Consider the following 53236-nt stretch of genomic DNA (forward strand, 5'->3'; position numbering starts at 1 on the left):
TGGACTGGTTGAATCTCCTTGCAGTCCAAGGGACTCTCAAGAGTCTTCTCCAACACCACAGTTCAAAAGCATCAATTCTTCAGCACTCAGCCTTCTTCACAGTCCAACTCTCACATCCATACATGACCACAGGAAAAACCATAGCCTTGACTAGATGGACCTTTGTTGGCAAAGTAATGTCTCTGCTTTTCAATATGCTATCTAGGTTGGTCATAACTTTTCTTCCCAGGAGTAAGCGTCTTTTAATTTCATGGCTGCAATCACCATCTGCAGTGATTTGGAGCCCCAAAAATAAAGTCTGACACTGTTTCCACTGTTTCCCCATCTATTTCCCATGAAGTGATGGGACCAGATGCCATGATCTTCGTTTTCTGAATGTTGAGCTTTAAGCCAACTTTTTCACTCTCCACTTTTACTTTCATTAAGAGGCTATTTGGTTCCTCTTCACTTTCTGCCATAAGGGTGGTGTCATCTGTATATCTGAGGTTATTGATCTTTCTCCCAGCAATCTTGATTCCAGCTTGTGCTTCTTCTAGCCCAGCGTTTCTCATGATGTACTCTGCATAGAAGTTAAATAAACAGGGTGACAATATAAGCCTTGACGTACTCCTTTTCCTATTTGGAACCAGTCTGTTGTTCCATGTCCAGTTCTAACTGTTGCTTCCTGACCTGCATACAAATTTCTCAAGAGGCAGATCAGGTGGTCTGGTATTCCCATCTCTTGAAGAATTTTCCACAGTTTATTGTGATCCACACAGTCAAAGGCTTTGGCATAATCAAGAAAGCAGAAGTAGATGTTTTTCTGGAACTCTCTTGTTTTTTCGATGATCCAACGGATGTTGGCAATTTGGTCTCTGGTTCCTCTGCCTTTTCTAAAACCAGCTTGAACAATTGGAAGTTCACGCTTCACGTATTGCTGAAGCCTGGCTTGGAGAATTTTGAGCATTACTTTACTAGCGTGTGAGATGAGTGCAATTGTGCAGTAGTTTGAGCATTCTTTGGCATTGCCTTTCTTTGGGATTGGAATGAAAACTGACCTTTTCCAGTCCTGTGGCCACTGCTATCGAGTGTAGTACTTTCACAGCATCGTCTTTTAGGATTTGAAATAGCTCAACTGGAATTCCATCACCTCCACTAGCTTTGTTTGTAGTGATGCTTTCTAAGGCCCACTTGACTTCACATTCCAGGATGTCTGGCTCTAGGTCAGTAATCACACCATCATGATTATCTGGGTCGTGAAGCTCTTTTTTGTACAGTTCTTCTGTGTATTCTTGCCACCTCTTCTTAATATCTTCTGCTTCTGTTAGGTCCATACCATTTCTGTCCTTTATCGAGCCCATCTTTTCATGAAATGTTCCCTTGGTATCTCTAATTTTCTTGAAGAGATCTCTAGTCTTTCCCATTCTGTTGTTTTCCTCTATTTCTTTGCATTGATTGCTGAGGAAGGCTTTCTTATCTCTTCTTGCTATTCTTTGGAACTCTGCATTCAGGTACTTATATCTTTCCTTTTCTCCTTTGCTTTTCGCTTCTCTTCTTTTCACAGCTATTTGTAAGGCCTCCCCAGACAGCCATTTTGCTTTTTTGCATTTCTTTTCCATGGGGATGGTCTTGATCCCTGTCTCCTGTACAATGTCACAAACCTCAGTCCATAGCATTTAGCGCGGGCGGCTGCGACCGGCGCATTTAGCGCGGGCGGCTGCGACCGGCGCATTTAGCGCGGGCGGCTGCGACCGGCGCATTTAGCGCGGGCGGCTGCGACCGGCGCATTTAGCGCGGGCGGCTGCGACCGGCGCATTTAGCGCGGGCGGCTGCGACCGGCGCATTTAGCGCGGGCGGCTGCGACCGGCGCATTTAGCGCGGGCGGCTGCGACCGGCGCATTTAGCGCGGGCGGCTGCGACCGGCGCATTTAGCGCGGGCGGCTGCGACCGGCGCATTTAGCGCGGGCGGCTACCCCACGTCCGAGGTCAGAGGCAGAAGCCGGGAGGACCCCACGCCTGAGAGGAGGCGGCCAAGAGGAATTACCCCACGTCTGAGGTCAGGGGCAGCGGTTAAGAGTGCCAGGCTGCAACGGCGCAGGAACGGCCAAGAGGAGCTACCCCGCGTCCGAGGTCAGGGGTGGCAGCCGAGAGGAGCTACCCCATGCTGGAGGCCAGGGGCGGCGGCCAGGAGGAGCAACCCCACCTCCAAGGAGCAGTGACTGCGTGGGCGCAGGAGGGCCTAGAGGAGCTATTCCACATTCAAGGTCAGAAGGGGCGGTGGTGAGGAGATACCCCTGGTCCAAGGTAAGGAGCAGTGGCTGCACTTTGCTGGAGCAGCCTTGAAGAGATACCCCACGTCCAAGGTAAAAGAAACCCAAGTAAGACGGCAGGTGTTGCAAGAGGGCATTAGAGGGCAGACACACTGAAACCATACTCACAGAAAACTAGTCAATCTAATCACACTAGGACCACAGCCTTGTCTAACTCAGTGAAACTAAGCCATGCCCTTGGGGCCACCCAAGACGGGCGGCTCATGATAGAGAGGTCTGACAGAATGTGGTCCACTGGAGAAGGGAATGGCAAACCACTTCAGTATTCTTGCCTTGAGAACCCCATGAACAGTATGAAAAGGCAAAATGATAGGATACTGAAAGAGGAACTCCCCAGGTCAGTAGGTGCCCAATATGCTACTGGAGATCAGTGGAGAAATAACTCCAGAAAGAAGGAAGGGATGGAGTCAAAGCAAAAACAATACCCAGCTGTGGATGTGACTGGTGATAGAAGCAAGGTCCGATGCTGTAAAGAGCAATATTGCATAGGGACCTGGAATGTCAGGACCATGAATCAAGGCAAATTGGAAGTGGTCAAACAGGAGATGGCAAGAGTGAATGTCAACATTCTAGGAATCAGCGAACTGAAATGGACTGGAATGGGTGAATTTAACTCAGATGACCATTATATCTACTACTGTGGGCAGGAATCCCTCAGAAGAAATGGAGTAGCCATCATGGTCAACAAAAGAGTCCGAAATGCAGTACTTGGATGCAATCTCAAAAACGACAGAATGATCTCTGTTCGTTTCCAAGGCAAACCATTCAATATCACAGTAATCCAAATCTATGCCCCAACCAGTAATGCTGAAGAAGCTGAAGTTGAATGGTTCTATGAAGACCTACAAGACCGTTTAGAACTAACACCCAAAAAAGATGTCCTTTTCATTATAGGGGACTGGAATGCAAAAGTAGGAAGTTAAGAAACACCTGGAGTAACAGGCAAATTTGGCCTGGAATATGGAATGAAGCAGGGCAAAGACTAATAGAGTTTTGCCAAGAGAACGCACTGGTCATAGCAAACACCCTCTTCCAACAACACAAGAGAAGACTCTACACATGGACATCACCAGATGGTCAACACCGAAATCAGATTGATTATATTCTTTGCAGCCAAAGATGGAGAAGCTCTATACAGTCAACAAAAACAAGACCAGGAGCTGACTGTGGCTCAGATCATGAACTCCTTATTGCCAAATTCAGACTTAAATTGAAGAAAGTAGGGAAAACCACTAGACCATTCAGGTATGACCTAAATCAAATCCCTTATGATTATAAAGAGGCATATGTATCACTTATTGCAAAGTTACTCTAATGTTTTGGTAACTGTTTCAATACAATCAGTTTTCTTAATAGTCCTGTGTATTTAATTTTATGTCTTTAAAAACATGTTTCTGGAAAAAAAAAAACACATTTCTGAATCAATAAGTGATTACAGCAAGGTGGCAGGATAAAAGGTTAATACACAAAAGCCTATTGCTTTCAATGAACAATTTGAATTTGAAATTAAAAATACCATTTACATTCAGCATCCCCAAAAATGAAATACTTAAGTATTAATACAAATCTAACAAAATATAAACAAAATCTGTGTGAGAAACACTGTAAAACTCTGATGAGAGAAGTAAAAGAACATCTAAAAATAGAACTCTTCTATGAATATGGATAAGAAGAGTCGATATTGTCAAGATGTCAGTTCTTCCTAACTTAATCTATAGAGTCAATGCAATCCAAAGTTCCAGCAAGTTAATTTGTGGATATTGACAAAGTGAAAGTTAAACAGAAATTCAAAAGACCCTGAGTAGCTTTCACAGTATTAAAGGAGAAGAACAATGTTGAAGGACTGACACTCTCACGTTAAGACTTACTATAAAACTACAATAATCAAGACTCTGCTATTAGTGAAAAGATAAATAAATCAATGTAACAGAAGAGAGTACCCAGGAATAGACCCACACAAATGCAGTCAATTGATTTTTGAGAAAGGACCAAAGGCAATTCAGTAAAGAAAGGATAGTCTTCCCAAAAATGGTATTGAAACAACTGGATAGGGAATTCCCTGGTGGCCCAGTGGTTTAGACTCCCAGCTCCCACTACAGGGGGCGAAGTTTCAGTCCCTGGTCTGGGAACTAAATCCTGCATGCCGTAGGGTGTGGCCAAAAATAAATATAAATAAATCAACCTAGATGCAGACTTTGCACATTTTCACAAAAATTAACTTAAAATATATCATAGACCTAAATGTAAAGTGCAGAACTATAAAACTCCTATAATGTAGTATAGGAGAAAATCTAGGGAACTGTGGTGATGATTTTTTGTATACGCTGAAAGCACAAAACATGGAAGAAAAAAAAATTGATGAATTAGAAAAATTTAAAATTTCAGATGACAGACACCATTAAAAGAATGAAAAAGTTACTCCCTTTCTCTCCCCTAGTCTTAAAAAGCATGATTTTAACAAAAGACTGGAAAGAATATCAATGCCTACCAATAGGAGTTTGGGATTGGTATTCAATAATCCCATTAGATTGGAAGCCTTACTAGTGGTACATGCAAATTGTCTTCCATCTGCCCCTCCAAGTTCATTCTTCCCACTTCTCTAGCCTCCTCTGGGCCCCAGAAGCTGGCCTTTGGCTTCTGTTGAGTGCAGCCAATGGGGAGCCTAGTAATAGGCCCCGAGAGAGGGAAAGTAGAATACAGGCAGTGTATTTACTTCTCTTTCCCTCCACCTGTGTGTATGACTCTCTTCGTCCCAGGTCAGGGAACCCCTCCCTCCCCTATCCGCTTTCTTCAGGTTTAGGGATGACAGATATACACCGGCTGGGCCCAAGACCTTGAACTACTCCTCCTCTGCTCCCTTTACCATCCAATCCCTTGGTAAACACTCCTGGTATTAAACCACTTCAAATTATCCTAAATTGATTAGGGCATCTTTCCTGCAGGGGACCTCACTGATACAGTATGATTAAAGATGTGGGGGAATGCAAAGGAGAGATAATGGTAAGACACAAAAATCAGGCTACCAAACTGTATACAGACAAGCTCCAACTTGGCAGAAATTGTTCATAGAGGGAAAAAGAAAAAAGGAGGATTAGCAACTAACTGCTAAAAAGATTACCTCCAGGAAGTGGGATTAAAGACTTGTTTAACTCTCCAAGTTGTATGTTTTTTTAATTGGCTGAATCTTTATAACGAATGTGTTACTTCAATAAGAAAACATACACACAAATCAGTCTATGTACATTTCTACACATTGGAAAAACTGTTCCAGAGCTGGGGTGAGGCGAGACAGGGTGAGGTGGGTGGTGAATTGACAGATTTTCTTTTTCTCCCTTACGCATGTCTCTATTTTTCAGGCGTTATCCAATGGCCCTGCATTACTAATTTTATCGGGAAAAGTAGTAGGTTTTATTATTTATTTATTTAATATTTTTATTTATTTATTTGACTGCACCAGGGTCTTAGCTGTGGCATGTGAGACCTAGTTCCCTGACCAGGGATTGAACCCAGGCCCCCTGTATTGGGAGCCCAGAGTATTAGCCACTGGACTACCAGGGAAGTCCCTTTTATTTATTTTTATTTTGGCTCTGTTGGGTTTTTGTTGCAGGCCTTCTTCAGTTGCAGCGAGTGAGGGCTACTCTCTAGTTACGATGTGCAGACTTCTCATTGCAATAGTTTCTTTTGTTGCGGAGCAAGGGCCCTAGAGCACTGGCTCAGTAGTTGCGGTGCATGGGCTCTGTTGTCCCTCAGCACATGGAATCTTTCCAGACGAGGGATGGAACCCATGTCCCCTGCATTGGCAGGCGATTCTTTACCACTGAGCCACCAGGGAAGTCCAGTAGATTTTATTTTTAAACCAAAACAGAGACTGACTGAGACACACAGAGACAGAGACGCTTGAATGTTTGCAATGTTGACTAAAAAAATAGCCACAGCCTAAAAGTTGAGTTACATTTTATTTGGTGGAAATTTTCAGGACTTAAGTCCAGGAGGCAGCATCTCAAGAGGTCCTGGGAGAACTACTCAGAGGAGGTGGGAGGGGGAGGGAGTCAGGTTACATTGAAATTTGCATCAAGGGGTAGGTAGTCTGAACGTCAGAAGTATTGTCGTGAATTAAAGAAAATCAGATACCACAGTTAAGGAATTTAGCTCTTTTCCTTGTATGCAAAGATGGAAGAGTCTGGACTCACTGAAATCATTCCTTTCATATGCATCTCCGCTATCTGGGCCCAGTATCCTGAGTCCCCCAGCATTCAGCATAGGGAGTGGTTACAGCTTGACGGCTGCCGGATGTTGTTCTCCTTCCTGGGCTCAGAAATTCACCTTTGGAGGGCTGGAATCACTGATGGCTGTGACATCCTTGTCTATTGATATGGCAGGAAATACTCCATTTCTCAGTGAGAAAAAGGAATAAGAAACAAACGAAGTTACTGACAGAGACAAAAACAGGACCAAAGAGGTGGAGACAAAAGGGGAGGCGAATAGAGAGGAAAGAAAGAGAAATAGAATGAAATGAGGACAGAAGAGGAAAGAGAGGCGGCACTAAATCAGATACGGCGTGGGGGGTAGTTATGGCTTAGAGATCAAGCTTTGAAGCTGGTTTGAGTACAGGCTCAAATTCTGCCTCTGCCGATTATAAGCTGCGTATCTTGGAGAAGCTCCTTCGTCTTACTGTGCCACGGTTTTCCCATCTGCAAATTGGAGGTATAATAGAACTATTCTTGCAGTGTCATTTTTGGAATATTAAATGAGATGCTGCTGCTGCTGCTAAGTCGATTCAGTCGTGTCCGACTCCGTGCGACCCCACAGACGGCAGCCCACCAGGCTCCCCCGTCCCTGGGATTCTCCAGGCAAGAACACTGGAGTGGGTTGCCATTGCCTTCTCCAATGCATGAAAGTGAAAAGTGAAAGTCAAGTTGTTCAGTCGTGTCTGACTCTCCGAGACCCGATGAACTGCGGCCCACCAGGCTCCTCCATCCATGGGATTTTCCAGGCAAGAGTACTGGAGTGGGGTGCCATTGCCTTCTCCGTTAAATGAGATGAGTACATATCAATACCTTGGAACAGGGCCTAGTAACTGTGTAAGAGCTAATCGGCATTATAGAAAGGAGATAACGACACCCAGGGTGATGAAAGTGAAAGGATACAGAAAGGGCCTGGAAGTGTTGGCAGTCAGCTGGGGTGGCATCATTGCTGGCATTGCCTCACTGTGGGTTAAAGTCCTCACATCCCTGCCTACAACCCTCTGGGCCGATCAATGGCCAGCACTGACGTTGGGAAAGCTTACCCTGCACCGGGGAAGCCCGGTTGCTCGCTGGTCCCAGTTGAAACACTTAAAAGCCACCATGGAGGGTGCAGGCACCGCCGACCCAAGTGGGCACCACTCTGGACACCACCCAGAGGCCAGTGGAAGACAGGCCCTGCTGCAGTGCCAGGCACCCAAGCCACAGTGCAGGTGAGGAGTGAGGGAAGAGAGGCTGAGGGTAGGAGGGGTGTCAGGACACCTCCTGCCTCTTCCCCTGGGTGTGATCAGCATCCACGCTGTGAGTGACAGTCCTTGTGCCAGTCTAACCAGAGGCAGGGGCTTGGACTCAGGGCCTTCTCTTTAGGCTCCCTGATATCTGTCGCCTCCAGCAGGAGCAGAGATGGGGCAGAGTGGCACAGCCGCAGCGGTCGTGGGATTGTGGGTCTTGGTGACTGTGGGTGTAGCTGCCAACCCCAACGTGACTGAGCCTCAGCGCTGCCTCCTCTCACACTATCGCTCCTTGGACCCCCGGGCGCTGCTGGCTGTCAAGGCGCTGAGGGACCACTATGTGAGTGATGCTCAGAGGCCCCCACCCCTCCGCCCCTGGCACCCCCGGGCTCAGATATGCCAGTCTTTGTCCCAAGGGGCCCTGGCGAACTAGAGTCTAGTAGGTGCATGGCAGATCTCAGAATGGAGAACTGTCAACCCCGACCCCTTCCCTGAGGCTCTGGTGGTCGGTCATACAAGAACTTGAGGCGCATCACAGATGGGGGGCCCCCTCCAGGCGGACTCGGCTCGACATCAAGGCGCAGGCTCCGCACACAGTGTGCGGGTGCATTTCAGCTCACGCATCAGAGCGCAGCCTGGTTTGGGACACGAAAAACACCACCGTCCCGACCAGTCCTGATCCACGTCCAGGAATCCTCGACGTCCCAGTGCTCCGGGGGCCCTCGCCAGGAGGCCCTGCGTCACCCCAGCGCGTTTCCCGCAGGAAGAAGAGACGCTGAGCTGGGGGCCCCAAAACTGCTCGATCCGCCCGAAGAGGAACCCTCCCCGGCCGTCGGTGAGGCCCGAGGCCGGCGGGATTGTGTGTGCGGTGGGGGGCGACTCGGGCGCCGTCCCGTCTAACTCCAGCCCGGTTCCCTCAGTCCTGTGCGATGCTCCGCCGGATGGCCCGCGACCTCGCCGACGCCCAGGCCGTGCTGAGCAGCCTGCCGAGCCCCGAGCTCTTCCCCGGCGTCGGGCAGACCCTGGAGCTGCTGGCGGCCGCGGGGCGGGACGTGGCGGCCTGCGTGAGTGCTCGGCGGCCTGGCCCCGCGCCGCTCCCGGCTCGCTCTGCGCCCCTGGTCTCAGGGCCACGACCCGCACCGCGAAGCTGTCCCACTGAGCCCGGAAATGGGCACGGACACGAAAGGCATCCTCCCGGCTTTGCTCTGCGGCCGGAAGGATGAGGGTCCGAGTCACCGGGGAGGGGACGGGAGGCTCGGGTCTCCACCGCCTTCGCTGACCTCCTTCCCCGCTCCAGCTCGAGCTGGCCCGGCCAGGCTCCTGGAGGAGGTCCCCGCGGCGGCCCGGGAGGCGTCCCAAGACTCGCCGAGCTGTGAGTGGAGCCGGCGCGAGCGCGGCTGGACCGCAGGGAGGACCGCGGGAGGTGGAGACGGGGCGGGGGTCGGGCTTGCAGCCCTGAGGGTCTGGAGTGGGGGGTCTCACGGGAAGAAGAGTCCTGACTCAGCCCCGCCCTGCCTCCTTCCCGGGCTGCAGGAGTCGCCTCGATGCCACGAAGCCACCGTCATCTTCCACCTCCTGCGCCTGCTCGCGTGGGACCTGCGGCTGGTGGCGCACGCGGGGCCTTGTCTGTGATGCCGCCGCCGCTCCGTCTGGACCCGGAGCGCTCAGAGCGCCGGGCTGCGGGCGCCGCCCTCCTCCGTGGTCTCACTGAACCAGGGGGTCTCTCAGCCTCGACCCGTATGCGCTGGTGCCTGAGGCGCTCTTTCCTCAAAGACCAGGAAGAGTCCCCGGGAACCAGCGGTATTGCCGTGGGATGCGTTGCCCTAAGAACCTCCCAGGAAAAGACTGGAGTCCGTGTCTGCCTTGGTCGCTGACCACCACCACAGACCATGGACCAGTTTCTACTTCTGTAGTTACAGGAACCCTGTCCCATGACAGGTTCCAATCCCAGCTTTGAACCTTCCGTGGTCACCTTGAGAGTCCATAAATCTGTGACTCTTGGACCAGTTTCTACTTCTGTAGTTACAGGAACCCTGTCCCATGACAGGTTCCGATCCCAGCTTTGAACCCTCAGTGGTCACCTTGAGAGTCCATGAATCTGTGACTCTTGTAGCTCCCCACTGGAGAGGCCTCATTCCCTGAGGGACTGGGTAGTGGAGGGCCAAAAGTCCTTCTGAGAAGCAGTTTGGTTTTTTTTTTAATTCCCTAACTTGTGTGTTTTGTATTGATGAAGTTTCTGTGTATTTGCTATCCTGTCTTCTGTTGTTAATTTATTGCCAATGATTAAATATTTTTTGCATTTTTATTGGTTGTTTCTCCTGTAATCCTTGTGAGGAGGGCTGTTGAGCACAGAATGCTGAGACAGGGAAATCAGGTGACTTGAGTTTCGATTCTGTCCCTGCCACTTCATAATCGTGTCTCTGGACAAATTCTCTTTGAGCTTCAGTTTTCTCATCCATGCCATGGCATTATTGCACTTCTCTTGCAGTGAGTAATATACATTGAAATAATGTTTCTGAAACTTCCAGCTGAAGTCATGGACTGGCAGTAATAATTGATCTCCATTAAATCATCACACATATAAATACAAAACAATTGGACTTTAAAAACTTGTCAACGGACTTCCTTGGTGTTCCAGTGGTTAAGATGCTGGGCTTCCAGTGCATGGGGCTTGAGATGGATCCCTGGTTGGAGAATTAAGATCCTATTTGTCCCACTGTGGGGCAAAAAAAAAAGTCTGAATCTGTGGATGAACAATCTTTATGGACAGCTACAGGCCTGTTTCCCAAGGTCACACAACTAGTGATGGTCAGAGCCTGGCTTGAACCCCGGAATCTTTAACTCCAGCTCCCAGCTCCTACCTGGTATCTCAGAGAGTAAAGAATCTGCCTGCAACGGAAGAAACCCAGATTCAATCCCTAAATCAGGAAGATCCCCTGGAGGAGGAAATGGCAACCCACTCCAGTATTGTTGCCTGGAGAATCCCATGGACAGAGGAGCCTAGCGGGCTACAGTTCAAGAGTTCAAAAAGAGTCCGAAGTGACTACAGTAACACTTTCACTTTCTTCCCAAGCTCTTAACCACTGCCTTGAACTTCTTTTGTAAGAGAAGCACTATGATGTTTAAGAATTTTGAGGTATTTTGTCAATTTTCAGGATTCCTTTTAGCAATGTCTCCTCCCCTGATATACTGCTACTGCTAAGTCACTTCAGTCGTGTCTGACTCTGTGCAACCCCATAGACGGCAGCCCACCAGGCTCCCCATCCCTGGGATTCTCCAGGCAAGAACACTGGACTGGGTTTCCATTTCCCTCTCCAATGCATGAAAGTGAAAAGTGAAAGTTAAGTCACTCAGTTGTGTCTGACTCTTAGCGACCCCATGGACTGCAGCCTACCAGGCTCCTCCGTCCATGGGGTTTTCCAGGCAAGAGTACTGGAGTGGGTGCCATTGCCTTCTCCGTCCCCTGATATAACGTCCCTGCAATTGACAGAACTGACCAGAACACTGGTAGGTGCCTTGGGCACATCCCTGCTGTTGCTTTGGAAACATTGTTATGCATTAGTGTTCAAAGATATTCCCAGCTGAAGACTTTGGTCCACCCTCTCCCTGGAATTACGAATGAAGGAAAGAGGGGGTGGGAGGAATAGTCAAAAGGACTCCACACCTTCTACTGGAAAAATCCAACTCCATCCAAGTCCAGGAGCGCTAACCATACTGGGGCTGCTGAGCGCAGTGGCTATTTTCTGGTTTCAGACAAAATTCAGTTCACATCCTGCCTTCACTGATTATTTGCTGTGTGACCATGAACAACTTTCTTAAGTTCTCTGGGTCCCCCACCCCCACCGCCTGTCTTCTGTATTTGAAATGTAGATTAAAGCATGGATGACTTGGTGCTATCATGAGTATTCAAGACCACACTGCAGCAGAGACATAGACAGGCTCACAAAAGGAGGAGGTTCTCTCTCTTTTCCTTGTGCACTGACTGTTCCCTTTTCTTAGAAGGCTCCCTCTCAGATCTCCACGGAGCTGCCTCCCTCACTTCCTTTAGGGCTGCCCTCAAGTGTCATTTCATTACCGCATTTAATGCAAACTTTCTTTTCCACTCTGCTCTCAACCCTGGTTCATTTCTTTCATTTTCATTATCTGATGTTATCTACCATAATACATTCCACATGCCTAATCCCCCCCTCCCATACTGTCTGGTACCTTTTTTTTTGTTAAAAAAAAAAAAAAAAACACTTCACGAAGGATTGTTTTATGCCTTTTATTTTTTTTAGTGATCTCTTCCTTGCACCTTAAAAGGGTCTGACCCAAAGTGAGGGAGGGGGTGAGTAATTACTTAGTGAATGAATGAAGTCATTTTTCTCAAACCCAGTTGACTTCCCAGAAGTCTTGGTCACACCCTGATTTCATAGCAGATCCTCCTATTCCTGTGCCTGACAATCAGAGTACAGGTTAGTGCAGGCTCCGCCCCTCCCCCATTCTGTCACGATCAGTACCAGGTGGGGAGGGGCTGGTCTCTCTTAGTTACAGAGTGTTTCTGCCTTTCTGACCCCTCTCCTCACCCTCAACAGCACCCCTGGATCTTCTCCATCCTCTGAGCAGCCGCCCTCTTGGAAGGTCCAGGTTGTTCAAGGTAACACCTACAGGTGCCTTTTCCTTCCTCTTCCTGCACTGGGGCAGCTGCAAAAGAGAAAATCCCTCTGTCCCCTCCTCACCCAGTCTTAAATCAGCCTGGTCCCTGCAGAAGAACCCCCCGCACCCCTTGTGGGGCTGAAGCTCTCCCCATCCTGATTTTGTCTTCATTACTCACTCATTACTTCATTACTCATTCGAGGTAAGCATGAATTGATGTCATTTTATCTTTCGCTCAGTTGCTCACCTGGCTCACTGGCTCCGCCCTGCTCTGGGCTTTCCCAGCCCGGGCCTCCCCTGGTGGCCACTGTCAGCCTTTACCTGCGTTTTCACTTTTCCTACATCAGCTGGGATTGCCCAGCTGCACAGGCTAAAAGCTGCACCATGGAGCTCAGGCAGCAGTTACACCTCAGACCAGACAGAGCTGCAAGTTCAGAGACACGAACGGAGCAACGAGCCGAGATCCAGAAGAGGAGGCTGAAGTCAGAGACGCCAGACAAGACTGAGATCCCAGGCAACAGCCTCAGAGTGGACACTTGATCCCCCATTCTGACAGAGACCAGAGAGCAGGAATGAAGCTGGGTGAGCCCCCGCACCAGTGTCTGGGACCCTCGCCTCCCCAGAGCCTGCACCCTCACTCCCTGACGCCCTCCCTCCCCTCACCTTTCTATGCTTCCTTAACCAGACATGGCCCCGGGCTGCACGCTGGTGCTGGTGCTGATGCTGACGACCGTGGCGCTGAGCAGGACAGGAGCAGTTCCTGTGCCCTCTGCCCCCAGGGCCCTCCCACCTGCCAGGGGCTGCCACATGGCCCAGTTCAAGTCTCTGTCCCCTCAAGAGCTGCAGGCCTTCAAGACGGCCAGGGATGCCTTTGTGAGTCTCCCCACCCCTCCTGCAGTGGGTGAGCCCCCAGCCCCCTCCTGTGGGTTCCTAGACTACCTGGGCTGCAGGCAGGTCTGCCCCCCCTCCACGGGGCTGACCTCCCCCCTCCCCACAGTGGGCGATCTCCTGTCCTGTACTGGATGAGCCTCTACCATCTTTGGGAAGATAACCTCCCCTCCTCTGTTGCTGGCCATCCTCCGGTCTCCCTGGGGTCCCCCCTCCGTCCCTCCGGCTGTGATCCGACCTTGCCCTTGCTCTCTAGGAAGACTCGTTCTTGCCAAAGGACTGGGACTGCAGCACCCACCTTTTCCCCAGGACCCGGGACCTGAAGCACCTGCAGGTGAGTTGGGAGAGTCAGCCCCACCTGCCCTCACCTGCTCTGGCTCCGCAGGTGCCCCCTCACCTCCTCCTTCTCACGTGTCCTTCTCTCCCTGCCCTCCCCAGTCCTCTCCCACAGCTTCCGCTCAGCCAACCACGTGGACTGTGTCTCTCACCTGACCCTGCTTCCCCTCCCTCTGTCCCTCCCCCTGTCCCCCTCACCTGCCCCCCTCACCTGTCCCTTCACTTGCCCCCCTCACCTGCCCCCCTCACCTGCCCCCTCACCTGGTCCCTCTCACTTGCAGCTCTCACGTGTCTTCTGTCTCTTCCTCAGGTGTGGGAGCGCCCTGTGGCTCTGGAGGCAGAGCTGGCCCTGACACTGACAGTCCTGGAGGCCATGGCTAACTCATCCCTGGGCCACAGCCTGGAGCAGCCCCTTCGCACGTTGCAGAACATCCACTCCAAGCTCCAGGCCTGTGTGAGTGTTGGGGCCCCAGGCTGGGTCTGGGCTCTGACTGCCTGGACGTCCCCCTCGGTCCCCGGCTCTGCCTCACAGCCTCACCCCTCTCTCCTCTGCCCACAGGTCCCAGCTCAGCCCACAGCAAGCTCCAGGCCCCGGGGCCGCCTCCACCACTGGCTGCACCGCCTCCAGGAGGCCCGGAAGGTGAGTGAGCAGAGATGGCAAACTGTTGTCCGGGGCAGCTGGGATCCCAGACGTGGGAGATACTGAACCATCCCCCTCTTCCCTCAGGAGTCCCAGGACTGCCTCGAAGCCTCTGTGATGTTCAACCTCCTCCGCCTCCTCACCCGGGACCTGAAATGTGTTGCCAGCGGAGACCAGTGTGTCTGACCCCGGAGACCTGCCTGCAACCTGTCCCACCTTTTTAGATATTGTTTATGCACCAACTACCTCCACTGGATTATTGGTTCTAGATTCCTATTTTTTTACGAAGCCCCTAAATTATATTTATTCTTGTACTTTTTATACAATGTGTGAAAATAAACTATTTGTTCATGACATTGACCTTGCTTATATGTGTCTGAATATGTGACTGCATATGTGGCAGGGGGAATGGGAAGAGAGAAATGAAGAGAATAGGAAAGAATGTGGACTTGCCCGGTGGCTCAGTGGAAAAGAACCTGCCTGCTAGTGCAGGGAATGTGGTTCATTTCCTGGTGGGGGAGAGTTCCACGTGCCACGGAGCAGTGAAGCCTGTGGGACACAGCTACTGAGGTAGCACTCTACAGCTCACGTGCTGTAGGCCCTTGAGGTGCAGCTACTGAAGTACACGCAGGCAGGGCCTGTGTTTAGCAACAGAGAGACCACTGCAAGGAAAGGCCCATGCGCTGAAACAAGAGTAGCCCCTGTTTTCTGCAACTAGAGAAATCCTGCATGCAGCAGTAAAGGCCCAGCACAGCCAAAAATAAAGAAGTAGGTAATTTTAAAAAAGAGAATATAAAAGAATGAATGAGCAAGGAGTGAAAGAATCACTAAGGATTTTTCCAACCACAACAAGGGAAGATTTTATTGCACCACAAGCTGTCATTACATTAAGAAATAAGATGTCTAGAGGTGGCTGGGTCTGGGTCAGATCAGTGGGACAATGTCTTTATCATGGACCTACAGTCTGTATCTGTGAGTAGGTCTAAGCATATGTGTTAAAATTGTGTTTATGGTCCATTCACCCCAACTGCCTGTGGTTCTGAACCTGGGATGGCTTGTCAGATTGGAGATTTGCTGGGAGAAATATCACAGAGGAAGTTATCACCAAAAACTACTTAGTTCCACTGTGAGCATCGTTCTATGTAGACAACTGTGTTGGCTACAAATCATTTTTGTTTCTGATCTATGTGTCTTTTATTTCCCTTCTTGCCTGATTGGAATGGATAGGAGTGCAGTACTACTATGTTGAGTAAGAAGGGTGAGAGAGGACATGTTTGCCTTCCTCCTGATCTTAGGGGGAAAGCATTCAGTTTCACCATTAAGTGTAAATGTCAGCTGTGGGTTTTTTTTTTTGTAGATGCTCTTTTCTTTCTTTCTTTTTTTAAATGTATATATTGATTTGGCTGTGCCAGGTCTTAATTGCTGCATGTGGGATCTAGTTTCTTGACCAGGGATCAAACCCTGGTCCCCAGTATTGGGAGCATGGAGTCTTAGCCACTGGGCCACCAGGGAAGTCCCAAGATGCTTTCTTTCAAGTTGAGGAAGTTCCTTTTCATTCCTATTTTTTCTAAGAGTTTTCAAAAATCATAAGTGAATGCTTGTGTTTGGTAAATGTTTCTTCTTCATTGATATGATCATGTGATTTTTTTTTTTCTTTAGCCTGTCTTGGTGAATTGTATTGATTGGTTTTCAAATGTTGAACCAATCTCGTATGCTTGGAATGAATCCCTTAGGTGGTAGGGTATAATTCTTTTGATGTACTGCTGAATTCTGTGTGCCAACATTTTGTTAAGGATTTTTGTGTCTATATGCATTACTTTACTTTATGCAAGATAACAAGTTCAAATTATTTTTTAAGCCAGTCGAGTCAAAACTTACTGTTGTGCTGTGCTGTGCTGTCACTTCAGTCATGTCTGACTCTGCGACCCTATGGACTATAGCCCACCAGGCTCCTCCATCCATAGGATTCTACAGTCAAGAATACTGGAGTAGGTTGCCATGCCCTCCTCCAGGGGATCTTCCCAGCTCTGGGATTGAACCCACATCTCCTGTGTCTCCTGCACTGCAGGAGAATTCTTTATTGTTGAGCCACCAGGTAAGCCCAAAACTTACTGTTACTTGCAGCCAAAAGCATCCTTAATGATACACACGGAAATGAAAGGCAGGTTTCCCACAGAGCTGATGAATTCTGGCTGCATGGGATTGTTATGCCCCCACCATACCCAAGACTGTCATTGATACAAAGAGTCTTCATAATCAGTATCCATGGAAGCGGGGCAGGAAGATGAATAACCTGGAGCTACAATCCAGGTAAACAGGCTCTCCTGCCTACCCCAGTCTCTATGACATCACTCTTCCTTCAAACCTCTGTTTCTTGAAAGTTTCACTCCAACTCTTTCAAGTCTTCTCTGCTTCCTCTTATCAGTGACTTCGTCATGTCTTTTCTCTCTCTCCAAACAGATTACTTTGCTCTCTTCCTCACAGAAGCTACCAGGTAGAAATTCCACATCATCTATACCACACTCTACCTGTCCCCATCCTCCTCTTGCTTCCCCATCAAGATCAGTGAGCTGCCTTTCTTCCTAACTTGGACCAGTGCCTGACCCTGGTCCCTCTTATGTCCTTCCTCCATAAATTATTCTTCTCTTAGCCTCCATTTTCTATAACTTCCTTTCTACAAGTACCTGCCCATCGGTAGTCTCCTCTTTTATTAAATCCCTTTCTTAATCTGTCCTTTTTTCTGCAGCTATTTCTCCATTTCCCTTTACTGGCTCCACTTCCTTCTAGACTCCAAGTCTCTGTAACCCCTACAGTTGGCTTCTGTTCCCAGATATGCACTCCCCAACAACAATCTCCTTACAGCTAAATCCTGCATTGCTTCTCCAGTTCTCACCCTAGAAGACTTCTCAGCAGCATCTAACCCATTCCTCAGTAACTCCTTCTTGTAACTCTCTTCTACTTTGACCTTTGGGATACCACCCTCTCTTCTTCCTTCCATGTCTGCCTGCTTCTTCTCAGTCACATTTTCTGGTTCTCTTTCTTCTTCCTATCTCTCGAATACTGGAGTGTCTCAGGGGCCTGTCCTAGATCCTCATTTCTCTTCCCTACACTCTCTCTGGGGTCTTCTCACAAATCCCCATGGATTCACCAACTATATTCTCATTGACTACTTTTGTATCAGTCTGCTTAAGCTGGGTTATGCTTCAGTAACAAATGACCCTCAAACCAGAGGCTTATAACAACAAAGGTTTATTGCTTACTCATGCAACACAACCATCTTGAGTAAGTTGACTCTCAGCTCGTCACTGGGATCCAAGATGAAGGTGCAGTTCTATCTTGGACTTTGATGGTCTTAGAGAGAGTAGAGAGACAAGAGTACACGATGGACTAATCACTGGCTCTTAGAACTTCTGCTCAGAAATGATACAGATCACTTCACTTCCATCCCCATTTCATTGACCCAAACAAGTGACACAGTCATGCCTGAGGTCGATAGGGTAGAGATTAATAATTTCCCACAGAAATGGATTCCTCTCTTTGGAAGGTGAGAAGATATATTTCTTTATTTTTGACAGTGTCTGGTCTTAGTGGTGCAGGGGCTCTTCTTCTGGAGAGTGCAGGCTTACTTGCCACACGGCATGTGGGATCTTAGTTCCCAGACCAGAGATCAAAACCGCATCTGCTGCATTGGTAGGTGAGTTCTTAACCATTGGACCGCCAGGGAAGTCCCCAGGAAGAAGATATTTTGAATGATAAGGCAATATAAAACATCTTAAGTTCTCATCTCCAACTCTGACTTTAAAGACAGGATAAATTGGCGTTATTATTTTGCATAGAAATCAGCTCAAGTTCAGATCCAAACTGGACCAGCTGATAAGCCAATAGCAACAAAGACTCTGTCCCTAAAATTTCCCTTGCCATCTTCTGAATAATGGTCCTTAGAAAGGGATTGACTGGTGAAAACTCCCAAAAGAAGAGCTAATCCCACAGGGCTGAGAAGGCAGGATCAGTGTCCACTCTCCATGGTTCTGAACACCACTGATAGCTAGAAGAGGGTGGTTTCTTCCATTGCTGGGAGCTTGGTGAATGCCTGTTAACTTCTTCAGCACTTACAGATTTTTTAAATGGAATATTGTCACATCACCTGTGGTTGGAGAACAAATGGAAGAATCCTACTGTGTATGAAATGTAAATATGTTTACAGGGATTTTTTTTCCCCCTTAAATAACAGAAAACTTCAACTCAACTTGCTTAAACAATCAGGACTTTGTAAGATAGATCAGGAGTTGGCTAATTCAGAAAATCACACTAATGTTATTAATAATTCAAATTCTTCCCATCTTTCAGCCTTGCATTTCAGCTGCATCCTCAGGTTTGATCATCTCAGGTCATAAGGTGGCTACCACAGTTGCAGACATTAAATCCTTTGGGCAGAAAAAGGAAAGAATATCCATGTGTCCTGCTTATCACTAAGGAAAACCTTTCCCAGAAGCCCCCTAGCAGACTTCCTTTTAACCCCACACCAACAACCCATTAAAAATAGCAAATCCCAGGACTTCCCTGGTGGTTCAGTGATTAACAATCTGTTTTGCAATGCAAGGGATGTGGGTTCAATCCCTGTTTGGGGAACTAAGATCCGACATATCTCAGACCCTGTGTGATGCCAATGCTGAGTTTTCGAGTCACAGCTAGAGAGCTCATGCACCGCAACAAAAGATCCTGTGGGCCAAAACTAAGACCTGACATAGCCAAATAAGTAAATGTTTTTTAAAATTTGCAATCTTCCATGCTGTGCTTAGTCGCTCAGTTGTGTCTGACTCTTTGTGACCCCACGGCCTGTAGCCCACCAGGCTCCTCTGTCCATGGGGATTCTCCAGGCAAGAACACTGGAGTGGGTTGCCATGTCCCCCTCCGGGGGATCTTCCCAACTCAGGGATCAAATCAGGGTCTCCTGTATTGCAGGCAGATTCTTTACTGCCTGAGCCACCAGGGAAGCACCAGTGGTCCTGATGTCCCAGTGCTCAACTTTCCACCTCTCCCCCCAGCAAATATCTCCTTCTAACATATCATATATGTGCTTACTTACTGGAACTTCCCTGGCAGTCCAGTGGTTAAGACTTTGAGCTTCCACTTCAGGGGGCATGGGTTCGATCCCTGGTTGGGAAACTAAAATTCCACTTGCCATAATGTGGTCAAAAAAAAAAAAATAATAAAAATAGGGATTTCCCTGGTGGTCCAGTGGCTGGAACGCCATGCTCCCAGTGTAGGGGATTCAAGTTCAATCCCTGGTCAGGGAACTAGATCTCAGACGCTGCAGCTAAAGATCTCCCATGCTGAGATGAAGATTGAAGACTCCATGCACAGCCAAATAATTAAAATAAATATCTTAAAAATTAAAATAAATTCCAGCTCAATCCTATACCCACTCCAGCTACCACACTTCTCTGCCTCCTTGTATTAGTCAGGATTCTCCAGAGAAACAGAACTCTGACTGGATACAGATACAGATATAGACTATATATATATAGTTGTTTAGTCACTAAGTCATGGAGAAGGAAATGGCAACCCACTTCAGTATTCTTGCCTGGAGAATCCCAGGGACGGGGGAGCCTGGTGGGCTGCCATCTATGGGGTCGCACAGAGTCAGACACGACTGAAGAGACTTAGCAGCAGTAGCAGCAGCAGCACTAATCATGTCCAACTCTTTTGTGACCCCATGGATGGTAGTCCACCAGGCTCCTCTTTCCATGGGATTTCCCAGGCAAAAATAATGGAGCGGGTTGCCATTTCCATCTCCAGGGGATCTTTCTGACCCAGGAATTAAACCCATGTCCCCTGCATTGGCAGGCAGATTCTTTACAGCTGAACCACCAGAGAAGCCCTATATATATATACATATATATTTATTATAAGGAGTTGGCTTATGCATTATGGAGGCTAAGTCCCAGGGTCTTCCATTGGCTGCCTGGAGACCCAGGAGAGCTGATGTGTAAGTCAAGGCTAAGTCCAAAGGTAAGTCCAGGCTAAGTCCAAAGCCCTGAGAACCAGGAGAGCCTATAGCATAAGTTTCAGTCCCAAAACCAGGATGCTCGCAACTCAGGAAGAGCCAGTGTTCATCTAGAGTCTGAAAGCCAGAAAAGAGCACAATCTCAGCTCAATGCAGTCAAGCAAATGGAGTTCTCTCTTACTCAACCTTTCCCTTCTATTCAGGTCTGCCATTAATTAGATGAGGTCCACCCACCGTAGGGAGGGCAATATACTTGACTTACTCTACCAGTTCAAATGTAATCTAATCCAGAAACACACTCACAGACATAACTTGAACAACATTTGGCCAAATGTCTGGGGACCCCATGGCACAATCAAGTTAACATATAAAGCTGACCATCACATGCCGTTTTCAGCAATGTTTGTCAAAAGAATTGTCTAGGGAATTCCCTGGTGGTCCAGTGGTTAAGAATCCACCTTCCATTCCCAAACCCAATGGTTGATACTCAGACCAATGTTTCCTGATGTTTCAGCAGTAATTGACATGGGCGCTCATTCTCTGATCTATGAAACACATTCTTCCCTGGTTCCCACTTTCCTGGTTTTCCTTCTCTCTCTGGTGGTTCCTTCTCAGTTCCTTTTCTGATTTTCCATCTCCTGGAATATCCAGAGCTCATCACAGTGCTTATCTCTCATCTGTCTGTGATGTATGTATTTATTCTCATGGCTTAGAACCCAATCCCATCTCTGTAGTCATGGCTCTTGTGGCAGATTGAATTCTTGGTACACATTCTTCCCCTTTCCTGCATTTACACCCTTCCCATGGCCTCACTGAAGGCAGAATTTACTTCTCTGTCCCTTGATTTTGGACCCAGCATGTGACTTTTTAAAGCCAGTGATATATATATATGCAATGATGTACAACAATGTGCCTATTCTCAGTCCAGTCCTCAAGAAGCCTCATGGGTTTCCTGTTATTTCCTGGGGTTTTGCTCTGATGATGAGAAGAGCTCTCCTGGCTTGCTGCTGTCCGTTAGCCTGGCCTTAGACCTGAGCCATCCAGACCCTCAGCTTGAATCAGAGCCACCCAACTGAACCTGATTGGAATCGTCGAACCCCAGAGGTCAGCAGAGCCATCCCCAGCTCATCTGCAGAGAGCTGAGCTAAGTCAATGGTTACTGTGTTTTTGAGATTTTTTTGGTTGTTTATTACACAGCACACACTGACTGATACACCTCCCAAACTTAGCTTTCCAGACCTCACTCCTGAACTCCAGGCTTATACATCAAACTCACTACTGAACAATTTCATTTGGATATCTAATGGGCTTCTCAAACTTATCATGCCAGAAATGTAACTCCTGCTCTTCCCTACCCTAAACCTGTTTCTTCTGCAATCTTTCTTATCCTAGAAAATGGAAGCTCCATGTTTCCAGATCCCCAAGCCAAAGACCTTCGAATCATCATTGGTTCCTCTCTTTCTCCCATCTCCCACATCCAGTTAGTAAGTCCAATTGATGCTACTTGTAAGAATATGCTGCACTGGGCCCTTGCTTACTCCCTCACTGGCCCCACCCTGCTCCTGTCCACCCTCTCTCAGCTGGACCATGGCAGCAGCCTCTTCCCTGTGCTCCCCAGTCCTGCTGTGGACCCTTAGTCTGATCCCCACATGAAGCCAGAGGAAATCTGTAAATACCTGAGTCAAGTCAGGCCCCTCCCCTACCCAGAAAACTCTTCCATCTCACTTAGTGTGTTCATTGACCAGTGAATAAATAAACCAAGTAATGATATATATGCAGAAGTAAAATCAATCTAAAAAAAAAAACCAAATGGATTTGCATTACCCTAATGATTAGTGGCCATCTTCACACGTGCTTATTGGTCATTTGCATAAAAATGAGTCTTTTAAAAATGTTTGACTTATTTGGCTGCATCAGGTCTTAGCTACAGCACGAAGATCTTCGTTGCATCATGTGGGACCTTTTGTTGCAGTGCATGGACTCTCTAGTTGCAGCACTGGGGCCCAGTAATTGTGGTGTGCAGGCTTAGTTGCTCCACAGCATGTCGTATCTTAGTTCTTGGACCAGGGATTGAATCCACGTCCCCTGCATTGCAAGGGGAATTCACCTTAACCACTGGGCCACCATGAAACTCCCTGAAACGAGTCTTAGAGGGCCAAAATCAAGGTGTCAATAGGGCTGACTCCTTAGGGAGAATTCTGGGAAAAATTCTATTCCTTGCCTATTTCAACTTCTAGTGGCCACCTATATTCCTGGGCTTGTGGCCCCTTACCTATCTTCAAAGAACATCACTCCAGTCTCTGACTTAGCAGGCATACAGATAATCCAGGACAATCTTCTCATCTCAAGATCCTTAATTCAATTACATGTGCAGTTTTTTTTTGCCACAAAAAGGTCATACTCACAGGTTCCAGGATGAGGACCTGGATATCCTTGGAGGCCATTATCAGCTTGCCAGAGTCAGAATTCCCTCTGCTGTACACAGGTGGGACCCTGATGCTGGGAAAGATTGAAGGCAGGAGGAAAAGGGGATGACTGAGGATGAGATGGTCCGATGGCATCACCGACTCAATGGACATGAGTTTGAGGAAACTCCGGGAGTTGGTGATGGACAGGGAAGCCTGGCGTGCTGCAGTTCATGGGGTCACAAAGAGTCGGACGAGACTGAGTGACTGAACTGATACTGATACTGATCAGCCCACCACAGTCAAAATTCCATACCATACCCAGGTGGTGTAAAGGCTGCATTCCCTTTTCCCCCCTGGAGACTTGAGTCCTGTGTGACTGTCTCTCATCCCTCAACCTGCCTCTTACCCAAGCAATGTGACAATACCTCAATATCTAATCAGTATCTAATACATCAATATCTAATCTTTCTTCAGGAACAGGAAACTTGACTTCCCACCAGGCATATGGCTAATCTTTTTAAAAATTTTAATTAATAAGCTGTGTTGGGTCTTCATAGATACACATGGGCTTTCTCTGGTTGCAGTGAGTGGGGGTTAGTCTCTAGTTTCAGTGCACAGGCTTCTCATGGCGGTGGCTTCTCTCATTGCAGAGCTTGGGTTCTAGGGCACGCAGGCTCAGTAGTTGTGGTGTGTGGGCTTAATTGCTTCATAGCACGTGGAACCTTCCTGGACCAAACCAGTGATCAAACCAGCGTTCCCTGCAATGACAGGCGGATTCTTCAACATTGGACCACGAGGGAAGTCCACGACTCAACTTCTCATGGCATCATATGCTCACCTATAACTAAGTTCTGATGGTAGGGTGGAGATAGGTGTATCATGTGTCACTCTAGAAAGAGCTCTTAAAGAATAGAACATTCTATAGAACAGTCTTTTGGACTCTGGGAGAGGGAGAGGGTGGGATGATTTGGGAGAATGGTATTGAAACATGTATAATATCATATGTGATACGAATCGCCAGTCCAGGTTCGATGCAGGATACAGGATGCTCGGGGCTGGTACACTGGGATGACCCAGAGGGATGGTATGGGGAGGCAGGTGGGAGGTGGGTTCAGGATGGGGAACACGTGTACACCTGTGGCGGATTCATGTTGATGTATGGCAAAACCAATACAATATTGTAAAGTAATTAGCCTCCAATTAAAATAAATAAATTTATATTAAAAAAAAAGAATGGAACATTCTCTTCTTCCCTCCCTCTTATTCTTCATCTGTTGTCTGGAGTAAGGATGCAAAGATGGAGTTCAAGAAATCATCCTGGACCATGAAGAGGAAGCCACATATTGATGATGGAGCAACAAGATAGAAGAAGCTTGGGTCTTCGCACTGTGGAGCCCTGGACAGCTTGAGTAGCACCTATCTTCACGTAAAAGAGAATAAAACTTATTTTCAGGAAAATCTAATACTAATTTGTGATAGACAGCATAACACCGCCGCCAAAGATGCCCTTTCCCAGTCCCTAGTCCCTGTGGATATGTTATACTACACGGAACAGGGGTGATATAGTGGCAGATAGAACAAAAGCTGCTAATCAGCTGACATTAAAATAATGAAATTATCCTGCATTATCTTGGTGAGTTCAATGTGATCACAAAGATCCTTCAAAGTCAGGGAGAGGTTTGAAGATGCTATGTTGCTGGTTTTGAAGAAGGAAGGGGGCACAGGCTAAGGAATGTAGGTGGCCTCTAGAAACTAGAAAATGCAAAGAAACAGATTGTTTTCTAGAACCTCTAGAAGGAGGCTTGATTTTAGCCCAGTGAGATCCATTGATTTTAGCACAGGGAGATCCATTTTAGATTTCTGATCTCCATATCTGTCAGATAATAAATCTGTATTTTATTTAACTATTAGGTTTACTTCTTGAAAATGGCTTCTTTTTTTTTTAAGTATTTATTTATTTATTTTCGGTTGCACCAGGTCTTACACGTGGGATCTTCGGTCTTCCTTGCAGCATGTGGGATCTTTAGTTGCTGCATGTAGGATCTAGTTCCCTGACCAGGAATCGAATCCAGGCCCCCTGCATTGGGAGTGCAGAGTTTTAGCCACTAGACCACAAGGGAAGTCCCTGTATGGCTTTAAACCACTAAGTTTGTAATAATTTGTTTTGGCATCAATAGAAAACTAACACATAATTGATCCAGTTTTCTTCTCCTGAATCTTTCTCTGTTTTTAAGGGAGAAAATAATAATTATCTCATTAATAATGATAATCAAAACCAGCATCAACATTAATAGTCAACAAACAGAATTTTTGTATGCCTGATATAATCTTGGCACACAACACATTATCTTATGTAAGCTTCGCAACAATCTCACAGAGGAAGTAAGAAGCGTTAAATACAAATGTGGGAAAAGAAAAAAAGGCTGAAAATTAGCAAGCTAAACATCAATCTCAAACGTTAGGATAAGAACAGCACAATACATTTTAAAAAAAAGAGTAAAAACCAAATGCACAATAGAAACAAATGTTATGTGTTATTATTAATGAAGTAAGATCAAATTAAAGAAAAACCCCAAATATACAATACAGAGGATCTATAAAGCTAAGTGTTGGTTATCACTAGTAATTTGAAAAAAAATTGCAATTACATCTCAAAGCTGATGAAAAAAATTCAGCCATAAAAAAGGAAGGAAATCTTTCCATTCGAAATAGCATGGATGGCATTATGCTAAGTGAAGTAAGTCAGACAGAGAAAGACAAACACTGTGTGATTTCACCTTTTTTTTTTCTGCACTGTGAGGCATGTGGGATCCTAGTTCCCCTGTATTGGGAGCGCAGAGTTTTAACCATTGGACTGCCTGATCTCACTTTTATGTGGAATCTAAAAAACAAACAGAAAGCTGAACTCATACAGAAACCAAGAACAGATTGATGGATGAATGAAGGTGGTCACAAGGGACACAGTTCTAGTTATAAAATAGGTAAATCCTAGGGATGTAACAGGAGAAGGCAATGGCACCCCACTCCAGTACTCCTGCCTGGTAAATCCCTTGGACGGAGGAGCCTGGTAGGCTGCAGTCCATGGGGTCGCTAAGAGTCGGACATGACTGAGCGACTTCAGTTTCACTTTTTACTTTTATGCATTGGAGAAGGAAATGGCAACCCACTCCAGTGTTCTTGCTTGGAGAATCCCAGGGATGGGGGAGCCTGGTGGGCTGCCGTCTATGGGGTCGCACAGAGTTGGACACGACTGAAGTGACTTAGCAGCAGCAGCAGCAGGGATGTAACGTAGAGCATGGTGACTATGGTTAACAATACTGTATTGTATATTTAAAAGTTGCTGGATTCCCTGGTGGCTCAGTGGTAAAGAATCCACCTGCCAATGCACAAGACACAGGTTCAATCCCTCATCCGAGAAGATCCCACATGCCTCAGAGCAACTATACTTGTGGGCCACAGTGATTGAGCCTGTGATCTAGAGCCTGCAAGTGCAACAACTGATACCAGAGTGCCCTGGAAAGAGCCTATGTTCTGAAGCGAGAGAAGTAACTAGAGAGTAGCCCCTGCTTGACACAACTAGAGAAAAGCTGGGGCAACGAAGACCCAGCACAGCCAAAATAGATAAATAAACAAAAAGTTAAGAGCGGAGATCTTAACAGTTCTGACCACAAGGGGAAAAATGTAATTATTTGAGGGTATGGATGTTAACTAAACTTACTGTGGTAATCATTTCACAATATATACATATACCATTAAGTTGTAGACCTTAAACATATACAATCAGTTCAGTTCAGTTCAGTCGCTCAGTCGTGTCCGACTCTTCTCGACCCCATGAATCGCAGCACGCCAGGCCTCCCTGTCCATCACCAACTCCCGGAGTTCACTCAGACTCACGTCCATCGAGTCAGTGATGCCATCCAGCCATCTCATCCTCTGTCGTCCCCTTCTCCTCCTGCCCCCAATCCCTCCCAGCATCAGAGTCTTTTCCAATGAGTCAACTCTTCGCAGGAGGTGGCCAAAGTACTGGAGTTTCAGCTTTAGCATCATTCCTTCCAAAGAAATCCCAGGGCTGATCTCCTTCAGAATGGACTGGTTGGATCTCCTTGCAGTCCAAGGGACTCTCAAGAGTTTTCTCCAACATCACAGTTCAAAAGCATCAATTCTTTGGCGCTCAGCCGTCTTCACAGTCCAACTCTCACATCCATACATGACCACAGGAAAAACCATAGCCTTGACTAGACGGACCTTTGTTGGCAAAGTAATGTCTCTGCTTTTTATGCAGGTCAGGAAGCAAAAGTTAGAACTGGACATGGAACAACAGACTGGTTCCAAATAGGAAAAGGAGTACGTCAAGGCTGTATATTGTCACCCTGCTTATTTAACTTATATGCAGAGTACATCGTGAGAAACACTGGGCTGGAAGAAGCACAAGCTGGAATCAAGATTGCCAGGAGAAAGATCAATAACCTCAGATATGCAGATGATACCACCCTTATGGCAGAAAGTGAAGAGGAACTAAAAAGCCTCTTGATGAAGGTGAAAGAGGAGAGTGAAAAAGTTGGCTTCAAACTCAACATTCAGAAAACGAAGATCATGGCATCTGGTCCCATCACTTCATGGGAAATAGATGGGGAAACAGTGGAAACAGTGTCAGACTTTATTTTTTTGGGCTCCAAAATCACTGCAGATGGTGACTGCAGCCATGAAAAACATATACAATACTATATGTCAATTATGGGCTTCCCTGGTGGCTTAGACGGTAAAGAATCTGCCTGCAATGCAGGAGACCTGGGTTCGATCCCTGGGTGGGGAAAATCCCCTGGATAAGGGAATGGCTACCCATTCTAGTATTCTTGCCTGAAGAATCCCATGGACAGAAGAGCCTCATGGATGTGGGTTGGGGAGCGACAGCCCATGGGGCGACAAACAGTCGGACAGGACTGAGCAGTTAACACTTTCACTTTCGTGTCAATTATATCTCAGTAAAATGAGAAATGAGAAGAAAAGAGAGAGAGAATGTACCGATGACCAATATAAGCAACAGAGAAGGAAACCTGAAGTTTTGCCGTTTGCAGCCACAAGGGTGAACCTAGAGGGTATCTTAGGCTAAGCAAAATAAGACAAGAGAAAGACAACTGCTGTATGGTATTACTTATATGTGGAATCTAAAAAATACAACAAACTAGTGAGGATAACACACACAAAAAAAGAAACAGGGAATTCCTTAGGCGGCCAGTAGTCAGGAAGATCTCACAGCTGAGGTGTCAAAGAAAAAGGGAGACACAGAGAAGAAACTAGTGGTCACCAGTGTGGGGAAGCGGGAAAGGCAACATAGGGGTCGGGGAGGGAGAGGCACAAACCGCTGGTGTAAGATAGGCTCAAGGATATACACAACGGGGAATATAGCCAGTATTTTATGATAGCTGTAAATGGAGTGTAACCTTTAACAATTGTACAAAAAATAAAACAAAAGGAAACGCTCCTTACAAGTCTCAGAACTAGAAGAGGGAACTAGCTTTTGTGTGTATTGTCTCGACTTCACACGAGAGGAAACTGAAGCTCACAGATGCTGAGTGGCTTCCCAAGTTCAGGCAGAGCCGTAAATTTCCCCGTAAATGACAGAGCCGGGGTTTGAACCCAAGGCTCCAGCTCTCCCCAGCCGGCTCCAGGAATCTCCGTGCTTCGGCGCCACCTCGCGGGTGCGCCCAGCCTTCCCACGCCCTGCCCGCAGCCCGCGAAACTCCACCCCCTCCCCAGATTTGGTTTAGGGTTTTCACTGGGGTCGGGGGGCGGTCTCTAGGTCAAAAGTGTTACAGCCCTTGGGAGTTTCAGACTCTGCTTCCTCCACAGGTTGCTCTGAAATTTCATTAGATTTTCTCTCTCAGTTTCAACTACTCCCCTATGGTGCCCCCGGGCCTCCTACCGCTCCTCCTCAGCCTTGATGGCCTCTGAATTCCTCCATACCCTCCTGGTGTCAAGTTGCCTGTCTGGAGCCAAATTCTTGGCTCTATCTATCTCAGATAGGAGTGTCAGGCTTGCTTAATGGTCCCCAGCACTGGGAGCTGGTAGAAAACACGGAACTGAAATCCTACCCCAGACCTGCCGAATCGGATCAGTATCTTAACAGGACCCTCTCCACCCACCTCACCCCCAGGTAATCTGGGGCACAGTATAGCCTGAGTGAGGCGTCCCAGGTGGCCCTAGTGGTAAAGAACCCACCTGCCAATGCCAGAGACCTAAGAGATGCAGGTTCGATCCCTGGCAGAGGAAGATCCCCTGGATGAGGGCACGGAAACCCACACCAGGATTCTTGCCTGGAGAATGGACAGAGGAGCCTGGTGGGCTACAGTTCATAGGGCCACAAAGAGTTGGACACAACTGAAGTGACTGGGGACGCACACATCAGGCAGTTTGAGTAGCCCTGACCTACAGCACCAGGGGATCATGGGACCCAGGGAGCCTTCCAGATAGGTGCCTCACCTGAAGCAGGCGTAGCTGAGAAAATGGTCTTCACCTGTGTGTCTTGAAGTTAGATGATGAGTGACCTTTTGTCTGCACTGGAGAAGGTTCAAGTACATTCCAGAAATTTGGCTTCCAGGTATGGTCTAATGAGACTCCATCATGGAGCCCGAGATGTTCCCTTTTCTATTGCTACTGGAATTTGGCTTAATTTGTTTGGGAAAATATATGAAATAAACTTTCTAGGAGTTGAGCAAATTGAGCTATTAATATGGAAAATTCTAGATATAATAAACAGTGACATGTGAAGTCTTCGAAGACCAAAGCCCTGACCCAGTGTTCTCAAACTCCAGCATCAAGTCACCAGGAGGGCTTTTAAAACTCAGATTGTTGGAGGGTATCCTTGGTGGTTCAGTGGTTGGGAATCCACCTACCAACACAAGGGACACAAGTTTGATCCCTGCTCCGGGAAGATCCCACATGCTTCAGAGCAACTAAGCCTGTTTGCTACAACCACTGAGCCTGTGCTCTAGAGCCTGGGAGCTGCTACTACGGAAGCCTCTACAACTAGAGAGTAGCCCCGCTCACTGCAACTGCAGAAAAGCCGGAGTGCAGCAGTGAAGATCTAGCAGAGTCATAAATGAATAAATAAATCTTAAACAAACAAACAATCTCCGAGTGTTGGGAATTCCTGGGGGTCTAGTGGTTAGGACTCTGTGCTTTTATAGTCCAGGGTGTGTGTTGGGAACTAAGATCCCTCAAGCCAGCCTGGACAACACCCCCTCAAAACAAAGCCACAAACAAACAAGCTCAGACTGTTGGGCCCCATCCCTAGAGTTTCTGATTCGTAGAACTGGGGCGCAGCTGAGAATCTACATTTCTCACTAGTTTCCAGGGAATGCTGATGGATGCTGTTGGTCCAGAGATCACTTTTTGAGAATTGCTGCTTCCAAACCAAACAGTCAGGGTTGGTTTGGAGGGTTATATCAGCCCTTGAGAATTATATAGAAACACACCAGCAAATTTGGAAAACTCAGCAGTGGCCACAGGACTGGAAAAGGTCAGTTTTCATTCCAATCCCAAAGAAAGGCAATGCCAAAGAATGCTCAAACTACCACACAATTACACTCATCTCACATGCTAGTAAAGTAATGCTCAAAATTCTCCAAGTCAGGCTTCAGCAATACATGAACCGTGAACTTCCTGACGTTCAAGCTGGTTTTAGAAAAGGCAGAGGAACCAGAGATCAAATTGCCAACATCCGCTGGATCATGGAAAAAGCAAGAGAGTTCCAGAAAAACATATATTTCTGCTTTCTTGACTATGCCAAAGCCTTTGACTGTGTGGATCACAATAAACTGTGGAAAATTCTTCAAGAGATGGGAATACCAGACCACCTGACCTGCCTCTTGAGAAATCTGTATGCAGGTCAGGAAGCAACAGTTAGAACTGGACATGGAACAATAGACTGGTTCCAAATAGGAAAAGGAGTACATCAAGGCTGTATATTCTCACCCTGTTTATTTAACTTCTATGCAGAGTACATCATGAGAAATGCTGGACTGAAAGAAACACAAGCTGGAATCAACATTGCTGGGAGAAAGATCAATAACCTCAGATATGCAGATGACACCACCCTTATGGCAGAAAGTGAAGAGGAACTAAAAAGCCTCTTGATGAAAGTGAAAGTGGAGAGTGAAAAAGTTGGCTTAAAGCTCAACATTCAGAAAATGAAGATCATGGCATCTGGTCCCATCACTTTATGGGAAATAGATGGGGAAACAGTGGAAACAGTGTCAGACTTTATTTTTCTGGGATCCAAAATCACTGCAGATGGTGATTGCAGCCATGAAATTAAAAGACGCTTACTCCTTGGAAGGAAAGTTATGACCAACCTAGATAGCATATTCAAAAGCAGAGACATTACTTTGTCAACAAAGGTTCGTCTAGTCAAGGCTATGGTTTTTCCTGTGGTCATGTATGGATGTGAGAGTTGGACTGTGAAGAAGGCTGAGCGCCAAAGAATTGATGCTTTTAAACTCTTGAGAGTCCCTTGGACTGCAAGGAGATCCAACCAGTCCATTCTGAAGGAGATCAGCCCTGGGATTTCTTTGGAAGGAATGATGCTAAAGCTGAAACTCCAGTACTTTGGCCACCTCCTGCGAAGAGTTGACTCATTGGAAAAGACTCTGATGCTGGGAGGGATTGGGGGCAGGAGGAGAAGGGGACGACAGAGGATGAGATGGCTGGATGGCATCACTGACTCGATGGACGTAAGTCTGAGTGAACTCTGGGAGTTGGTGATGGACAGGGAGGCCTGGCGTGCTGCGATTCATGGGGTCGAGAAGAGTCGGACACGACTGAGCGACTGATCTGATCTGATCTGAACCCCTGTCTGTGATCTGTCATTAAAAAAATGATTCATTCCAGTGATCCAGTGCAAGTTTAAGTACTGATTTGAATGTTTTCCTGTATTCATGTAGCAGATTTAGCATTTTCATAATGTTATTTATGTTCAGATTCTACCCAGATTGAGACAAAACTTTCTTTTTTCTTCTATTAGCACTTTCACATGTATACCCATCTATTTTTTATAGTCTGATGAAAAATGTCAAATCAAGACATGAGATGTAAAAAGGGAATTTTTTTCACATTGTTCAAATAAAAATATATCAGTGGATTAAAAAAAAAAACCCTACTGTTCTTCCCACTGCATTCCCGGAGTCCTTTGCAACGCCCCTGTAATAGCTCTTTTCATTGTGTTTGAATTATTGATTTACCATCTAACTTTCTCAAACGCTCATGGGCTCCTCAAGGGCAGGACATTCTTTCATTTGAAGAAAAAAAAAAAAACGTGCAGTAAAGAGATGTTTATTTTTCTACCATTTGTCCAGTTTATGTTACTAACAGCAAGGAAATTGTTTTCAGAGGAAGATGCCTAGTGAGTGCTCACATGGGCATGTTAGATGTTTGCATGGAGTTTTGCGATTTTGAGATTTCATAGAGCATAGGGTGGGAGTGGTTGAGAACTGGGGCTTTGTCAATGATAGTGGGCGTGTGATTCTGTTGGCAAGACAATGTCTGAGGCCGTGTTTCTCTGGCACTGTGTATCAAGCATATGTCTACACTTAATCCTAGGTTCACCAGTGAGTATCAGTGACCATCAGTGATACTGATGCGTGAAGGGGTGTCCCTACCTTCCCTCAACTCGTGTGTGTGTCCCTGGATTGGGGATGCTGTGCCCATGCCCTGGGTTTTTGTGGATTCTCTCTGCCTCTGGCTGTCTGCTGTGCCCCAGAGGGTCCTGCGTTCCTGTCCCTGTCAGGGTCTCCTCACCATCCCATGTTGCTCTCTGTGTCTGAAGTTCATGGCCCTCCTGGGTGGCTGGGGCTCTAGGTAACTGTGTCTGTCCCCAAGTCCAACCCTCGCAGAGCTAGGAGGGTAGGGACTCTGTGTGGGAAGTTAGCAGCTGGAGATTAGATTTCGTAGTCACGAGAGGAAAGGAGGGAGAAGGATGCAGGTTTGATTTGGGGCCGGGTCAGGCCAGGGTACAGGGTCTCAGAATCATTGTAAGAATAATCCTAACAGCTTCTGTTAATTGTGCATTTACCGTGTGCCAGGCACTGTACTTTGTACTTATATTTGTACTTTTTTATATTATATTTATACTGTAATTTATAAATATATTTATATTTGGGGCTTCCCAGGTGGCTCAGTGGTAAAGAATCCACCTGTCAATGCAGGAGATGTGGGTTTGATCCCTGGGTAGGGAAGATACCTGGAGAAGGAAATGGCAACCCACTCCACTATTCTTGCCTGGGAAATCCCATGGGCAGAGAAGCCTGGTGGGCTACAGTCCATGGGGTCACAAAAGAGTCAGACCCAATTTATCAACTAAACAACAACATATTTATATTTATACCATTGTATTTATTCACCATCACAATTAGGTACATATATTATATTTATAAATAATTACGTGAATTGCTCCTAATATTTTAAATAGTATTTTATTGGCTATAAATTACTTTATATAGTAAATCTATTGTCATTTTCTGTTTCTATCATCATTTTGTATTATCCTATGGAAGATAGGAGGAAACATTCAGGGAGATGAGTTCACTTGCCCAAGGTCATTCAGTAAGGTGACAGTCAAAATTTGAACCTAGTTCTTAGTGTTTCCAGCCTTTGGCTTTTAACTCCTACACTACCCCGGGCAAGGCAGAAGACGGTGTCTAGGAGAACAGGAGGGAGCAGGGTTAGCCGAGTGGCTGTGGATAACAGCAGATTGTTGTCAGTGTGGTGGGGTGCTGGTGTATGTTTGTTGAGCTTTGTCGTGTGCCAGGCATCATGCTAAGGGCTTTCATAATAAGAATATGGCAAGGACTTCCCTGGTGGGCAAGAGGCTAAGGACTCCGAACTTCCAAAGCAGGGGGCCCAGGTTCAGCCCCTGGTCAGGGAACTAGATCCCACAAGCCGCAGCTCAGGATTCAGTATGCTGCAACTAAGAGAGTAGATCTCATGTGCCGCAACTGGGACCAGCGCAGCCAAATAAATACATATTAAAAAAAATAGGCAAACACTCATATGGCACATAGCAAGGGCCCTACTTTAAGTGCTGTTATGTGGATTATTTCATTTACTCCTTACACCAGCATCCTGAGGTGGATACCGTCCATCCTTGTCTCCATGAGACCCAGAGGTAGAGTCACTTGCGAAAGCTCGTGGAGGTGCTGGGATCTGGCTCCAGGCGGCCTGGCTCCATAGGCTGTTCCTCTAGCCCCCGTACTTTTCTACTATCCCTTGTAGTCTTCATAGCAATCCTATAGTGTAGGAAGAAATGTCACCCATTTTACAGATGAGGAAACTGAGACCCAGACTTGGACCCACCCACAGAGCCACAGCTCACTCACACACCTGACCCTGTTCTCATCTGGTAGGAGGCCAGGGATTCCAGAGACCCTCTGAAGGGCCTTGGCCAGACTCCCAGATGCCAGGGGCCTCATGTCCCTGAGGTCCTAGCCTCCCTAACCTTCCTGTGCTGCTGCTGCTGCTGCTGCTGCTGCTGCTGCTGCTGCTGCTGCGTCGCTTCAGTCGTGTCCGACTCTGTGCGACCCCAGAGACGGCCTCCCACCAGGCTCCCCCGTCCCTGGGATTCTCCAGGCAAGAACAACTGGAGTGGGTTGCCATTTCCTTCTCCAATGCATGAAAGTGAAAAGTGAAAGTGAAGTCGCTAAGTTGTGTCCCACTCTTGGCGACCCCATGGAATGCAGCCCACCAGGCTCCTCTGTCCATGGGATTTTCCAGGCAAGAGTACTGGAGTGGGGTGCCATTGCCTTCTCTGTACAGCCCCTTAATTTTGCCTTTGGTTTATACCATTTTGACTTGCTGATCAGTAAACATTCATGTTACAAAAATTGTCTATTTTCCCCCAGATTATGTTTTTCTTTTTGTTGCTATACAAAACATTTAAGTTTTATACAGTTTAACCTATCCTTTGTTTATTTTATTTAAAAAAATATCTATTTATTTGGCTGTGCTGTGTCCTAGCTGTGGCATGTGGGATCTAGTTCCCTGACCGGGGATGGAACCTAGCGCCTCTGCATCCGGAGTGTGGAGTCTTAGCCAGTGGACCATCAGGGAAGTCCCCTGTTTATTTTATAGATGCAAGATTTCCAATCTTGGTTAAGAAAATCTCGTTCCTTGGGAGTAAGAATTCTGGGGTGGGGGTACAGTGGCAGCTTCTTCCTTCCCTCTCCCCTTCCTTGACTTGTCCTTCTTGGGGTAGGTGGCAGAAGGTGTTGTTTGATATCTTGTCAGTTTGTAAGTCTTCTTTATATATGTTGTTGTTGTTCAGTCGCCCAGTTGTGTCCAACTCTTTGCAACCCATGGACTGCAGCACACCAGGCCTCCCTGTCTCTCTCTATTGACTGAAGTTTGCCGAAGTTCATGTTCTTTGCATCAGTGATGCCGTCCAACTGTCTCATCCTCTGACGCCTCTTCTCCTTCTGCCTTCAATCTTTCCCAGCATCAGGGACTTTTCCAATAAGTTGTCTGTTTGCATCAGACGACCAAAATACTGGAGCTTCAGCTTCAGCATCAGTCCTTCCAGTGAATATTCAGGGTTGATCTCCCTTAAGACTGACTGGTTTGATCTTGCTGTCCAAGGAACTTTCAGGAGTCTTCTCCAGCACCACAGTTCAAAGGCATCAGTTCTTTGGTGCTCTACCTTTTTTACAGTCCAGCTCTCACAACCGTACGTGACCACTGGGAGGACCATAGCCTTGACTATATGGACCTTTGTCGGCAGAGCAATGTCTCTGCTTTTCAACACACTGTCTAGGTTTGTCATTGTTTTCCTGCCAAGAAGCAATGGTCTTCTGATTTCATGTCTGCAGGTACTGTCCACAGTGATTTTGGAGCCCAAGAAATGGAAATCTGTCACTACTTCCACCTTTTCCCCTTGTATTTACCATGCAGTAATGGGGCCGGATGCCATGATCTTAGTATTTTTAATATGTAATCTTTAGTCAGCTCCTTCACTCTCCTCCTTCACCCTCAACAAGAGGCTCTTTAGTTCCTTTTCACTTTCTGCCATTAGAGTGGTGTCATTTGCATATTTGAGGTTGTTGATGCTTCTCCCGCCTATCTTGATTCCAGCTTGTAACTCATCCAGCCCAGCATTTCTCACGATGTGCTCAGCATATAGGTTAAACAAACTGGGTGACAGCAGACAGCCCTGTCATACTCCTTTCCCCATCTTGAACCAATCAGGTGTTCCATACAGGGTTCTAACTGTTGCTTCTTGACCAGAATACAGGTTTCTCAGGAGACAGGTAAGATGGTATGGTATTCTCATCTTTCTAAGAGCTTTCCACAGTTTGTCATGATCCACACAAATGTTTTAGTGTAGTCGATGAAACAGAGATAGATGCTTCTCTGAAATTCCCTTGCTTTCTATATAATCCAGCGAATGTTGGCAATTTGATCTCTAGTTCCTCTTCCTTTTCTAAACCCAGCTTGGACATCTGGAATTTCTTGGTTCAAATAATGCTGAAGCCTAGCATGCACAATTTTAAGCATGACCTTACTAGCATGGGAAGTGAGTGCAATTGTCCAATGCTTTGGTACTGCCCTTCTTGGGAACTGGAATAAGGATTGACCTTTTCCAGTCCTGTGGCCACTTCTGGGTCTTCCAGATTTGCTGGGATAATGAATGCAAAACCATCATCTTTTAGGGATTTGAATAGTTCTGCTGGAATTTCATCACATCCATTAGCTTTATTAACAGCAACGCTTCTTAAGTCCCACTTGACTTCGCACTCCAGAATGTCTGGCTCTGGGTGACTAACCACACCATTTTAGTAATCTGGTTCATTAAGATCTTTTTTAATACGATTCGTCCCTGTATTCTTTCCATCTTTATATATAATAGCTACTAATTCTGTGCTGTTCCAAGTGTTGCAAATTTCCCCCCAGGCCTTTTGTATATTACCTTGCAATGATTTTCGTCCTGCAAATATGTCTAGCTAATTTCTCAACCTTGCTCTGAGAGATCTGCTCCTGGGGAGGTGGGGGCGACTCCCTTCTCATCTCCTCCCTCCCATCTCTCCCTTCCCTTTCAAGGTCTGTCTCTCCTTATCTCCAGCTTCTCCTTTCCCAAGGGCCTGCCTGGGGGGAAGGTACACGCCCGGCACGGAGGCCCAGCTTCCATCCCCTTCTTTGGGCCTCTCCCTATTTGGAAGTGGGAGGGGGTTGTCCACTCGCTGTCAATTTTTAAGAGCTCCTCCCCCTATAAGTATTAACCCTATGCTACCCTCTGTATTCCAAGTCACAGGTCCTGTCATTTGCTACATTCCGTCTTAAGCAGCAGCAGCTGCTGCTGCTAAGTCGCTTCAGTCGTGTAGACGGCAGCTGAGTTTTATGCAAATAAAGTCCGTCCTGTATGCGCGGTTGTGGGTTCTGATGTTGGTTGGGAAGTCTCCCTGCTCCCGGGCGCCCTCGCCTTCCCTCCCCAAGTCCTTATCTCGCAGCTTTTCGTTTCCCACGGGTCGGGAGCATAAAAGGGAGCGGGGGCTCGGCCTCGCAGCGTCACCATGTCCCCGCTGTGCCCACTGCTGCTGACCCTTGCCCTGTTGGCCGTCCCCGGCGTCCGGGGCGCCTGCCCGGCGTCCGCCGACCTGAATAACGCCGACGGGACGCGCACGTGCGCCAAGCTCTACGACAAGAGCGACCCCTACTACGAGAACTGCTGCGCCGGCGCCGTGCTCTCCTTGGAGCCGGGCGCCGACCTGCCCTACTTGCCCTCGGACTGGACGAAAGTCATCTCTTCGATCGTGGTGGGCCAGCGCTGCGAGCTCACCGTGTGGTCCGGTCGCGGCAAGGAGGGCAAGTCGCGCAAGTTCTCGGCCGGTAGCTACCCGCGCCTGGAGGAGTACCGCCGCGGCCTCTTCGGGGACTGGTCCAACGCCATCTCCGCGGTCTACTGCAGGTGCCCACCCGCCGGCCCCACCACCCAGACCCCTGAGCCTCTGACCCAAACTGAGCATCCTTAGAACCAGTTTCCGAGGTCCCCCTTCTCCTCCCCCACGCCCCCTCCCCCAAGCCCATGCCCCTTGGATCTCCCAGACCCAACTCTGAGATTCCCAGACTCAGTAATCCAGTCTTCATTCTGGGAGCTCCCCGTCCCACCTCCCTGAATCGCCCACTTGCCTACCCACCAGACGGCTGCACTCTCTGGGGAGGGCAGATGATCTCTGGTGACCTCGAGCCTAGCCTGGTGATAGGAAGCCATCAACCCCCTCACTTTGAAGCCCCCAGAACCAGAGCTAGTCCTTCCCCACCCCCCTAGATCATCAGATCCCAGGGCTCTCAGACCCAGCTCTGGAGCTCCCAGATTCTAAACCTGACTGACCCAGACCTCAAGACCCCAGACCTAATTCCAGGAGTACCCTATCTAACCCTCATGCTCCTCATGCTCCACTCTTCTAGATCCTCTACATCAGCCTTGGCCCCAGAAACTGGTTCCAATGCCCCCATTAAGGTTCTGAAGCCTCCAGGCCCAACTTTGGAGGCCCCTGAGCCCACCCTGAACTCACATATCCAAACTCACAGACCCCGTGGCCCTAGATCTACCCAGGGCACCCTCTAAAACCACCCACCTGCCCCTCTACCCCCAAGAACTCCAAGAACCTCCAGCCCCAAACTCCCAGGCCAGGATGCCTAGCCCCTGAATTTGGAGCCCAGCCCCAGCCCCCAACCCCATCTCAGGCTTCTAGAATCCCTCCTACCATAAATCTCTGAGGCCGTGGCACCCCCTGACAATAATTTTCTATTCTGTTGCAGTTGCAAATGATACCTTACGAGATCGCTCATCTCCAGCCCTTACAAAGTGCTGAGCCCCTCACCTGGCCTTGTCCATGGGGTCTGCTGAAGTCTGTAAGACCCAGGAGAACAAAGCTTTCTGCCTACCCTCATATTGCCTTCCCTGTAATACAGCCCTTATGAAGCCATCTTTGTCTGCCCTCTGCTTGCGTTTGGGCCCCAAGTCCACGCCGATGTGGGGTCGGGAATGGAGGAGGGAGCAGGGTGGTCAGGGCTGGGTCAGCCCATAGTACCTGCTGTGAATGGGGACACATGCATAGATCCTGTGGGGGCACACGCACGGATTTAGGTGTACACACATGTGCACATACCCATACGGCATCTGTGTGACAAGTAATGGTACTGCTGGCTGATTTTTAAAAATATTTATTTATTTTGTTTGGCTGTACCAGGTCATGGGATTTCCAGGTGGTGCAGTAGTAAAGAATCTGCCTGCCAGTGCAGGAGATGCAAGAGACTGGTTCTATCCCTGGGTCGGGAAGATCCCCTGGAGTAGGAAATGGCAACTCACCCCAGTATTCTTGCCTGGAAAATTCCATGGACAGAGGAACCTGGAGGGCTATAGTTCACGGGGTTGCAAAGAGTTGGACATGACTGAGCATGCACGCTGGGTCTTAGCTGTAGCATGTGGGATCTAGTTCCCTGAACAAGGATGGAACCTGGCCCTCCTACATTGGGAGCCCAGAGTCTTAGCCACAGGACTACCGGAGAAGTCAAACACTGAAATGCTTTCTACACTTATTGGTGGATAGCCATTTTCTGAATCCCCCCTTCCCCACAACAGGTGTTCAGGCCTGCCAGGGACCTCAAGACTCTCTCAGGATTCATATGTACGATGGTAAGAGGCCTTCAAGGACTCTGCCCCATGTAGGTCCAGGGTCTGTTTTGTGATCTGCCCACAGCCCAGGACTCATGGGTTGTGAAATACTTTTAATGCCCCAGGCTCCAGCACATGGAGAACATTTTCATTCTAATTTGCATATTTCTGAAAATTCAAATTTGCAATTTACTACTTCTAAGGATAAGGACCCTTGACGAGTACCTGGGTTTGGGGGCTCTGGAGGAGTAAGAGAGGAGCAATGAGGGGTCTTGGGAGAAAGAGAAGTAGAGGGACAGCTCTGGGGGATGATAACATGGGATTGGAGGGAGGAAGGAAATCTGGGGACATTCTGAGAGTTAAGAGACATGGGAGAAGAAGGAGGTGAGTAGAGAGGCTACAAGGCCATAAATTTGGAACATAAGAGATCAGAGGTCAAGGGAGGTGCTGGAGATCAAGGACGTGCAAGTGGGAAATGAACTTGGTGAAGTTCTAAGGAGCAAACGCCAGGGAAACAGCATTCCTTGGGCACATGTATTTATTCATTCAGTCAACAAAGGTTTATTGAGTCCCTATTATCTTGTTAAGCACTGACTCAGGAAGAAGTGGCCACTGCCCTCATGCAGAGAGTGCAGCGAAAATGCCAGTGAGACAGACAGTCAAAGATGTGTGAAGATGTCAAATGAGAAGCCAAGGCCCAGACAGGATTACAGGGCATAGGAGGCAGTACGTGATCCAGGAGTAGCCAAGGGGACAGGAGGGTATAAAGGGGGAAGCGGGGTGCTCAGGAAACATGGTGGAGCTTAAGAGTCAGGAGGTACTAAGGGTTAGGGACTTCTAAGGCTTAGGGAGCTGCTAGGGGATCAGAGAGATGCTAATATATCAGAAGTGATAAAGTAATAAGAAGTCACTGAGGGGTTGATATCTTGTATCATCATATAAGACGTCAGGAGGGGCCCAGGGTCAGCCAATCACTCCCTGAATTGCACAGACACAGAGGAGTCGGTCACCCTAGTCCGCCGCAGCCCACCACGCTCCATCCGGTTCTTGGTCTTGTGCAGGAAGTGGACAAAGCGGACGCCAGGGCCATACTGGCGGAATACGTGGGATACCTGGGGCAGCACCAGGGTCAGGAAGAAGTTCTTTTTAGGGACCCATAAGCCCTGCCCTCCTCCCTCCTCCCTCTGTGAGGTCTTGGGACACAAAAGCACATGTAGAGGTGGTGGCCGGGGTAGAGCGTCTCACCTGGATCCAGTGCCCGGGAGGGCCTCTCCCAGAGGTGCGGGGGGCCACGTGGTGCTGGGCGATGACTGTGCTGCGGTCAGCCGCCAGCAGCCAGACGTGCAGCTCATACACACATGCGTCCAGTCGGCTGTCCTCGAACCTGGGGTGGGGGGCAGGCTTTCAGCTGCCACCACAGCCCCCACTCCTGGTACGGTTGCCATTCCACACACACACCCACTGGCACCCACTATGTGCACCGGGGCTGGGTGCTGCTTGTGACACGGCAGTGACCAAGACAACCCTATGCCCTGCTCTCATGGGATTAATAATGGTCCAGTGGGGGAGATGGACATGTCATTAGGAAGCGACAACTAGGCATGGTCAGGGCTGGGATAGGGGACATGCGGGGTGCTGGAGCATAATGCATCTGACCCAGGTTGGGAGTGGTCAGGGAAGGCTCCCCATGGCCTGAGTTCAATCCCTGGTTGGGGAACTGAGATCCCTCAAGCTGTGAGACGCAGCCAAATACAGGGGGGAATCCATCTCAAGAAAAGAAGGTGACCAACATCCAAGGAAGAAAGAAGAGGCTCTGGGCGGGAATATTTCAAGAACAGAAAGATTCAGACCAAAGGGGCCAGAGAGATGGAAAGGGCTGGGTCCCTCAGTGGCAGGAGGGTCTCAGGGAGCACGGGGTGAGGCATGCGCTTTGGGGAGCCCACGTGTGCCACCTGGCTGGGCAGGTGGGCGGGGCGGAGGCACGTACCAGTCCATGACTGTGATACGTGGCTGCTCATCATCCAGTAGCTCCTCCCATAAGCCCTCGGCCAGGAGGTCCACGCACTGCTGCTTCACCGTCCAGCTGTGAGAGAGGGCAAGGGGGAGGGCTGTCATCTGCTGGCATTCTCCCAGGTCAGCCGGCCCCCTGAAGCGGGACACCCTGATCGTACCACCCTCCTAAAGACATCAAGGGCGGTGGCCTAGGGGGGCTGAGCAGCCACTCAGCACCTCACAGTATCGGCTCCTGTGAGCTTCTCTGAGGGGGATGCATCCTGAACCCTGTGTTGCAGATGGGGAAACCGCGGTGCACACAGGGAAGTGACTTACAAGATCGAGCAGCAAAGAAGTGGCAGAGCTGAACCCAAGTGCCTGTGACTCGGAGCCCCTGAGTTGCGGCATCCCACCCACTAAGCAGAAAGGGGGCCCGGTTTAAAGGCCTAGGTGACTCTCCCGTTCCCACAGAAAGAGGCTGAGTATAGGAACAGTATTAACTGTTAGGCTTCCCTGGTGGTTCAGGCGGTAAAGAATCTGCCGGCAGTGCCAGAGACCCAGGTTGGATCCCTGGGTCCGGAAGATCCATTCAGGCAACCCATCCAATACAGGCAACCCATTCCAGTATTCCTGCCTGGAGAATTTCATGAACAGAGGAGCCTGGTGGGCTACCGTCTATGGGGTCGCGAAGAGTTGGACGCGAACTGAGTGACTAAGCACGGCATGGAACACCTACTACGTGCAAACTAGCCAGACCCTATGCCGTGTGTTTTATGGGCATGCTCTTATGACATCCTGTTTACAGAGCAGGAGACAAGGGCCCAGAGAGGTAAAGACAGCTTTTCCAGGTCCCACAGCGAGGGAGGCCGGAAGAAGGAATCAAATGCAGGCCACGTGTGTCCCGGCCACTCACCTGAGGTTCTGCTGGAGTTTCTCAGTCCTGATGTGCCAGCCGCGGAAATTGCCTGGCGGGTGGAGGAGCAACGGATTAGAACTTGCCCCTTCTCCAGGGCCACCCTTCCACAGCACGGGGCTAGCCTCCGGGCGCTTACCCAGAGCCTCCAGGGGTTGCTGGGTGGGACCGGTAGGGGGCGCTGGCTCATAAATGTTGATGCCTGAAAAGCGCAGGGAAGCGGAGCCTCAGGCGTGCTGAAGCTGCCCTCCTTCCTGCAGGATCCCCACTCCCTGCCCGCTGGACGCGGCTGGAAGGACGGGAATCAGTGCCCCACCTGCCAGACCAGCCCAGCCAGGCAGCAGGGAGTGAGTCAGGGCCCTAGGAGAGCCCTGAGAATGTCCTGGGGTCAGAGGGCCAGTGCTTGGAGGGGGAAGGCGTTGTGGCGAGAGGGGAGGAACAGAGGGAGAAAGAAAGAGAGGAACCAAGAAAAAGAGAGAGAATACGGGAGGAGGGAGATAGCTCTGGGAGATAAGGAAGGACAGGGAAGCCTGGCGTGCTGCAGTCCATTGGGTCGCAGAGTCGGAATGACTGAGCGACTGAACGGTAACATGGGAGGAGGGAGGGAGAGATACAGACCCTGTGAGAGATAGAGACACAAGATGTAGAAAGAGACAGAGATGCAAGTGAGACAGAGAGACACGCTGAGAGAAAAAGGGACAGAGAAGGAAGTGCTAGAATGCATGGCTGCTCGGCCGCTCAGGCCTGTTAGATTCTTTGCGACCCCATGGATTGGAGCCCACTAGGCTCCTCTGTCCATGGGATTCTTCAGGCAAGAATACTGGAGTGGGTTGCCATGCCCTCCTCCAGGGGATCTTCCTGACCCAGGGATCGAACCTGCGTCTCCTGCATCTCCTACAGTGCAGGTGGATTCTTTACCTCTGTGCCACCGGGGAAGCCCCAGAGAAGGATGCAGAGGAATAAAAACACAGAGGGAGACATCAAGAGACAGAGACGAAGAAACAGAGTTAAGAGAGACAAGGAAACAAAGAGAAGACGAGACCGACGGTCTAGGTGAGCGAGCCCAGGGGAAGGAGACGGAGGCGTGGCGGCCTCCCGGCTGCTCCAGCCTCGCGCAGACCACGGCCCCGCACCTTCGGGGTTGGGCGAGCGCAGTAGGTTGCGGTAGAGCGGCCGCCTCAGGAAGAGCAGCTTCCAGGTGAGGCGCGGGGGCAGCTCCAGGCTCCCTCTCGGCGGCGCCCACTCTTGCAGCAGCAGCTGCCGCGCGTGGGCCTCGGTTGGCGACTCGGGCGCAGGGAGCCGGGGGGTCTCGGGGGCCGCGGGCGAAGGCGGCGACGGGGGCGGAGGCGGCGACGCCGGCTCCTGGGGGCTCGCGGGTTCCTCCATCCCGCCGCCGAGCTCTGGTCCTTCCCGCACCTCCTCCATCGCTCGGGTCTGGGTGACTGTCCGGGCTTCTCCGCAGGGTTCGGGGTGAACCCGGGGCGGGAGAGGGCGGAGCGCCTCGACTGGCCTTTAAGTAGAGGGGTGTGTTGGGGGAAGGATCCGGGCCCCCAGGTCCTCCTCCCTCAGGGTCGGGAGCCCAGGCCCCAGCCCCTCCTTCTCCCAGCTTGCAGAAGTCCGGGTCCCAGCCCAGCTGTATTTCCCAAGCCTCCTGCTCCAGTTTCCCCAGACATCAGCCCTGGAGAGGGGTGTGACCAAGGCGTTAATGCCAGGGCTCGGTTCTCTAATGAGGCCCATCCACCTCGTTAACATCCCGCGTGGCTGGAGGAAAGCTTAATTAATGAAGCCCCCATCTCCCCCCCGCAACCTCCCCGTCAGCTGGGCATGTTGTAAGGGGTGGGGATGGGAGGGGAGTCCCGCCTCTGCTTGTTCCTCCTCTGTCCGCACTTGGGACACGAACTTGGGACCTGATATTTCTTGTCCCAGAAGCATAGAGGCGTGGGGTGGGAGACAGAGAGAGACCCAGAGAGACTCTGAGCTAGAGATGGGGAGTCACAGAGATGGGGGACCCAAGGGAGACACTGAGATAGTGTCAGAAAGGGAGGTAGTAACCCCTCCTGGAGGGTGCCTTGCATCTCTTCCTGGGGTTGGGCAGGCGGTGCAGGCTGGCCAGACCTCCTCCCTGGGAGGTCATAGGGAGTTTGGAGTCAGGGCTGGAGCGATGGCGGGGGCAGGAGGTCGGGGGTGCGGAGGAAGTGGGGTGGCTGAGGAACTTGAAGGGCCAGATGCCCACGCCCACAGCCTGCCCTTGCCACATCCCACAGCCTGCCCAGGTAAGCACAGGCTCAGTCCCACATAAGTTACCAGTAACAAGTGCCACAGTGAATGCTTTCTGCTTGCTAGATGTTGTCCTAAGCTTTTACAAGTTCATTTCATCCTCTAACAACTTAGGTGCTATTATTACGGGCATTTTATACATAAGAAAAGATAATAGTGAATGAACATGGAGTTGCGGGCCAGCTTGCACACCAACCCTGAGTAGGGAGCTGTTGTTATCCCCATTTCACAGATGAAAAACTAGAGGGCCCCCTCACAGGCCTGGTCCCATACCACCCCAGATAACCCCATATGCTTCCCGCCCCAGGTTCCCACAAGATGCTGACAGACACATTCTGCAGACACACAGAGTGGAGCTCACACCCAAATGATGCTCATGTAATTAACGCCCGTGTGCCAGGCATTGTTCTAAATTCTTTAGGTGGAGTAATTAATTCAATCTCCATATCTTCCATAGGAAATAGGTACTATTGTTATACCCGTTTTGTAGACTTCTACTTTTGTAGAAGTCTCCGTAACTGAGAGTAGAAGTCTCAGTTACTGAGACTCAGAGAGGTCTAGTAACTCACCCAAGGTTGCACAGCTGGTATGTGGCAAATTAGACACGGAGTTTCATGTGATACACAGGGATACATATTCAAATTACCCCCAGAGACAGTGGCTCACACGGAAACAGATGGGAGAACATAGTTACATTTATTGAGTGTCTGCCTTTAACTCATTATGTCTTACAACAACCCTGGGAGGTGGGCACTGGTAATAGTTCCTCCACTGACTGATTGGGGAACTGAGAGGCAAGAGAGGTGAAGTGACCTATCCTGGGAAAGCTGGGAATTAGCCAGGGCCCTGGGGGGAGGCAGGACCCACAGAAGGGGACAAACTAACTTATGTGCAATATTCCTGCTCACCCAGAAGTCCCCAAGAGGTTTCCAAATACTTGCAGAGCCCATGATCCATGCATAACTGGAGACACTCCCACCACCACTGCAAGCGCACAGACCCACACCCTTGCCTGGCTGCCTGCCTGTCTTCATCGGAGGAGGAAGAAAGGACAGAGTCAGGAGGAGGAGTGTCTGTCTAGTGGAGTCAGAGCTGTCCCCAGGTCAGAATCCAGGGCAGGGAGTGGCTCAGAGCCAGAGACCAAAAAAAAAAAGGCAGGAAATCTGTAGAATCAGGATCAACACCCCTCCTCTGTCTGCCCCCCTCCTGCCATGGTGTCCACACTATCTCACTCCTGGGGTCCTCAGCCCCTTCTCTTACACACACACACGGGCCACAGTTAAAGGGGTCTTATGAAAGGTTCAACACAAGTAGTCACTCCCCCGCTTAAACCTGCCATGGCTCCCCAGTGCCCTCAGGAGAAAAATCCCAGCTCTCTGCCAGCATTACAGGCCCTGGATTTCTGGTCCCTGTTCTCACTCATCTCAGGGATTTTGCTCAGAAAGTTCTTTCTAGCCAGAATGCCCTTCTGTCTCACCCATATCCTCATACCACGTGATCCCCAAATTTTAGTGCTCACCAGATTCACCCAGGAAACTTATTTTAAATGTGTATCTTCAGGCTTCCCTGGCAGTCCAATGGTTAAGATTTGCACTTTCAATGCAGGGGGCATGGGTTCGATCCCTGGTCAGGGAACTAAGATCCCACATGCCTCATGGCATGGCCAAAAGAAAAAAAAAAGTGTATTTTCAAACCTTATGCCCAGGAGTCTAATTTAGTCCCTGTGGACCCCAGAATCTGAAATTTTAGAAACACCCTCCCTATCACCCCATACTATGAGAAATAGTTTTACTTAAATCTGAGCGATCCAGGAGCCATACAGAGCCAAGTGTCTTTCAACATTAGATCTCCAGTGTCTCCTTTCTTCACCTTCTGATCAGCAAAGGTCCCAGTGTGGGGACTCAAGCTCTGAAACAGCGATCTAGAATCAAAGAAAGCAGGTTGGTGGCTGCCTGGGCTGTAGGGCAGAGGGGTGGCCTTTCTGGGGTGAGAAAAAAGCTATATCTTAATTGTGGTGGTAGTTATATGGGAGTATACACTTGCCAAAATTCATCAAACTGTGTGTTTAGAATGGGTGTGTGTGTGTTGGGGGAGGGGGGCGACTTCCCTGGTGGTCCAATGGTTAGGAATCCGCCTGCCAATGCAGAGGACATGGGTTCCATCCCTGGTCTGTGGTCTGAGAAGATCCCACATGTCTGGGAGCAACTAAGCCTAAGCATCGCAAATGCTGTCTGTGCTCTAGAGATCCTGCTCTGCAACAAGAGAAGCCACTGCGATGAAAAGCCTGAGCACCGCAACAAAGAGTTGCCCCTGCTTGCCACAGCTAGAGAAAGCCTGAGCACAGCAACGAAGACCCAGTGCAACTGAAAGAAGAAAAGGGTTTAGGGACTTTCCTGGTGGTCCAGTGGTTAAAGCTTCATGCTGCAATGCAGGGGCAAAGGTTCGATGCCTGGTTGGGGAACTAAGATCCTGCATTCAGCCAAAAATAATAATAATAAAATTTTAAAAAATTAATGAGTGTATTTTCTTGTATGTAAATTATATCCCAGTAAGAAAAAAAGGCAAAAGGACACAGCAGTCCTGATGTACAGACAAGGAAATAGCAACAAACCTCCCCCTCCTCTCCCTTGGTCGCTCAGTCACGTCTGACTGTTTGCAATCCCATGGACTGTATCCTGCCAGGCTCTTCTGTCTATGGGATCTCCCAGGCAAGAATACTGGAGTAGGTTGCCATTTCCATCTCCAGGGGATTTTCCTGACCCAGTGATCGAACCTGTGTCTCTTGCATCTCCTGCATTGGCAGGCAGATTCTTTACCACTAGCCACAAGTCTATTGGGTGAAAAAGGCAAGATGTAGAACAGTGGGCCTCATAGGCTACTACCTTTTATTCTTTCAATAAATACTTATTAGACATCCACAGTGTCCAATCCCTCTGTGTTGGTGATATAATGGTGGAAGAACAGATTCCTATCCCTGTGCAGCTTCCTTGTGGGAGGAGGGATGGATTTCAGCAATTTAAGAATTTCTTTCTTTCTTTCTTTCTTTTGTTTACTGGCTAAGTCATTGGGCTCATGGGATCTTAGTTTCCTGACCAGGGATTGAATCTGCACCCTGATGTGCATGGGGTCCTAACCACTGAACCACCAGAGAATTCCCTCAATGAGTAACTAATTAAAGGGCAGCACTAAATGCTCTGATGGTGAAAAAGGTTGTAATGACAGGGCAAAGGAGTGAATAGGAAGCCCGTTTTAGCTGAAGTGGTCAGGGAGGGCTTCTTGGAGGAGGTGATGTTTGAGCAAAGACCTGAAAAGGAGATAACAGCAAGTGTACAGGCTCTAAGGTAGGACCAGGAGTGGTGGGTTTGGGGAACAGGAGGGAGGCCAGTGTGGCTGAAATGGAGGGAGTGCAGGGGAGATGAGATCAGATAGGGCATTGCTGGGGGCAGCTCTGTAGGATTTATCTAAGTGTAATAAATTCACAGTGAAACTGCAGGGAAAGTTTCAGCTAGGAAGTGATGAACTGATTTCTAGCTGAGTGTGGGCAGAGGGTGCAGGGAAACAATAAGGAAGGAGCTGGGGGTGGACAGGACCAGAGTGGTGCCATGGAGTGACTGCTGGGTCGAGGACAGATTGAATATCTTTGTTGATTTGACAGAGGGGAAAGGCTTGATTGGCCTTGAGGGTTGAGCAACGGGCAGAAGAAGGTGGTACCATTTGCAGAGAGGGGAAGATGAGGCCAGAACAGGATTGACGGTGAGGAGGAAGCAGGAAGCAGTATTCTGTCTCAGATGTCAGTTATTGTTGTTGCTTAGTCACTAAGTTGTGTCCAACTCTATTATGACCTTATGGCCTGTAGCCCACCAGGCTTCTCTGTCATTGGGATTTCCCAGGCAAGTATACTGGAGTGGGTTGCTACACAAACCCATGTCTCCTGCACTGGTAGGAGGATTCTTTACCACTGAGCCACCTGGGAAGCCCCAGATGTCAGTACTGGATATCTAAAGGAGCAATATTGGGGGTAGGGGCAGCTGGATGTACAAGGCAGAGTTCAAAGACAGGTATCAGGGCTGAGGCACAAATCTGAGAGGCATCACCATGTCAACACCCGAGGAACAGAATGAGATGATAAAAACAGTAATAGCTATAATGGAGCAGTTGCTGTGTGCCCGGCACTATGCGCTCTATGTCTATTAAATGAACTGCCCCCTGTAAGGTAGGTATTATCATTAAACCAACTTTACAGATGAAGAAACTGAGGCACAGAGAGGTGAAGTGTCTTACCCAAGGTCACACAGCCAGAAAGTGGCAAAGCTGGGATTTGAACCTCTGCTGTCTGGCCCCAGAGTCTGCATCCCCTGCAAGGGTGGCCCAGGTTAGGGCCCAAGCTCCTTATGCATCTTGATCCTTCTCACCAGCCATCTGGTGAGTCATCTCTGCTCTCCTGAAACCCTTCCCGGCTCCCCAGACTCTCCCCTGCCCCAGATTCTGGTTTGCAGCCCTGCTTCTAAGCCTTTGAGTTGGTCTCAGTTTACCTCATCCCCATCTCTGTCCCTTTCATTACATCCCAGCATCTCTGAATTCCACACATAAGAAGATTCTGAGTTCTCAGAAGCGGTCAGGGGGAAGCCTGGGTGGGCTCTGTCTTCTGCCCCAGGTGGGAAGTCAAGCTGGAGTCCGCTGCTCCGTCTGCCCCATCAAACGGTAGATTCATCTCTTAGGGCTGCCTCAGCAAATTAGCACATATGTGGTGGCTTACAAAACAGATTTATTCTCTAATGGTTCTAGAAGCCAAAAGTCTGAAATCAAGTTGGCAGGTGGCAACCCCTCAGAGGGTCTAGGAAGGATGCCTTTCTCGCCTCTCCCAGCTCCCGGTGGCGCCAGCATTCCTTGGCTTGTGGTCATATCACTCCAGTCTCTGCCTCTGTGGTCACGTGCCTTCCTTCGCTCTCGTTTCCTTATGTCTCACTCCTTTGAAAAAAATCGTTTATTTGGCTGCATCAGGTCTTAGTTGTGGTGCAGGCTCTGGAGTTGTGGGCTCAGTGGTCATGGCGTTCAGTTGCTCTGCGGCCTGTGGGATCCTAGTTCCCCAACCAGGGATGGAACCCACGGCCCCTGCGGTGAAACTGTGGAGTCTCCAGCACTGGGCCTCTGGCGAAGCCCCCACCCCCAGTCTCTGATTCGGTGTTTCTGGGGTGGACCCAAGAGGTGATGCTGTGCTGCTGGTCTGGGATCCCTCACTAAGAACCACTGTCCTAGTGGTGAGGAGCAGAAGGCTGCCTGAGTTCAGCAGTCCTCACCCTTACCCTATGTGTTCTTGGGCAAAGGACTTTCCTTTCTTTCCAAAGCTTAGCTTCTCATCTGTAAAATGGGTCTATCTCCTCCCCACAGCGCTATGTGAGGTGGTCCACACTTTCCTCCTCACTCACCATAAGTCCCGTATTTTTGCTGGTCCTTGACCTGCCAACTTCTTTCCCACCTCAGAACCTTTGCATATGCCTCGCCTTCTGGCTACAAGGTCTTCCACTCCATGCCTCCATCGATTACTTCCTCTCCATTCAAATGTCATCTCTTCATAAGGCACACACCCCTCTTCCTTATTCTATCTAACAATGCGTCTCAGTGATTGTTCCCTATTGGTTCATATAAAGCAACTTGGACACTCCCCCACCAGGTCAATTTCCTACCCCCTGCTCTCCTCTGTCACCACACCCCGTTCTTTCTTTCTTGAACTTCGTGTGGTCTTTAAATACCTATGAGTATGTGGGTACGTTCACTTGGTCATGAACTGTGTCACCCGGTGAGAATGTCAACCTCACCAGGGCAGGGCCTTGGGTGGGGGTTTGTTATTTGTCCCCAGCTCAGGGTTGACACAGACTGGTTGCTCTGTTTGTTGAGCAGGGAGGGCAAGAAGGCTGGGTCCCCAACAGGAGGATGAGGCTCTGTCTAGCCCAGAAGCCACATCCAACCTGCCTCAGTCTAGCTTCCCATGACTCCTGATGAAAAACCAGTATCACCGCCAGGAGTGCCAGCTGGGCCCAGGGTCCAATCCTGCTGGTACAGAGAAAGAAAGGGTGGGAGGCGGGCACCAGGGCACCAGGGTTGGACGAGCAGATGGTGGCTTCTCCATCAGGACTACAGAGGATGGGAGAGCCCAGCCAGGTCAAGAGGGCCGTGAGACTGGGAGAAAGGTGTTCTAGGTTGGGTACCACATCCCCGGGGAGAAACCACTGGGCTCTGAGGTGGGGACATGTGTTGAGCCAGCTTCACCTTGCAGGGGGCGACAGAGAGGCAGAATGAGTTGGGAGATAACAGGAGGGAAACAAGACGGGATGGAGGGAGAGAAAGAGGAAGACAAGGGAAGCTGGTAAGGAGGAAAACAGACAGAGATGAAGATGGAGACAGAAGGAAAGAGAGGCAGAGAAATCTAGAGAGGCTGAAGCAGAGACATAGACAACAGAGATGCTTATGGAGACTAGAATGGAGTTGACCAGATCCAGAGAAGGATCCAGAAGGTCAGAGATATCCAGAAGGCATCACCTGGGGGCAGCAGGCAGGTGGGAGTCCAGAGGCAGGCAGGGGAGGGGGCAAGATAAATTTGCCAGATAGAAAGTACGTGCAAGGTCTCTCCTGTGGCATTGCTTAGGAAAGCACCGCGAGCTCCCTGAATGTCCATCAGCAGAGGCTGTTCCAGTGAAATCAGGGTTCATATGCACCACAGAATACTACTGAGCCATGACCACGGGCGAGGTTGCTTATGTACACCACCTGGGACCGACCACCAGAATATACCATTAGGTCACAATAGAGCAAGTTGTAGAAGGATGTGCACATTTTGCGAATGTTTGTGCCAAGTAGAACATATGCCAGTATACGCATGTAGGTATTTCTAGGTATGCGCATACATTTCTGGAAGGAGATGCAAGAAACTTGTCTCAGTGGCTGCCTTGGGGGATGGGGACCCGGGGACAGGGCATGTGGAGGAAGGAAGGTTGACTTTGCAATTTAATCCCTTTGGAATCTTTTATATTTTGTACCATAGGTTTCTGTTACCTGTTCAAATACTCAATACGATTAAATGGCAGAATAAGAGAGAAAGTTGGGGATAAAGGTGTAGAGAAGAGAGGGAGAGGGGAAGAAAGGAAGAGAGAATTTAATTCTGTCTAACCCAGTGGTTCCCAGACTTCTGCAGATACCTTTGGTCAACCTGGAAAAGGCTGTGAGCTGTCTCCAACCCCCAAGCAACAGGTCAGGACCCTGTTTGCTGCCCCGTCTTGTCCCCTGCCCTGACCCAACAACCCCTCAGCATTTTCCAAGAACAGCCGTCTCTCTTCTGGAGTCTCTTTTTGGGGGTCTGGCCTAGTTTGGTTGACTGCAGCCCCAGAAGACAGAGGCTGACCCTTTCCTGCTCAGACCTGTGGTCCCTCAGGTGCAGTCATGAGAGATTCTCAGTCTTCAGGAGGCTGTGGCATGGTGATGGCTTTGAATCCTGCCTTGACCACTTTCTTGCTGTGTGACCTCAGGCTGGCGACTTGGAGTCTCTGTTCCACAGCGTCCCAGCTGTAAAACAGGACAAGGAAGGTACTTCCTCAGAGGGCTGCTAGGAAGGTTGGTGAGCCTGGACAGTTAGTCACTCAGTTGTATCCGACTCTTTGTGACCCCAAGGACTATAGCCCACTTGGCTCCTCTGTCCGTGGAATTCTCCAGGCAAGAATACTGGAGTGGGTTGCCCTTCCCTTCTCCAGGGGATCTTTCTGACCCAGGGATCAAACCTAGATCTCCTTTAATGCAGGTGGATTCTTTATTGCCTGAGCCACTGGGGAAGCCCTAGGAGGATTGGGGTTGCCATTATGAATTGCCACACACTGGGGTGGCTTGAAACAGCATAAATGTATTCTCTCATGGTTCTGGAAGCAGGGAGTCTGAAATCAAGGTGTCAGCAAGGACTTTCTCCCTCTGGAGCTTTAGGGGGAGATTTTTTCGCCTCTTTCAGCTTCCAGAGGCTGCTGGTGTGGTTTTACTCATGGCCGTAGGACTCTAATCTCTGCCTGTCTTCACAAGGGCTTCATGGGTGTCTCAAATTTCCCTGTTTTTTTCTTATAAGGACATTTGTCACTGGTTTTAGGGCCCACTCAGATAAGCCAGGAAGATCTCACCTCCAGGTCCTTAATCACATCTCAAAGTCCCCTTTTCCAAATAAGGTCACACTTACAGGTTCCATGGGGATGTATCTGGTTTTTTTCTTTTTTGGGGTGGTGGGGGAAGAGGGGAACACTATTCAAGCCTCTACAGTGTTAAATGAGGTAACACCAGGAACTCAGCAAAGCGCTGGACACAGTAAGGTTTTGATGAATGCTAACTATTCCCTCGATTTTGCTTGGCCCACATGATACTGTTGAATGTTTTTAATTAGTGACCTACCTTTGAGATTCAAGGACTTTCACATGAACATGGGGATTTCTTGAGGAAAATCAGAACATTTGGCATCATCAGACCAAACTTCTGCAAGGCTGTGGAGCCCTGAGAAGTCACTGGCCTTCAAAGGGGGCTGCGTGTGGCCACTTCCTCCCCCTGCCCCATGGCATTTGTCTGGCCCTGGTGTGTCAGAGTCGGAGCGTCCTGCTCACTGTTGCAGCCTCTCTGCCCAGCCTGAGGCCTGGCTCAGAAAGTCAATGAGGGTGTCCTTAGTGGCTCAGTGGTA

General features: G+C 48.9%; 4 protein-coding genes across 4 annotated transcripts; 3 read left to right on the forward strand and 1 right to left on the reverse strand.

Annotated features, from left to right (window-relative positions):
• The first annotated feature begins 7954 nt into the window (after positions 1–7954).
• On the forward strand, positions 7955–9414 carry LOC113875311 (interferon lambda-4-like). The gene is made up of 5 exons (XM_027513645.1): positions 7955–8122; positions 8546–8617; positions 8703–8846; positions 9080–9154; positions 9316–9414. The coding sequence occupies exons 1-5, from the start codon at positions 7955–7957 to the stop codon at positions 9412–9414; spliced, it is 558 nt and encodes a 185-aa protein (XP_027369446.1).
• LOC113875312 (interferon lambda-3-like) lies at positions 9414–14467 on the forward strand. The gene is made up of 6 exons (XM_027513646.1): positions 9414–9582; positions 13103–13290; positions 13562–13639; positions 13952–14095; positions 14201–14281; positions 14369–14467. The coding sequence occupies exons 1-6, from the start codon at positions 9414–9416 to the stop codon at positions 14465–14467; spliced, it is 759 nt and encodes a 252-aa protein (XP_027369447.1).
• Positions 14468–37219: 22752 nt separating this feature from the next.
• SYCN (syncollin) lies at positions 37220–38667 on the forward strand. The gene is made up of 2 exons (XM_027515864.1): positions 37220–37646; positions 38501–38667. Exons 1-2 carry the CDS (start codon positions 37252–37254, stop codon positions 38508–38510), a joined length of 405 nt encoding a protein of 134 aa, XP_027371665.1. The 5' UTR covers positions 37220–37251; the 3' UTR covers positions 38511–38667.
• Positions 38668–39169: 502 nt separating this feature from the next.
• NCCRP1 (non-specific cytotoxic cell receptor protein 1 homolog (zebrafish)) lies at positions 39170–43725 on the reverse strand. The gene is made up of 6 exons (XM_027514448.1): positions 43395–43725; positions 42401–42463; positions 42262–42313; positions 41344–41439; positions 40602–40740; positions 39170–40468 (listed from the first exon to the last, which is right to left on the reverse strand). The coding sequence occupies exons 1-6, from the start codon at positions 43684–43686 to the stop codon at positions 40328–40330; spliced, it is 783 nt and encodes a 260-aa protein (XP_027370249.1). The 5' UTR covers positions 43687–43725; the 3' UTR covers positions 39170–40327.
• Between the last annotated feature and the right edge of the window lie 9511 nt (positions 43726–53236).

The sequence above is a fragment of the Bos indicus x Bos taurus genome, chromosome 18 (assembly GCF_003369695.1).
Source record: "Bos indicus x Bos taurus breed Angus x Brahman F1 hybrid chromosome 18, Bos_hybrid_MaternalHap_v2.0, whole genome shotgun sequence".
In the NCBI taxonomy this organism is placed as follows: Eukaryota; Metazoa; Chordata; class Mammalia; order Artiodactyla; family Bovidae; genus Bos; species Bos indicus x Bos taurus.

Excerpts from the sequence above, each read along its gene's own strand:
- LOC113875311 (XM_027513645.1), top strand. The coding sequence starts at position 7,955 with ATGGGGCAGAGTGGCACAGCCGCAGCGGTCGTGGGATTGTGGGTCTTG. Across the intron at positions 8,618-8,702 it reads GGAACCCTCCCCGGCCGTCG|TCCTGTGCGATGCTCCGCCG; the intron begins GTGAGGCCCGAG and ends CGGTTCCCTCAG. Across the intron at positions 8,847-9,079 it reads GGCGGGACGTGGCGGCCTGC|CTCGAGCTGGCCCGGCCAGG; the intron begins GTGAGTGCTCGG and ends TCCCCGCTCCAG.
- LOC113875312 (XM_027513646.1), top strand. The coding sequence starts at position 9,414 with ATGCCGCCGCCGCTCCGTCTGGACCCGGAGCGCTCAGAGCGCCGGGCT. Across the intron at positions 9,583-13,102 it reads AGAGTCCCCGGGAACCAGCG|ACATGGCCCCGGGCTGCACG; the intron begins GTATTGCCGTGG and ends TTCCTTAACCAG. Across the intron at positions 14,282-14,368 it reads GCCTCCAGGAGGCCCGGAAG|GAGTCCCAGGACTGCCTCGA; the intron begins GTGAGTGAGCAG and ends CTCTTCCCTCAG.
- SYCN (XM_027515864.1), top strand. The coding sequence starts at position 37,252 with ATGTCCCCGCTGTGCCCACTGCTGCTGACCCTTGCCCTGTTGGCCGTC.
- NCCRP1 (XM_027514448.1), bottom strand. The coding sequence starts at position 43,686 with ATGGAGGAGGTGCGGGAAGGACCAGAGCTCGGCGGCGGGATGGAGGAA. Across the intron at positions 42,464-43,394 it reads GCGCTCGCCCAACCCCGAAG|GCATCAACATTTATGAGCCA; the intron begins GTGCGGGGCCGT and ends TGCGCTTTTCAG. Across the intron at positions 41,440-42,261 it reads AAACTCCAGCAGAACCTCAG|CTGGACGGTGAAGCAGCAGT; the intron begins GTGAGTGGCCGG and ends CCTCTCTCACAG.